Here is a 59,350-nt window from a genome sequence, read left to right as displayed (position 1 = left end):
GAATTTTGCTAAAATTATTGCTTATAAAATTAACACTTATGTAAGTATACATGAGGATAAATAATATCCTCTAGAGGGGCTATTTAGTGGTCCTTTAAGTGAAGTCTGCCAACGGTGCTGTAATAAATCCACTGCAAGGATGCACCTATGCCTTTTATACTCATGCGAAGGACATTTCTGCATTCATATATTCACGTATACCATGAAGAGACAGTCAAATGTGTCAAAGTAAAAGTTATTATATTTTATTAAGCAGATCCCTAATTATTTTTAATTGAATAGTCAAATACATTAATACTAATCCATATATTTATGGATTTGGTCACGTTACTAAGCCCCCACCACTCGACAAAATTAAGACGTTTAAAAAGACAACATTCGTACATGCCAAGGTGTTGATCACATACAAACCAATAAAGCTCAACGGTGGTTTAAGGCTTTTCACGACATAATTTGAACTTCCCTACGCGGGCTACATCAGGTATGGAAGTTTACAATCCAATTAGGCTGCTTCAGTGCGCGCCGTGACATCACCACCTACGAAAGCACGCGTCAAATTTCCATATTTTTTCAACGAGAACCTGGCTGCTTACAATGTGTGACTTATTTCAAACAACTTCAAATACATCCATTTTAAAATCACATATAGATCTCTGTATCAGCTACGAAAAGCTAAAACTTAAGTTGACACTGTTTTGTAACACGACGTTCCATTGTTCTTGTTCACACCTTGCATGTGCCATGGATTCTATTGTTAACAGGTAAAATGTGTCTCAATCAACGCTCGCCTAGTCATACAAAGTAGCTTTTCATTTGTTTCCTACGATGTCCTGTTATCCGCAGCTGCGCTGTACGTCCACCATATGCAGCACTTCTCATGAACGAGAATCATCATGAGGCATGCTCTGTATGTTGAACATCTTTCGCACGGAACGTAGCCAACTGTGCTAATCGGAGGTGCGGGGGAAGGACAGCAAACTTAAATTTGGATTTAAAAGTGCATAGCTCCAGTCGCTTCCGAATACGCTTGTTTATTCAAGAAAGCCTCACTGCGTCTCATGACTCTTCTTCAGAAAGGTCCTGTCACGTTTTTTGCAGTTGTAATCGATTATTCCTTTGCATATTCATTTTGAGTAATTTTCGTCTACGTGTGTCACTGTGCATGTGTGAATGTGGCTGTGTCATTTGGGGAGTGGTAGGATAGAGGTTACCGCGCGGCCAACACCAGCGACGATTATCTGAACCGGTCCTGGGCCTCTACTATGTCGACTGCTGCAATGTATAAACATCACCACTAGGAATACAAAGGCGGCCGGGCGTGGTGCTGGCCACCCACCCCGAGTGTGACGTGCCAGCCTTTATACGTGATCGCTAAAAGCACTTGACCCAACAGTGTGTTAATGCCAGAGGTGGGACAAAGTCATTGTTATGCAAGTCCAAGTCGAGTCGCAAGTCATCAAATTCATGACTCGAGTCTGACTCGAGTCCAAGTCACATGACTCGAGTCCACATCTCATAGGTGGGACAAAGTCATTGTTATGCAAGTCCAAGTCGAGTCGCAAGTCATCAAATTCATGACTCGAGTCTGACTCGAGTCCAAGTCACATGACTCGAGTCCACACCTCTGGTTAATGCTGTACGGTGGATATTTGTCTTTGTTTTTGTGTCATTGTGTACAACGCCGGCCGTGAAGGCGAGGGTTGGTGGATCGCAAAAAGTTGTGAAACTCGTACTTTTACACGTGTGTGCATAATTTTTATTAGCCTACAGCTTGCTCTTAAATAAACGTTCGAGACTTTCTACATGAGGCTCAAACCATTTTCTGTAAGCCTACATCGTGCTCTTCAATTCGTTGCCTGTTATATTTACAATGTTAATGCCCTCCTGTAACATCTAACAGTGATGTACTTTGTTAGGTTTGGGGTCGTCATGTTTTCACTCCACGCAATGGTGTGATAGGATCAAGCTCCGAAATTACATTCATGACGTTAAGTGTGGTTTAGTCTTCACAATGTTGTTCACGTTTGTGCTTGTGTACCAGTTCTATATCACTGCCTCACTTCTGCTTGTCATTCGGATAAATTTGGTCACGTTTATTATGAGGGTGACCGAAGAGAAGTGGACCACAATGTACAACTTCACTCAATACTCGTGAGCAGTGGCGGCTCCTGCAAAATCTCTCAGGGGGTGCAAATGTCTGGATGATTGATAAGGTCCACCCATGCAATGAATAAATTAACAGCTTAAGCATGTAAAGGCAACTTCACTTATTTAATATTAATGAAAAATAAAGTGACTCTTACAATACATCTTGTTTGTTTATATACTCACTATTAAAACAAACCACTCAAGTTAATTTTATTAAAGATTCCACTAGGTGGCGATAAATTATATTGTTGGATGAAACGTGCTTACGTATGATGACGTTAGCACGTATGATGACGTAAGCACGTTAGTGCATGCCCTCCCGGAAGCCATAGAGAATGCATTGCAGCGCCCCCGTTCGAAAAAAAACATCTTTGAATGTAAGTCTATGGGGCCACTCGGGGCGATTCTCAGCCGTAGTGAAATCGCCCAAAAAGAGGCGGTACTCCACAGAACGTGACATGACGCTGATTGGACTATATCCAGAGGCTGACAGTGACGGCTAGCGTGACTCTGTGGTTGAATGACATTGGTGGTGCGTCGCCCAATCGCCCTAATGAAGAAACCGCCCCTGCTCATGAGGGTTTTCGCATCTTGCAAAATAGTCAATAGCTTTTCATACGCTTCTACATTGTTTCTTGAAACTTCTTCTTGCTGCAATGTCAAATATTCACGATATGACGCGATATTGCATTTGACGATAACAATGATCGAGATATCAATTTCCCATGACTTTGTAATGTATTTGACATTGTCTTGTTTTCCTTGCTTTGATGAACAGTGCGGTTGTATGAAATGAAGGGAGCTGTTGTGGTACCAGGTTTAATAGCACGCTGGACTTCTCGATTCAATTTCCCGGTGCGGCAGTTGAAACAACGGGGTACATTTCTTAAATCCCCCAGTCTCTGTCCACCCAGCAGTGTAAAGGTTATATTTTGTATTTGTGTATTGCAGGGGCGGTTTCTTCATTAGGGCGATTGGGCGACGCACCACCAATGTCATTCAACCACAGAGTCACGCTAGCCGTCACTGTGCCTCTGGATATAGTCCAATCAGCGTCATGCTACGTTCTGTGGAGTACCGCCTCTTTTTGGGCGATTTCCCTCCGGCTGAGAATCGCCCCGAGTGGTCCCATAGACTTACATTCAAAGATGTTTTTTTTCGAACGGGGGGCGCTGCAATGCATTATCTATGGCTTCCGGGAGGGCTCGCACTAACGTGCTTACGTCATCATACGTAAGCACGTTTCATCCAACAAAATTATTTGTCGCCACCTAGTGGAATCTTTAATAAAAGAAACATGAGTGGATTGTATTAATAGTGAGTATAGAAACAAACAAGATCTATTGTAAGAGTCACTTTATTTTTCATTAATATTAAAGAAGTGAAGTTGCCTTTACATGCTTAAGCTGTTAATTTATCCTTTGCATGGGTGGACCTTATCCTTATCAATCATCCAGACATTTGCCCCCCCTGAGAGATTTTGCAGGAGCCGCCACTGGTGTATTGGTTACATTATGTGAACGTTACTTATTGCTGGTTTGAATGACAAAATGAGATTGTATCTACAGTACTGTAGCTAGGATTGAGATAGGAGGGGGTGACCTGCAGTGAGTTTCTCTGTCTCCTCTTGAGCCCTGCTACATACAGAACGTGTAACACGTACTCGCACAATTCAAATGTCCACACATCACGGCGTGCATCTTGGCCGTCCATTCGATGAGGACGTCAGTCAAACAGACGCCGAGATGGCGGCTCATTCACATTCATGTAACTGTGACGTACACAGACAGACGACACCCATTACGCCGACCTCGGGCGTTGATTGGATTTTTGAAGATATGGACGAATAGGGGGGTGAGGTTCGACGATTCGGTGTTCGGTCCGAGTGTTGAGTTTGAGTTCAGAATCAGAATAATTATTTATCCTGAAGGAATCCGATGTGCTCTAAAGCTCTTTTCACAGATATCCGTGGAGTGGGATGAGTAATGGTGGGGCTTGGAGATGCGCGACTAACATCAGTGGCGAGTGGTGACGTGAACTGCACCTACTCCCCATCCTGTCACCACGCCCCCGCATCGTAAAAAATGTCAATCTTCATCCAGCAGTGAATTTGATGATCAAAATATCTCAATATGAAAGCGCACCCCCTGTGTATAGCCGTGTGTGTGCCTGTGTCTTGAAGGACGCGACTGTTCAGTTGGAGGCAGTCGCCCTCCAACAACAAAGCAGGGCAGAGGAGCGACGCTTACAAAAACAACGAACGGAGCGCCGGGCGGATAAAATGAAGCAAGATGGCACAGTAAGAGAAACAGCTGGTGTGCATCTGCCAGTCATCTCAGTGAGTCGATCGATGGCACCTGGGTCTGTACCGTGACCTGTTAGAAAGCTTTCCACACTTAACGCGGCCTCAAAGTACCGACCATCGATTTTTTAATCGAGCAGGAGAGAGGGAGGAGTTTATTTGCATGTGGCGGGTCATATTCAAATTAGGAAAATGGCGGGTTGTGATTGTCTAGCAACATCCCTGAGACCACCCCAAGTTCACGCTGTATTTCCTGTTTCGAGCTGAGAGGAGTTTGAATCAACCAATGGGAAGCCGACAATCCAACTCATTTGAATGTCACTCCCTCCTTTGCATCGACTCAACTCAGTTGATTCTTAGCCAAATGATTCGACATACCCAAAGCAAATTACTTAAATTGGCCACTCTGTTGTTATGAACAATTTTAACTAAACATATCTATTTTTAAACGTGTACTATTGTTTCAAGGATTGCACGTTGGAGGTATAGGGCCACCATACCAAAGCGGTTAATAAGTCCTGTGCTGTATTGGCGGCTACGGGGCTGCTTTGTGGGTAGCAGAAGAATCGAGCAACTCAATCCATTGTACCGTGCTATGCGATGTATCGATCATCAACTTTACTAAGAAAATAAGACGACAAAAACATGGTGCCATCAACATTTCAATGGTTTTATTCGTTTCATGGCATTACAATCATCACAGTGCTTGTTGCTCGGCAAGGTGGCTTCCGAGTGAGTCGCTCAGTTGGCAGCCATGGTGCTGGCGATCCAGGAGTTGTAGTTGCACACCTTGGTGTACACGCCGGGGTAGTTGGCCAGGGCACAGCCGCGACCCCAGGAAACGATGCCCTGCAGCTGGCCATTGCATACGACGGGGCCACCGGAGTCTCCCTGCAGTGGCGGAATCAGGGGTCAAAGGGTCAGCAGTTAGCAGTTGGTTCCAGCATCTAATGTCGTGGTTCCCAACCTTTATGTCTGTGAAGAAAATACGTGATTAATATTGAGTTGGATGAAAGAGATGCAACCAAAATATCGATGAGAGTGTATGTTTGGTGGAGGTGGCACTGGTTTGTAGCAAGAGGGCAGGTCTACGCTCATACTCCCGTTCAGACTTATCGACTCAAGTCGCTTCAGGGGACCTCACCTGGCAGGAGTCCTTGCCACCCTCCTGGTATCCCAGGCAGATCATGTTGTCGGTGATGGACCCAGGGTAGGCGTTCCTGCAGGAGGTATCACTCAGCACGGGCACCTGGACGCACATGAGGACATCGGGGCTGCCTGTATGGAGACACGCGGGTGGCATTGGTAAGGCATCATACACTGGGGAAAGATATTGGGGTAACGTGAGGACGGAGAAACTCATAAGCAGAGGGGGCGGCATAAGAGAGTTCAGTGGACTCAGCGTGAAGGTCCCAGTAATGCAGAGGAAATGTAATGGGTTGGTAGCTTGTGCCCATTGATAAACCTGGAGAAAGTAAGCAGAGAAAGACAGTGGAAAAGAGTTCCGTGACTACTGCTGGACAGACACTGAGAAAGTAAAGGACGACATGGGGGAGGCCTGTGCCCAGAAGTGGCCAATCACAAGCTCACACTACAACAACAACAAGATGGACAAGTCTAGTTACAACTTTTAGTCCAGTTTAAACTCCAGGTCAAGCCTGCCTCATGCTCAGAACTGTTATTCAATGCTTAGCTATAAACATTGCTAAAAAAATCCACGAAAATATCGCTAGACAGAGTACCATGTAATTATGCTAACATTTTATATCTTAATGAATGTTTTACCATGATACAAGCATGTATATGTGTTGTGTCAGCTTGTATGGAGAAGAAATCAACTAATTTCTCTGATATGTTTTTGGGTTGTACTGAGTGTTCTTCAGCATGACGTCCGAACGAAGCTTCACTCGTAGTGTTGGGAACTCCCAAGAAGAAGACCGAAACGCTAGACATCATGACGAACACCACGTGGCACAGCCCGAAAACACATCCGAGATCTAAACAGAGCAACCATGAAACGGATATGGTAAAATCTTTAAAAAGTATTCCTTTAATTGCTTTTCCAGGCTAGACGGACGTCTAAGTGCTGTGTCCTCACCGACGCTGGTCTGGGTCTCGCCCCAGCCGGAGACGGTGCACATGACTCCGGTGCCGACGCAGGAGGAGGGCAGCGCGACGGCCTGCGCGTACTGGTTGAGGGTAGCGGGCGAGGCCAGCTTGATGAGCATGATGTCGTTGTCGGTTTTCGCCGAGTTGTACTGGGGGTGGCGGATCGCCTTGGAGGCCTGGATCCTCTGCTCGGTGCCCTCGGTCACGAAGATGTTGTGCTCGCCGATGCGCACGGAGATGCGGGATGCGCTGGGGGTGGAGGAGGTTGACAATAATAGTGATGAAGATTTGAATTCATATTTCTTTGCTTTCATGCCCTAGCAACCAAAAGCACCTTGCGCCACATTTAATTCCAACAATTTCAATGTCCTGCTGTAAAATGATCCAGGCGGCTAAGTGCAAGAACAATCATAGAATGCAAGCTCAGTTCATGTTGGGGAACTGACTCATCATCCCACCGGGCACAATAATATAAGTACAGGAAACCCTTGCCCAACGCGGCTTTATCGAACTCTTGTTTCGGCTCTACACGGTGTACCAGATGAGGTCTGTTTCATGGTACGCGGGGGTGATGTTTCGGCTCTAAGCGGTTTTACGTTGCTAAGATTTTCATCTCCGTCTCGAAAAGTAGTGCCATGAGAGTGCTGCATCCGTTAGGAAGGTTTAATCAAATTGACTGTGAGAACGATTTATTTTCCATGTAAGTTTTTGCATGTATATATATATTTGCATACTTTTTTGCGTGACACACTGAACAAGCATAACGCAAATATTCACATATTGGCCGCATGTATCTAGCCCTCCTCTCGTTGAGGACGTTGAACGGATGTATAGAATCATTAACGTTCAAATGCACAGTCCCCTTCGTTTCTCTAGTGTTGACCAGTTTCACGAGGTACTCATTTAACGGTGAGTCAACCTGGGGGAGGGCACAGGACCGTGTCAGATATCGTCACATATGCTGAGAATCGAGATCGGGTTACAGGGTTCGCAGCGCAGTGCACTAATCGTTGCAATACTACTCCCCTCCCATTCACACACACAAACAAAGAGCATCGCTTATGTCCATGTGAACTCACGTCTGGTAGCAGTGAGCGGCAGACACGACCCACTCGCTGGAGATCAGGGAGCCTCCGCAGAAGTGGTATCCGATGTTGAGGGACACCTGCCACGGCTGCGAGTGGGCAGCGCACTCGTAGCCACCGACGATGTGGTCCTCATACATGTACGGGGCCGCCGCTGTCAACAAAGTAGAGTGTAAATTCGTAGCCTGAACGCGGTTAATTATTCAGACCCAACATTAATCGTGAGGATAATCGTCAACAGGATCATCACGCCTCTGGGGTTACTAGCAATAAAACATGGGCATGCGCCCCATCCAGCTCTTTCGTATAATTCAGTTTAACTCAAGTAATTTTCTGGCACAGTCAAATTAGGAGCACACCGTTGATCTCCTCCATTAGTTTGTTGACGCACATCATCAGCGGAGGTGAAAAGTGTTCCAATTTGAGCCAACCTTGTGGAGGCCTAAGCCAGATTAAGATACCAAACGACCACTAATAATGTCCATCACTGTCAGGCTTGCTTAAACCAATGCTATTAAACTGACAGATGTCTATAGCCAAAGATTGGCACGGTTGGCGAAAGAAGTTCAACATACGTACAACGACCATCTCTGCCAGACATGGGTCCTAGTTCGACCCAAAACCATTCACTACGCAGCAAGTTGCCAGTTACACAAAGTCTTACCAGCGGTGCCCACGAGCAGAGCGAAGATGAGTCCGTACATTGTGCAGTGAAGATCCTGAACGACGATGCTGAACCACTGCCAAGGGTCCCCTTTTATACTCGTTGAGACCCCTCTTATCTCATGGCCTTGTTGTAATCTCTACGGTACCTGGTGCCTTATGCCTGTCTCATAAATTTCGTCGATATTTTCCCACATGGGATGGAAATACCAAGTCACCGGTTCCACATGTTATAATTCGTCCCATTTTATGTTTTTCTTTCCACGGACGTTGCATTTATTGTCCCAGTTCAGATTTCCTTCTTGGTAGTGATGGTGCCATTTGACGTTATGTGTGTTATGTGGCAGCTGTGATTAACAGTGGTTCTGCAGTTGCACACCCGTTCCACAAATTGTGAAAATATCTAGAACTCTGTGGAAAAGTTCTGGAATTGAGAGCTCATAAAATGAATACTTACGTAAGTATAAATCAGTATATATATAATATCCTCTAGAGGTGTTCTTTAGAGCTCCCTCAAGTGGAGGCCCTTCTGCCAGCGGTGCAGTGAGAAATACATTGCAAGGCTGCACCTTTACCTTTCTTACTTAAGTATACGCCAAGGACATTACTGCTGTCAAATTTATCATAGTCAAAGTCATTATATTTTATTAAGCTGACATCGAATTGCTTTTAACTGAAAGTTAAACTCACAGATACTGATCCATATATTTTTTTTGGGTGGTAGTTTTTATACCAAAAATCTTGTCAATTATCTATGGTAATCCAGCATCAGGGTTGGTGGATCGCGAAAACGTTGTGAAACTCGCTTCCTGTGAGCGTCGAGGTGCGATATCCTCGCTCTCCAGGAGAAGGCAGTACAGGAAGTGGACTGCATGCCATCTGTATGGTGATTTTGTTGCCATCTCGTTCCCATAGGGTTTCTCCGATTTACTCCCACTTGTATAATGAAAGTTGCATTAATGGACAGAAAATATCTTGACATAACCCAATATAGGAACCTATTGCAAAGAGTCCGACGACTCAGCGTGGCTTTCCTGGATAAATAAGTTATTATTATAAGTAAAAAAAACGAGCTAATGTGTGCTTGCATATGTATATTAGGATGATCTAGAGTTTGCCACCGCTTTCACAGCACTCACACTTAAGTGTTTTCACTCAAAAACCAAACTGGGTCAGTTTGGTCAGCCTAGGTCTGTCTGTGTACGTCTCAAAGTGCACTTGGCCTGCCACAGTCGCCGTGTTGACGTCACCGCCACTTAGTGGTAAATGGCTGCTGTTGTTGTTGGAAGGTCCCACGCGGTGACTGCTAAGCGCCGTGCGGTTTAAAGCTTCCAGCGCCCCTCACAAGAGGTGAACCGGACTCGACGATCGACTTTTATGCCTGAAAAGTTCATTGAGTCGTCAATGTTTGATCGATTTACCGAAAATCGATTATTTAATCTGGCAGGATAGAGGGAGGAGTTTATTTGCATGGGGCGGGTCATATTCAAATTAGGAAAATGGTGTTTTGTGATTGGCTGGAAGCGTCCCTGAGAGCACCTCCAAGGTCGCGCTTTATTTCCTGTGTCGAGCTGTGGGAGGAGTTAAAATCGACCAATGGGAAGCAGACATAATCCATCTCATTTGCATGTAACCCCCTCCTTTTCATCGACTCAACTCAGTTGATTTTTGGCCAAACGTCGTGATTTAATTAATTTATTTTTATTTAATATATTTTATTTTTTCACCTACATGACTTTACCGAAAGAACCAAAGAATATGGATCCTTGCAGTCACGAAAACTTCAAATCTAGAACAAACGATTCGACATGCCCAAAGCAAATGACTTATATTGGCCACCTTGTTGGTATGAACAATTTTAACTAAACTATGTATGTTAAACGTATACTATTGTTTAAAGGATTGCAGATGGGATGTATAGGGCCACCATACCAAAGGGGTTAAGAAGTGCTGGAGATCAGGGAGCCTCCGCAGAAGTGGTATCCAGTGTTGAGGGACACCTGCCACGGCTGCGAGTGGGCAGCGCACTCGGAGCCATCCACGATGTGGTCCTCATACATGTATGGGGCCGCCGCTTTCAGCTAAGCAGAGTGTGAATTGGTGTTCCGGCCACGGTCAATTACTCAGACCCAACATTCTTCGTGAGGATAATCGTCAAAATGATCATGACTATCGACATCGTCTATAAGGCCAAGTGGAGAATCCTAGTGAAGCAATGGAGGCAATGCTACCCCCCTCCTACCCCTTGAGTGCAAAAGTAATTTTGGTATTGATATTTACCAGAAAAAAAAACATATTGTTAATGTGAGTCCCCATTTAAAAGTATGGACATTTCATGAACACACCTCGTGGGAATATTATAGATCCGCCTCTGCTGTCTCCGTGATGATAATCATCACCAATGTTACCAATGTTACCACTAACACAATTACAAAGACCAATTCCTGCAAAAAAAGTCACTCCGATATCAGTTTAACACGTAGGCTTTCGCGACCAATATTGTTCATAATCAACGATTTTTGGGTTTAGATCGCGTTATTTATAAATGTGTCGTAACCCTCCACCACCCGACACGGCCAATCAGTAAAAAAAAAAGTGTCACGTTGACAAAAGACAAATAGTTCACTGCTTTAGCCCACCGGTGTGTTGAAGCGTGAAACCACAACATTTACAATTTGAGTACGACGTTTCGCTGGTAATTGCATCCAGCATCATCGGGCAATTCGCCAGAATGGTGAGGCTCTGCTGTGTCTCCCGTTCTTATATAGAGCAGCAGCAGGGTGACGTCATCATTAACTCATTAACTCATCAGGTGCAAAGATTTGAGGGGGGGGGTTATTGTAATTATATACTTGATTAGTAATAAGGCTATTGTTACGATGCGAGTTGTAGATTAGTAATCATTTGGAATGTGTTCTATTGTGATTATGCTACATTAATAATCAGTTAGTGCTTGTTTCCCTTATAAGGAATTGTAATGCATCTTATTTAATAATACGCTTCCAGGCCGCACTAAGCCTGTAGCTGTCTGAGCGATTAAAGTTATTTCTGTTTCTCTCAATCTCAATGGATTCTCTAATTAGTCTTTGCCAGTAGTAACTAGTTTTACACAACACTTCAACGTTGTCAAAATCAATTGAGTGTCCCTGTTGACAAGCATGTTCTGCCACTGCCGACAGTTGTGTTTGCGATAGTTTAATATTTCTCTGGTGTTCTTTTAGTCTTACACTAACGTTACGCCCTGTCTGTCCAATATAGCATCTGCCACATACACAATTAATCCGATATACACCTTCTGTTGATAATTTAGGTAATTCGTCTTTAGTGCACGTTACTAATTGTTGAATTTTGTGTACTGTACCAAATCTTACTGTAATGTTTTGCTTTTGCAAAACACGGGCTAATTTGTCAGTTACTCCTGAGATAAATGGTATTTTTATTGTTTTAATAATCTGATCGCTTTCAGCAGTGTTGCTTTGCGATCGTGATTTGGCATTTAGTGCTCTGTTAATTTGAGCATTATTGTAGCCATTCTGTCTTAGTGCTTCTTTAACATGTTTAATCTCTCTCACTAGACTTTCATCATCTGACACTGTTTTAGCCCGATGTATGAGCGTCTTGATTAGAGAGGATTTCTGAGCTGGGTGATGATGCGATTTCGCATTCAGATAGGCATCAGTGTGCGTTTGCTTTCTGTAAACGCTGTGTGTTATTTTACCATTTAGGCCATGCCCAAGTAAAATATCCAGGAACGGGAGTGTGTTATTCACCTCCATTTCCATGGTGAACTGAATGGCCGGGTTTTGTGCATTGAGATGATTTAGAAAATCGTTAAGTGTATCTTTACCATGTGGCCAGACAACCAAAGTGTCATCCACATATCTAAACCAAAAGGATGGTTTTAATGTGCTCGAGGCAAGTGCTCTGGTTTCAAAGTTTTCCATGTACAAATTTGCTATAGCAGGAGATAAAGGAGAGCCCATTGCTGCTCCCTCCCTTTGTTTAAAGAATTCACCTCTCCATAAGAAGTAAGTGTTATTTAAACAATGGTCAGCGAGTTTCGGAATATCTTTTGGTAAATCTGTATTCTTTACCAGTGTATCAAGTAATTTAAGCGACTCGCTCACTGGAACCTTAGTGAATAGCGAAATCACATCAAAACTCACCAAAATATCATTAGGGTTAAGCTTAATATCTTTGATCATATTCACAAGATGTTCTGAATTTCTTATGAATGATGATGTCCTACCGATGTAGGGCTGTATTTGTTTAGTTACATATTTTGCTAATTTATATGTGGCAGAGCCAATTGTACTGACTATGGGTCGTAAAGGGATGCCGATTTTATGGATCTTTGGTAGCCCATACAGTCTAGGTGGTTTTGAAGCCCTTGGCTTAATTAGGAATTGCTCATTTTTTGGGATTAATGAATTTGCAATGATTGCAGTAGTCTTACGTTCCAGAGTATTAGTTGGATCTCGTTTAATTTTAATGTAGGTACTTTCCTCTAATAAATCTTTAATTTTATTATCATAATCGGCTCGTGACATCACTACAGTAGTGCGGCCCTTATCCGCTGCTAGGATTTGAATATCTTTATTTAGACGAAGCTCTCTTAAGGCTTTTGCCTCGTTCGAGCTAATATTTACTTTCGGTATTTTACTATTCTCAATTATTTTGGCAACCTCGTGTCTAGTCATCTCTGCCTCATTATGTGGAAGAAGTCTTACTGCTGATTCTACCTCAGCAATTATCTCATCCACTGGAATTGTGCGTGGGGTAACGGCAAAGTTAAGGCCTTTAGAAATGGAGGTGAATAGTTAAGGCCTTTAGAAATGGAGGTGAATAACACACTCCCGTTCCTGGATATTTTACTTGGGCATGGCCTAAATGGTAAAATAACACACAGCGTTTACAGAAAGCAAACGCACACTGATGCCTATCTGAATGCGAAATCGCATCATCACCCAGCTCAGAAATCCTCTCTAATCAAGACGCTCATACATCGGGCTAAAACAGTGTCAGATGATGAAAGTCTAGTGAGAGAGATTAAACATGTTAAAGAAGCACTAAGACAGAATGGCTACAATAATGCTCAAATTAACAGAGCACTAAATGCCAAATCACGATCGCAAAGCAACACTGCTGAAAGCGATCAGATTATTAAAACAATAAAAATACCATTTATCTCAGGAGTAACTGACAAATTAGCCCGTGTTTTGCAAAAGCAAAACATTACAGTAAGATTTGGTACAGTACACAAAATTCAACAATTAGTAACGTGCACTAAAGACGAATTACCTAAATTATCAACAGAAGGTGTATATCGGATTAATTGTGTATGTGGCAGATGCTATATTGGACAGACAGGGCGTAACGTTAGTGTAAGACTAAAAGAACACCAGAGAAATATTAAACTATCGCAAACACAACTGTCGGCAGTGGCAGAACATGCTTGTCAACAGGGACACTCAATTGATTTTGACAACGTTGAAGTGTTGTGTAAAACTAGTTACTACTGGCAAAGACTAATTAGAGAATCCATTGAGATTGAGAGAAACAGAAATAACTTTAATCGCTCAGACAGCTACAGGCTTAGTGCGGCCTGGAAGCGTATTATTAAATAAGATGCATTACAATTCCTTATAAGGGAAACAAGCACTAACTGATTATTAATGTAGCATAATCACAATAGAACACATTCCAAATGATTACTAATCTACAACTCGCATCGTAACAATAGCCTTATTACTAATCAAGTATATAATTACAATAACCCCCCCCCCTCAAATCTTTGCACCTGATGAGTTAATGAGTTAATGATGACGTCACCCTGCTGCTGCTCTATATAAGAACGGGAGACACAGCAGAGCCTCACCATTCTGGCGAATTGCCCGATGATGCTGGATGCAATTACCAGCGAAACGTCGTACTCAAATTGTAAATGTTGTGGTTTCACGCTTCAACACACCGGTGGGCTAAAGCAGTGAACTATTTGTCTTTTGTCAACGTGACACTTTTTTTTTTACTGATTGGCCGTGTCGGGTGGTGGAGGGTTACGACACATTTATAAATAACGCGATCTAAACCCAAAAATCGTTGATCACTCCGATATGTTTACTAGAAATGTTGCATCACTTGATCAATCGTTTGATGGACAATATGGGCTCCACAGAAGAAATTTAGAATTTCCACCAATTGCTTGGGAACAATGACGGATATTAGCCCCATCTTGCACTTGGGTATAATTCAGTTTTAGTCAACGACAAACTTTCCGGCACAGCCAAATAAGCAGCACGCACTCCTCTCCTCTGTTAGTTTGGTGATGCACATCACCATAGGATGTGCAAAATGTTTCCGATGGAGCTAACCTAGCGGAGGCCTACGCCAAATTACGATACCAAATGACCAATAATGATACCCATCATTGTCTGTCCTGCTAAACCAATTCTGTTAAACTGCCAGATATCTGTTTAACACGTAGGCTTTCGCGACCAATATTATTCAGCAGTGAACTATTTGTCTTTTGTCAATGTGACACTTTTTTACTGATTGGCCGTGTCGGGCAGTGGAGAGTTACGACACATTTATAAATAACGCGATCTAAACCCAAAAACGTTGATTATGAATGCCAGATATCTATAGGCAAAGATTTACACGGTTGGATGCGTACGGTGCGAAATAAGTTCAGCATACATACAAAGACCATCTCTGCTGGACATGGGTCCCAGTTCGACCCAAAACCATTCACTATGCACTGTGCATGTGTGAATGTGGCTGTATCATTTGGGGAGGGATAGGGTAGAGGTTACCGCGCGGCCAACACCAGCGACGATTATCTGAACCGGTCCTGGGCCTCTACTATGTCAACTGCTGCAATGTATAAACATCGCCACTAGGAATACAAAGGCGGCCGGGCGTGGTGCTGGCCACCCACCCCTAGTGTGACGTGCCAGCCTTTATACGTGCTCGCTAAAAGCACTTGACCCAGCAGTGTGTTAATGCTGTACGGTGGATATTTGTCTTTGTTTTTGTGTCATTGTGTACAACGCCGGCCGTAGAGGCGAGGGTTGGTGGATCGCAAAAAAGTTGTGAAACTCGCAATTTTACACGTGTGTGCATAATTTTTATTAGCCTACAGCTTGCTCTTTAATAAACGTTCGATACTTTTTGCACAAGGCTCAAACCATTTTCTGTAAGCCGACATCGTGCTCTTCAATTCGTTGCCTGTTATTTTTACAATGTTAATGCCCTCATGTAACATCTAACAGTGATGTACTTTGTTAGGTTTGGGGTCGTCATATTTTCACTCCACGCAATGGTGTGATAGGATCAAGCTCCGAAATTACTTTCATGACGTTAAGTGTGGTTTAGTCTTCACAATGTTGTTCACGTTTTTGCTTGTGTACCAGTTCTATATCACTGCATCACTTCTGCCTGTCATTCGGATATATTTGGTCACGTTTATTGTGACGTGACCAAAGAGAAGTGGACCACAATGTACAACTTCACTCAATACTCGTGAGGGTTTTCGCATCTTGCAAAATAGTCAATAGCTTTTCATACGCTTCTACATTGTTGCTTGAAACTTCTTCCTGCTGCAATGTCAAATATTCACGATATGACGCGATATTGCATTTCACGATAACAATGATCGAGATATCAATTTCCCATGACTTTGTAATGTATTTGACATTGTCTCGTTTTCGTTGCTTTGATGAACAGTGCGGTTGTATAAAATGAAGGGAGATGTTGTGGTACCAGGTTTAATAGCACGCTGGACTTCTCGATTCAATTTCCCGGTGCGGCAGTTGAAACAACGGGGTACATTTCTTAAATCCCCCAGTCTCTGTCCACCCAGCAGTGTAAAGGTTATATTTTGTATTTGTGTATTGGTTACATTATGCGAACGTTACTTATTGCTGGTTTGAATGACAAAATGAGATTGTATCTACAGTACTGTAGCTGGGATTGAGATAGGAGGGGGTGACCTGCAGTGAGTTTCTCTGTCTCCTCTCGAGCCCTGCTACATACAGAACGTGTAACACGTACTCGCACAATTCAAATGTCCACACATCACCGCGTGCATCTTGGCCGTCCACTCGATGAGGACGTCAGTCAAACAGACGCTGAGATGGCGGCTCATTCACATTCATGTAACTGTGACGTACACAGACAGACGACACCCATTACGCCGACCTCGGGCGTTGATTGGATTTTTGAAGATATGGACGAATAGGGGGGTGAGGTTCGACGATTCGGTGTTCGGTCCAAGTGTTGAGTTTGAGTTCAGAATCAGAATAATGATTTATCTTGAAGGAATCCGATGTGCTCTAAAGCTCTTTTTCACAGATATCCGCGGAGTGGGATGAGTAATGGTGGGGCTTGGAGATGCGCGGCTAACATCAGTGGCGAGTGGTGACGTGAACTGCCCCTGCTCCCCATCCCGTCACCACGCCCCCCCGCATCGTAAAACATGGCAGTCTTCATCCAGCAGTGAATTTGATGATCAAAATATCTCAATATGAAAGCGCACCCCCTGTGTATAGCCGTGTGTGTGCCTGTGTCGTGAAGGACGCGACTGTTCAGTTGGAGGCAGTCGCCCTCCATCCAAAAAGCAGGGCAGAGGAGCGACGCTCACAACAACGAACGGAGCGCCGGGCGGATTAAATAAAGCAAGATGGCACAGCAAGAGACACAGCTGGTGTGCATTTGCCAGTCATCTCAGTGAGTCGACCGATGGCACCTGGGTCTGTACCAGTGGCGGCTCCTGCAAAATCTCTCAGGGGGGGCAAATGTCTGGATGATTTATAAGGATAAGGTCCACCCATGCAATGGATAAATTAACAGCTTAAGCATGTAAAGGCAACTTCACTTCTTTAATATTAATGAAAAACAAAGTGACTCTTACAATACATCTTGTTTGTTTCTATTTATATATATATAAAATCGCAAATCTGTCTGTCTGTCTGTGTGTCGCCGGACCATACGCAGTTTCATTGGACGGCGGTTGCCCCTGGCAACGGGTAGCGACGCATTCGCTGCGGGGTGGACACCATTTTTAATTCCCGTTAAAAATATGCGCACGCATTAACACGCGACTCTGAGGTAAATTCATCAAAGTTTCACGTCCTCTTCACTCCCCCCCCCACCACAATGTGTGCAATTACTATTATAGGGTCGGTAGATTATAAAATTATAGCGATTAGACAGTATTATTGTAGCGCGGGGGGGGGGGGGGGGGTAACGGCCCCGGTACCCAGCCTCAGCCGGGTGGGCAATCTAGGCGAGGCCGGAGGCTCTGCACGGTACTAGGCCTCGACACCCCACCACACTATAGGCCGTACATATTACTGCACAGCGGCCGAGGAGATCATGCCTGGGGGGGGGGGGGGGCAGGGGTAGCAGCCCATCTGTGTATATATGTAAGGTTATTAAGAAATATATTTTTCACCCGGGCAACGCCGGGTACTTATGCTAGTACTCACTATTAATACAATCCACTCAGTTTCTTTTATTAAAGATTCCACTAGGTGGCGACAAATAATATTGTTGGATGAAACGTGCTTACGTATGATGACGTAAGCACGTTAGTGCGAGCCCTCCCGGAAGCCATAGAGAATGCATTGCAGCGCCCGCCGTTCGAAAAAAAACATCTTTGAATGTAAGTCTATGGGAACACTCTGGGCGATTCTCAGCCGGAGTGAAATCGCCCAAAAAGAGGCGGTACTCCACAGAACGTAACATTAGGCTGATTGGACTATATCCAGAGGCACAGTAACGGCTCGCGAAACTCTGTGGTTGAATGACATTGGTGGTGCGTCGCCCAATCGCCCTAATGAAGAAACCGCCCCTGGTCTGTACCGTGACCTGTCAGAAAGCTTTCCACACTTAACGCGGCTTCAAAGTACCGACCATCGATTTTTAAATCGAGCAGGAGGGAGGAGTTTATTTGCATGTGGCGGGTCATATTCAAATTAGGAAAATGGCGGGTTGTGATTGTCTGGCAGCATCCCTGAGACCACCCCAAGTTCACGCTGTATTTTCTGTTTCGAGCTGTGAGAGGAGTTTGAATCAACCAATGGGAAGCCGACAATCTAACTCATTTGCATGTCACCCCCTCCTTTGCATCGACTCAACTCAGTTGATTTTTGACCAAATGATTCGACATACCCAAAGCAAATTACTTAAATTGGCCACTTTGTTGCTATGAACAATTTTAACTAAACATATCTATTTTTAAACGTGTACTATTGTTTCAAGGATTGCACGTTGGAGGTATAAGGCCACCATACCAAAGCGGTTAATAAGTCCTGTGCTGTATTGGCTGCTACGGGGCTGCTTTGTGGGTAGCAGAGCAATTGAGCAACTCAATCCATTGTACCGTGCTATGCGATGTATCGATCATCAACATAACTAAGAAAATAAGACGACAAAAACATGGTGCCATCAACATTTCAATGGTTTTATTCGTTTCATGGCATTACAATCATCACGGTGCTTGTTGCTCGGCAAGGTGGCTTCCGAGCGAGTCGCTCAGTTGGCAGCCATGGTGCTGGCGATCCAGGAGTTGTAGTTGCACACCTTGGTGTACACGCCGGGGTAGTTGGCCAGGGCGCAGCCGCGGCCCCAGGACACGATGCCCTGCAGCTGGCCATTGCACACTACGGGGCCACCGGAGTCTCCCTGCAGTGGCGGAATCAGGGGTCAAAGGGTCAGCAGTTAGCAGTTGGTTCCAGCATTTAATGTCGTGGTTCCCAACATTTATGTCTGTGAAAAAAATATGTGATTAATATTGAGTTGGATGAAAGAGATGCAACCAAAATATCGATGAGAGTGTATGTTTGGTGGAGGTGGCACTGGTTTGTAACAAGAGGGCAGGTCGACGCTCATACTCCCGTTCAGACTTATCGACTCAAGTCGCTTCAGGGGACCTCACCTGGCAGGAGTCCTTGCCACCCTCCTGGTATCCCAGGCAGATCATGTTGTCGGTGATGGACCCAGGGTAGGCGTTCCTGCAGGAGGTATCACTCAGCACGGGCACCTGGACGCACATGAGGACATCGGGGCTGCCTGTATGGAGACACGCGGGGGGCAGTGGTGAGGCATCATACACTGGGGAATGATATTGGGGTAACGCGAGGACGGAGAAACTCATAAGCAGAGGGGGCGGCATAAGAGATTTCAGTGGACTCAGCGTGAAGGTCCCAGTAATGCAGAGGAAATTGAATGGGTTGGTAGCTTGTGCCCATTGATAAACCTGGAGAAAGTAAGCAGAGAAAGACAGTGGAAAATAGTTCCGTGACGACTGCTGGACATACACTGAGAAAGTAAAGGAAGACATGGGGGAGGCCTGTGCCCAGAAGTGGCCAATCACAAGCTCACACTACAACAACAACAAGATGGACAAGTCTAGTTACAACTTTTAGTCCAGTTTGAACTCCAGGTCAAGCCTGCCTCATGCTCAGAACTGTTATTCAATGCTTAGCTATAAACATTGCAAAAAAATCCACGAAAATATCGATAGACAGAGTACCATTTACTTATATTAACATTTTTTATCTTAATGAATGTTTTACCATGGTACAAGCATGTATAAGTGTTGTGTCAGCTTGGATGGAGAAGAAATCAACTAATTTCTCTGATATGTTTTTGGGTTGTACTGAGTGTTCTTCAGCATGACGTCCGAACGAAGCTTCACTCATAGTGTTGGGAACTCCCAAGAAGTAGAGCGAAACGCTAGTCATCATGACGAACCCCACGTGGCACAGCCAGAAAACACGTCCGAGATCTAAACAGAGCAACCATGAAACGGATATGGTAAAATCTTTAAAAAGTCTTCCTTAAATGTTTTTTCCAGGGTAGACGGACGTCTAAGCGCCGTGTCCTCACCGACGCTGGTCTGGGTCTCGCCCCAGCCGGAGACGGTGCACATGACTCCAGTGCCGACGCAGGAGGAGGGCAGCGCGATGGCCTGCGCGTACTGGTTGAGGGTAGCGGGCGAGGCCAGCTTGATGAGCATGATGTCGTTGTCGGTTTTCGCCGAGTTGTACTGGGGGTGGCGGATCGCCTTGGAGGCCTGGATCCTCTGCTCGGTGCCCTCGGTCACGAAGATGTTGTGCTCGCCGATGCGCACGGAGATGCGGGATGCGCTGGGGGTGGAGGAGGTTGACGATAGTAGTGATGAAGATTTTAATTTATATTTCTTTGCTTTCATGCCCTAGCAACCAAAAGCACCTTGCGCCACATTTAATTCCAACAATTTCAATTTCCTGCTGTAAAATGATCCAGGCGGCTAAGCGCAAGAACAATCATAGAATGCAAGCTCAGTTCATGTTGGGGAACTGACTCATCATCCCACCGGGCACAATAAGATAAGTACAGTAAACCCTTGCCCAACGCGGCTTTATCGAACTCATGTTTCGTCTCTACACTGTGTACCGAATGAGGTCTGTTTCATGGTACACGGGGGTGATGTTTCGGCTCTACGCGGTTTCACATTGCTAAGATTTTCATCTCCGTGTCGAAAAGTAGTGCCATGAGAGTGCTGCATCCGTTAGGAAGGTTTCATCAAATTAACTGTGAGAACGATTTATTTTCCATATATGTTGTTACATGTATAAATATATTTTTGCATACTTTTTTTGCGTGATACACTGAACAAGCACAACGGAAATATTCACATATTGGCCGCATGTATCTGGCCCTCCTCTCGTTGAGGACGTTGAACGGATGTATAGAATCATTAACGTTCAAATGCACAGTTCCCTTCGTTTCTCTAGTGTTGACCAGCTTCACGAGGTACTCATTTAACGGTGAGTCAACCTGGGGGAGGGCACAGGACCGTGTCAGATATCGTCACTCATGCTGGGAATCGAGTTCGGGTTGCAGAGTTCGCAGCGCAGTGCACTAATCATTGCAATACTACTCCCCTCCCATTCACACACATACAAAGAGCATCGCTTATGTCCGTGTAAACTCACGTCTGGTAGCAGTGAGCGGCAGACACGACCCACTCGCTGGAGATCAGGGAGCCTCCGCAGAAGTGGTATCCGATGTTGAGGGACACCTGCCACGGCTGCGAGTGGGCAGCGCACTCGTAGCCACCCACAATGTGGTCCTCATACATGTACGGGGCCGCCGCTGTCAACAAAGCACTGTGTGAATTGGTAGCCTGAACGCGGTTAATTATTCAGACCCAACATTAATCGTGAGGATAATCGTCAACAGGATCATCACGCCTCTGGGGTTACTAGCAATGTTGCATGACTTGCTCAATCGTTCTTGTGAGATGGACAATATAGGCCCCATAGTAGGAATGTAACATTTTCACCACTCTCTTGGGATAAAACACGGGCATGAGCCCCATCCAGCTCTTTCGTATAATTCAGTTAAACTCACATAATGTTCTGGCACAGTCAAATTAGGAGCACACCGTTTATCTCCCCCATTAGTTTGTTGACGCACATCATCAGCGGAGGTAAAAAGTGTTCCAATTTGATCCAACCTTGTGGAAGCCTAAGCCAGATTAAGATAGCAAACGACCACTAATAATGTCCATCATTGTCAGGCTTTCTTAAACCAATGCTATTAAACTGCCAGATGTCTATAGTCAAAGATTGGCACGGTTGGCGAAAGAAGTTCAACGTACAAAGACAATCTCTGCCAGACATGGGTCCTAGTTCGACCCAAAACCATTCACTACGCAGCAAGTTACCAGTGGAAGTTACACAAAGTCTCACCAGCGGTGCCCACGAGCAGAGCGAAGATGAGTCCGTACATTGTGCAGTGAAGATCCTGAACGACGATGCTGAACCACTGCCAAGGGTCCCCTTTTATACTCGTTGAGACCCCTCTTATCTCATGGCCTTGTTGTAATCTCTACGGTACCTGGTGCCTTATGCCTGTCTGATAAAATTTGTCGATATTTTCCCACATGGGATGGAAATAGCAAGTCACCGGTCCCACATGTTAAAATTGGTCTCATTTTATGTTTTTCTTTCCACGGACGTTGCGTCCATTGTCCCAGTTCAGATTTCCTTCTTGGTAGTAATGGTGCCATTTGACGTTATGTGTGTTATGTGGCAGCTGTGATTAACAGTGGTTCTGTCGTTGCACACCCATTCCACAAATTGTGAAAATATCTAGATCTCTGTGTAATAGTACTGGAATTGTGCGCTCATAAAATGAATACTTACGTAAGTACACATCAGTATATATATAATATCCTCTAGAGGTGTTCTTTAGAGCTCCCTCAAGTGGAGGCCCTTCTGCCAGCGGTGCAGTGAGAAATAAATTGCAAGGCTGCACCTTTACCTTTCTTACTTAAGTATACGCCAAGGACATTACTGCTGTCAAATTTATCATAGTCAAAGTCATTATATTTTATTAAGCTGACATCGAATTGCTTTTAACTGAAAGTTAAACTCAGATACTGATCCATATATTTTTTTGGGTGGTAATTTTTATACCAAAAATATTGTCAATAATCTATGGTAATCCAGCATCAGGGTTGGTGGATCGCGAAAACGTTGTGAAACTCGCTTCCTGTGAGCGTCGACGTGCGATATCCTCGCTCTCCAGGAGAAGGCAGTACAGAAAGTGGACTGCATGCCATCTGTATGGTGATTTTGTTGCCATCTCGTGCCCATAGGGTTTCTCCGATTTACTCCCACTTGTATAATGAAAGTTGCATTAATGGACAGAAAATATCTTGACATAACCCAATATAGGACCCTACTGCAAAGAGTCCGACGACTCAGCGTGGCTTTCCTGGATAAATAAGTTATTAATTTAAGTTAAAAACGCGCTAATGTGTGCTTGCATACGTATATTGGGATGATCTAGAGTTGCCACCGTTTTCACAGCACTCACACTTAAGTGTTTTCACCCAAAAACCAAACTGGGACAGTTTGGTCAGCCTAGGTCTAGCAAAACTGCCCCCCAAACACGGATGCCGGTTCACGAACTGTCCGGGTCACACAGGCTTCAACTCTATTTGCAGTGGCAATGTAGTTCACTCACTGTGCCATGAACTTGACCACCTGCTTTCAATTCTCAGCCACAGCCCTTCACCAACCCGCACTGCCCACCAAGGTTACGTGTGGTCAAACAACTCCAGTGATCGACATGGTGTGGGAAGGCCTTTACCCAGCACTGGACTGACAACAAATGTCGGAGTATAATAAAACGACACTCGGAATGAATGCTCCTATCCATATCTTTTTGACTGGTTCTTGCAGATCTCGTATTGCGGTGGGAAAATATCGACGTTTTTAAAAGACTGCCAAGAGGTGTCGCGCGGCGTGGAGATATCAGGCCAAGGCCACGAGATAAGAGAGGTGGTTGGCGAGAATAAAAGGGGGCTCTGGGCAGCGGCTCAGTGTGACTTGTCTCAAGATCCACAACTCAACATGCACGGCCTCATCTTCGCTCTGCTCGTGGGAGTCGCTGGCGAGAAGTCGTTGAGTTTATGTGTGTGTGTGTGCGTCTCTGATGTTTACTGAGCCCCTACATGAGCATACCTGGTGCGGTGTGTATAAACATCAGCACTCAAAAGCAGAATTTTTATTTAGCCTGGAAGAATCCGATGAGCTATGAAGCTCATTTTCACTGGGGAGACAAAGGTGGCCAGGCGTAGTGCTGGCAATACCACCACCTTGTGCGCCGTGCCAGCCTTTATGGATACTCGAGAACAACACTTGCCCCGACAGCCTGTTAAAGGCTATATGAGGTAGCTTTGTATTTGTTACGTGTGTAATTTTGATCAGTGGCACAGCGAATAGCGCAATGCGCTACGAACCCGGCAACCTGAGTGAAACTCTTGGCTACGGCTATCAGTTTACAGTGATACCTAAACTCGTCTTCGGCCTCTTCGATGTTGCCTCAGCCGTAAATAACTGCAAGGTGTGTGGACCGTTTAAAATGTGTTCACATATAAACGAAATCATTTTTAAGTGGACTTCGTCTGGGTAACATTTGGGTTAGGGATGAGGTTCTGATTACAGCACTGTACTCTGGTTCTGAACCAGTGGTGAAAATCCCAAATTTACGTGACAGGGCTCAGTTATACATTTTAATTCATTATTTTATCTTTAGACGTGACTTAACCGAAAGAACCAAAGAATAAATCCTGCAGTCACGAAAGCTCCAAAAATTAAGACTCAGTTATACATTTTTTTATCGTAATTTATAGCAATATACCTAAGTTCAATCAGTATTGTGTCGTGAGGGGAATTATTTTGAGAACATATGGCTTATTTATGGAATAAATGATTTGACACATACACACAACTGAATGCATCGTAACTGCCATCCCAACGTCGATTTAAAAAAAAGTTAATCTGAGTCCGTCCGACACCGGAGTATGTTACGAGCATTTCTCCAATAAATAAAGCGGACTTTTTATATCTAAATCACAAAGTTGGTTTTCAAACGATACCCAATTGAAAAAGCCGCGTCATGAAAATGGCCATCTTTACTGTCTCAAATCTATGTTGAGCATCGCCCAAAGACAAGCATCATAATATTGGAGGCAATGACCCCGACTGTGAATATAATGCTAATAATGATAACTGTGTTGATGATGATGATGATTTAGGGGCCGAGTTTAGGATACTAATTCATGGTATTTATCTGACAGCGGCGGCCCCATACATGTGTAGCGACTGGTAGTGTCACTACTGTGCACACACACGCACATGTGTGACGTCATTATGCGGGGGAGCGTCACTACCCCGCGGTCCACACACACACACAGACGAAACACACATGACGTCATTCCGGCTGGAGACGGGAATGACGTCAGGGCCGGGTCTAGACTCGGGAGGCCACAGGGAGTGCTGTGAGGCCGAGGCACTCTGTGTTAATCCGGCCGGACACGTGACCGAAACCCGGTGGGGGCTGGGGGCCCGGGGGGCACCTTAGAGGGCACGTGGGAGCCGAAAGTTTTCGGAGAGGGTGCTCGAAGGAAGGCGTGGCCTGGGATGGCGCCCGGACACGCCGAGGCTCATATAAGCGGCCTCATCTCTAGGTACGGGGCTGCCCGTGTTAAGAATGAAGATGGTTTGTGAAGAAGCCTCTGGAGATTAAAAGTGAAGCCTCCAGGCAGCGGACCCGCCAGTAGTCCGCCTGGCTGGGTCATCGACTTGAGTAAAATGCAGTGTACACCTACAACCTGGTGATTACGACCTTATCTGAAAATAATTTGAAGCCCATGTTGTTGAACTAAGACCTAGCCACAAAGAATGTTCACTTAAGCTTCACCTACGGGGCAGCAGTGTCACAGCTGATAACATGAAGAAGCCGCTCATATGATTTAGAATGAGACCCATACGACCAAGCGATAAAGGGCTACGAGAAGATTGCGAAGGTATGCGACATCCTCTTTCCGCAAGGCGATGTGCCCCATCAGTTCGTTTTGTTTAGGCGATTATATCAAATAGCTACAGCACTTGTCAATCAACCATACTGGTCAATTTGGGTTGGTTACGGTGGGGAGTGTAGATGTGACGGCATAGAAGTACAGTACAACTAATAATTTTGCTGATTCTGTAAGCAGGGTTCTATTGTATGACCAGGTTATAATGGAAAATTAGCATTTATGGCCGAATGGGTTTAAATTGAAGCGATCACCTAAAAATAAAAAATGTTCATCACTACTATCGTCCACTTCCTCCACCCCCAGCGCGTCCCGCATCTCCGTGCGCATCGGTGAGCACAACATCTTCGTGACCGAGGGCACCGAGCAGAGGATCCAAGCCTCCAAGGCGATCCGCCACCCCCAGTACAACTCGGCCACCATCGACAACGACATGCTCATCAAGCTGTCCTCGCCCGCCACCCTCAATCATTACGCGCAGACCGTCCCTCTACCCTCCTCCTGCGTCGGCACCGGAGTCATGTGCACCATCTCCGGCTGGGACGAGACCCAGACGAGCATCGGTGAGGTCACCGTGCTTAGACGTCTGTCTACCCTGGAAAATCCATTAAAGGAAGACTTTTTAAAGATTTTACCATGTCGGTTTCATGGTTGCTCTGTTTAGCTCTCGGATGTGTTTTTGGGCTGTGCCGCATGGTGTTCGTCATGGTGTACAACTTTTCGCTCCACTTCTTGGCAGCTCCCAGCACGTGGAGCGAAACGTCGGACGTCATGCCCAACGACACGCAGTACAACCTGAAAACGCATCAAAGAAATATGTAGGACAGCGGTGGGCAATCTGGGGTCCACGGGCCGAATGCGGCCAATGCAGTCCATCGTGGGAGCCTGTTGAGGTGGGGTCATGATGAGTGCACAAGCACGATGTCAAGCTTGCGGCCAACTGCCGTGAAGGAGGGCCGCTAATGTGGCGCGCTAACTCGTCTGGGTTAACCCATCACTAGTTTAGTATCCTCCCCCTATATGCTGACACTGCTTTGACATGCTTACACCATGGTAAAATAATTCAATATTTAATTTCCACTTCAGATAATTATCAACGATCACCCACCATTGTCTGGGCAATAAAGTTATTAATGTTATTTTTTAATATCTAGAGATTTTTCTGGATAAGAAAAATTATGAATGTTTAAAGCAGATTATACCTGGAGACTAAATTGGACTCAGAATTGTAACTGGACTTGTCCATCTGTGTTATTGTTGTGGTGTGATCCTGTGACTCACCACTTCTGTGCACAGGCCTCCCCCATTTCTTCCTTTACTTTCTCAGTGTCTATCCAGAAGTGGTCTCCAAACTCCTCTCTTCCGCTGTCTTCCTCGGCTTTCTTTTATCCAGGTTTATAAATAGGCACAAGGTGCCAACCCTTTGCATTGCCTCTGCATTACTGGGACCTTCACGTTGATACAATTGACCTATCTTCTGCTACCCCCTCTGTGCCTCACCACAGCCACCTGCGTGTCTCACTATAGGCAGCCCAGATGTCCTCATGTGCGTCCAGGCCCCGCCCTGAGTGACACCTCCTGCAGGAACTCCTACCCCGGTGACATCACCAACAACATGATCTGCCTGGGATACCTGGAGGGTGGCAAGGACTCCTGCCAGGTGAGGTCCCCCGAAGCGACTTGAGTCAACAAGTCTGAAATGGAGTATGAGCGACGACCTGCCCTCTTGCTACAAACCAGTGCCACCTCCACCAAACATACAGATCGAGACAAAGTAATACTACCGTCGTAGTCAATGGCCCAAAGTAGAAATTTATACCAAGGTAGCAAGATTTTAAGGCGATCCGCCACCCCCAGTACAGCTTGGCCACCATTGACAACGACATCATGCTCATCAAGCTGTCCACCCTCAACCAGTACGCGCAGGCCGTCCCGCTGCCCTCCTGCTGCGTCGGCACCGGAGTCATGTGCACCGTCTCCGGCTGGGGCGAGACCCAGACCAGCGTCGGTGAGGACACGGCGCTTAAATGTCCGTCTACCCTGGAAAAAACATTTAAGGAAGACTTTTTAAAGATTTTACAATGTCGGTTTTGTGGTTGCTTTGTATCGGTCTCGGATGTGTTTCTGGGCTATGCCACATGGTGTTCGTCATGATTTCTAGTATTTCGCTCCACTTGGAAGTTCCCAACACTACGAGTGATGCGTCACACATAATTCTGAAGAACACACAGTACAACCCTAAAACATCGGAGAAAGTATTTGATATCTTCCCTATTTTAGCTACTTGAAGGGTATAAATACATGTGTAGTGACATAAGAAGGGAGGGGCTGCTGGGGGCTCTGGGTTCCCAGGTGGGTCCAGACGCTTAAGCCTCTGGGCGCCAGGCGTTGAGTTCCCAGGGGGTCCAGACGCTTAATCCCCTTGGCGCCGCCAAAGGGGGGGGCTGTGTGTGCTCTGTGGGATATCTGGGGGCGCACACGGCCCTACCCCTCGTTGTACCAGGCATAAAAGGAGAGCTCCCTGGACGATCGGGGCCCAGTTGTAACTCAAGACCCAAGACCCACGACCAGCCATCTGAAGACCCTGGGATGCTGTGAGAGCCAGCGCTGGGACTCTGGAACTCCCGACTCTACGACCTTGTGAGGACGAGTTCCGGAGCGTAGCCAGAGTAGAGTATCTAGGCTGTGTAGCTAGGCTGTGTACCTAGGCTGTAACAGAGTATCAGGACTGTTGGACTGTTGGAGTGTTGTATTGTAATAAAGAAGTTACCTCTACAAGTGTCTCCGGAACCTGTTACACATGGTATTGCGTCTAGGGATATATTATTTGCAATATTTAGAGCTAAGCATTGGATAACAGTTCTGAGAATGAGGCAGGCTGGACCTGAAGCTTAAACTGGACTAAGAGTTATAACTGTACTTGTCCATATTGTTATTGTTGTGGGGTGAGCCTGTGACTTGCCACTTCTGGGCACATGCCTCCCAATTTTTTTCCAATACTTCCTTTCCTTTCTCAATGTCTGTCCAGAAGTGGTCTCCAAACTCTCGGATTTCATCTCACCCTCTCTTCTGCTACCTTCCTTTGCTTACTTTTCTCCAGGTTTATAAATGGACCCAACCTGCCAACCCTTTCTATTGACTCTGCATAACTGGTATCTTCACGTCGAGTCCACTGACCTCTCTTCTGCCGCCTCTCTGCTTATGAGTTTCTCTGTCCTCACATTACCCTATCATGTTTCCCCAATGTATGATGCCTCATCACCACCACCCGCGTGTCTCCCTACGGGCAGCCCCGATGTCCTCATGTGCGTCCAGGTGCCCGTGCTGAGTGACATCTCCTGCAGGAACTCCTACCCCGGTGACATCACCAATAACATGATCTGCCTGGGATACCAGGAGGGTGGCAAGGACTCCTGCCAGGTGAGGTCCCCTGAAGCGACTTGAGTCGAAAAGTCTGAAGGGGATTATGAGGGTCAACCTGCCCTCTCGCTACAAACCAGTGCCACCTCCATCGAAAATACTAATGGGGAAAAAGTAACATCACTCTAATAGCCAATGGACCAATGCATAGCTTTGTGTCAAGGTAGCTCGATTTTAATCTTGCCATTGTATATATATATTGCCAAGCAGAGTGATTTATAACTTACTCAGTTCAAATGGTTACTCAGTTCTAATGAATTTCAATCCTCATACACCTCATAAACATAAATGCGAATTACTCTCGATATTTTGTCTACATCTATTTAATCTTACTAACATTTGGGTTCTTGCAGCCAATATTTTTATTAAAATTTCATTTTTGGGTTAGACCACAAACTCATGGTCGAACGCAGTCACCCACGGATCCAGAAAGGTTGCGAACCACGCCACTAGATGCAAGTGCCAGCTGCTAACCCCTGACTCTGACCCCTGATGCCGTCACCACAGGGAGACTCCGGTGGCCCCGTCGTGTGCAATGGCGAGCTGCACGGCATCGTGTCCTGGGGCCGCGGTTGCGCCCTACCCAACTACCCCGGCGTGTACACCAAGGTGTGCAACTACATCTCCTGGATCGCCAGCACCATGGCTGCCAACTGAGTGACTCACTCGGAAACCATCTTGCCGAACAACAAGCACCATGGTGGTGAAATGAAATGAATAAAATACTTGAAATAATTGCGCCATCTTTTTGTCTTATTTTTTCATAACGGTGACGACCTGAAGCATAGATGTCGAAGCATAGCATAGTATGGTACAAGAATGTATTTTACTGGTCACGGCTACCCACTTGGCCCGTAGCAAACTGTAGCAAAGCAGTCTTTAACCGCTTTGGTAAGGCGGCCCTCAAGTGAAGAACACTTTCCACCTCCTGCACGCCTTTTGTCAAGTATATATTTAAAACAAACAAGTATAGTTTAAATTGATCATGTGAATAAAGTGGCCAATTTAAGTCATTTGCATACGTATTTGGGCATTTTTAATTTTGGCAAAAATCTACTGAATTCAGTCAATATAAAAGAATCGATACACGAAGGGTGAGATGCAAAATGAGATGACCGTCGGCTACCTATTGCTTTGATTCAAACCCCTCCCACAGCCAGAGAGGGGGATACAGCGTGGCCTAGGGGCGCTCTCAGGGAATTTCAAGCGAATCACATCCCGCCATTGAATGAGCCGCCCCATGAAAAATCAACTCCTTCCCAACTCTCTCACAAGACTCATTAATCGATGGTCAGTAAATCGATGATCCCATGAGGACTCAATGACCCATTCAGGCATTAGTCGATCAAGTCCAGTAATCGTTAGCTATTTTGATAATCAATTCGACTTTTGGATGAAGGTGCGCCACGGTGGAGAGATGCTAACTCACGTGGTATGCAGGGAGCTGCGGGTTCGATCCAGACCATCATGCCTGTATATTTGCATCTTCTCCCCATGGTTGCGTGGATTTTTCTCCAGATCCTCCGATTTTCCCTCTACGTTAAAAATCAACATGTGTTTCCAGTATTTGGCTGCAATAATATTCCCACAAGCCCCTTGGTTGAGCTATCATTTATTGCCAGGTCGCTTTTGAAATATAGCTTTTTAGCTCATTGGGCAGGAATTGTTCATGTAATCACTTGCCACGGATGTTAGCCGCGTGTCCCTAAGTCACATCACTGCAGTCCGGTACATGTGTAGTGCTCGACTTGACACGACAGCTTCTTGCTTTTCTCGCTCTCTTTATTTCACCAATACCGATCAACATTCCTCCAGCTAACACCAATCAACATTCCTTCCACGCGCTCTCCGCTCGCTCGCCGCGTTCCACCGGCCTCGCTCGCTCCCCATCTCTCCTCCATCGACTCTCCTCTCTACTCTCTCCGTCACAGTTTAGCCGCTCTTTATCGGCTCTCCCGTCACACTCAGCCGTATCTTTATCAGCTTCTCCGCCACACTCCAGCCGCTCTCTGCTGGCTTCGCCATCACACTCCAGACGCTTCTGCTGGCTTCTCCATTGCTACCATATACCTCTCCACTGCTACCTTATACTTCTCCACTGCTACCGTGTATTAGCTCCACTGCTACCGTATACTTCTCCAATGCTTTTGGCTCCGCTGCTTCAGCTCTAACATCCTTCTTTCCCTCCCAGGCGTGAACTCCCGTCTCCTTCAAAACCCCCTCTCTTTATCCCCAAGCCAATTAATCTCCAATCAATCGGTGGCATCCCCCGCGACGCCCGTCGCCCCCTAGCCCCCACTGGCACCTGTCATGTTTTCCCAGACAATGCGGCGCCACTTAGCGACAATAACTTCTCGGCCAATCAGCGCCCTCCGTCCTTAATTGCTCCCTGCCACCTGTTACCGGCGTGGCATCACATCTCGACAATAAGAACTCCCAGCCAATCAGCACGCTGTGTCCTTAATCGCTCCCTACCCGTATCTGGCCTTCTCCTCACACATAGCAACAATAACAGCCTCGACCTCGTTTGCTCCCACTGTACTCTGTGCGCGCGTACGCCCACTCCAGCGTATGGCACGTATCTCAGGCACTACATATGTATAAGGATGCCGAGTTGCTTTCCATTATGAGCATATCCTCCGTATTTTTCCATTTCACTTCAGCACAAAACCACCGTCTCAATTGTTTTACCTGTACCGCGAACCTCGACACCCGATGCTTGCCCCCTAACACCGAATCCACCGAACCTCTCTCCCCATTCGTCCACATTTTCAAGAACCAATCAACGCACGGGTTTAGCGTCCTGAGTGTCATTTGTCTGGGTACATCACGGTCACTTGAACATTGATGATCCACCATCTAGGCATCTGTATGAGTGATGTCCTCATCGAGTGGATAGCTAGATGCATGTGGTAACTAGTGAGGGGAAAAAAGTATTTGATCCCCTGCTGATTTTGTACGTTTGCCCACTGACAAAGAAATGATCAGTCTATAATTTTAATTGTAGGTTTATTTGAACAGTGAGAGACAGAATAACAACAACAAAAATCCAGGAAAACGCATGTCAAAAATGTTATAAATTTATTTGCATTCTAATGAGGGAAATAAGTATTTGACCCCCTCTCAGAAAGATTTCTGGCTCCCAGGTGTCTTTTATACAGGTAACGAGCTGAGATTAGGAGCACACTCTTAAAGGGAGTGCTCCTAATCTCAGATTGTTACCTGTATAAAAGACACCTGTTCACAGAAGCAATCAATCAGTACTACTTGTGAAATGCGTAGGAGGTTTGGCATTTCACAAGTAGTACTAATCGCATATCTGCATTTCCCATAAATATGCTAAATTCCTCTTGATATGCAAATTATTTTGTCAAGGCGCTTTTCCTCCCTCCATCCCAGCTTAAATATTGCACAGGGAGGTGGCTTCGTTGGTCGGGAGGTTCATAATGGCCTTGGAAGACACACTCAATTAGTATCAGCGGGTTGAAAGCAATGCATGCGGGTTTAAAGCAAATGTGATTAATCCGAATAAGTGTACATTAATGGCTTTAGCCAGCCACTGACTACGCAAATAGAATAATAAATGCAGGTTTTTAAACTTAATTTGCTTGTTCCAACTTCGATTATCCTAAAAATGTCACACTTTTGCAAGTCATTTACAAGGTACACACCTCGTGTGGTTAAAGGCAACTCGTGACCTTGCCCGATGTCTAGGTGCTGCGTGACACCTCTTGGCATTCTTGTTAAAGACGTTGATATTATCTCACCCGATACAAATTTTGCATGGAGCAGTCAGCAGTTCTGGACAGGAAGCATTAATTCTGAGTGCTGTTTTATTGTACTTGGTCATTCACACTATTTCTACATTCCCAGGTCATTGTCAGTCCAGGGCTGAGTAAAGGCCTTCCCACACCATGTCACTCACTGTAGTTTTGTGACCACACGTAGCCTTGGTGGGCAGTGCGGGTTGGTGAAGGGCTGTGGCTGGCAATTGAAGTCAGATGGTCAGGTTCATGGCACAGTGAGTTAACCACAGTGCCATCGCTCCGTCTAAGTGAGACTGTCAGTAAGGTAAACATTCTCCATGGCTAGGACAGGGTTCAGTGACTCGGTCATTAAGTTAGCGTTGCCACCTGTCCTGGATTGACCTGGACATTCTGGGAGTTGTTAACTTTGTTCAGTTGGCAGGAATTGATTTGTACCGAGATCTGCTGTGAAAACGGTGGCAACTCTAGATCATCCTAATATACGTAAGCAAGCACACATTAACTCGGTCTTTAAGTTAGGGTCGCCACCTGTCCTGGATTGACCTGGACATTCTGGGAGTTGTTAACTGTGTTCATTGGGCAGGAATTGATTTGTACCGAGATATGCTATCTGTATTGTGTTGATCTTTACTTCGGTATACTGCATAGTTTCGACAGAACTAGGCTGAATGAAAAACGTCAGGATTTTGCCTGTGGATAAGGAGGCAACCATAGTGGCATACACATACAAGAGTAAGTTAGCACACAAACTATTTCAATATACAAAATGACACATTAACACATACACATTAACACATAGGCAAACGTATAGTGGGCCACGTTTCCCCAATGCTCGTGGGGAGAGGGGAAGAAAGCGGTGTCTCTACGGTCATTGCTCCGGGTGAAGGGGTCAGAGGGTAGAGGTCCAGAGACAGATTGTGGCACCGATATTAAAGTGTTAAATTAGGTGACTGGTTATTTAATTAGGTGGGAATATGTCGACGAGTTTAACGAGGCTGCCATGAGGCACTGGGTAGCGAAAAGGTGTAAACAAGGCCAAGGCTGTGCCCTGCCCAACTACCCCGGCGTGTGTACACACACCGAGGCCACACCAAGGCGTGTGTACACACCAGAGGTCGCAACCGGGTACCCGATACCCGGCTACCCGTACCCGGGTACGGGTACCCGTTTCCGACCCTGGTGCTGCCAGGTACGGGTACGGGTAGGCCGTGAGTCACTGGTGAGTAACCGTTTGTCACTCATTTCGGGTAGGGTACGAAATCAAAACCCGTTTGCGACCTCTGGTACACACTGTGTACACATCGAGGCGTGTGTACACACACCGTGTACACACCGAGGCGTGCAACTGCATCTCTTGGATCGCCAGCACCGTCGCGGCCTACTGAGCGCGGAGATTGCACACTACGCTACGCCGTCACCATGGCGACGACGATGATTGTTTTGGTGTAACAGAATTCATAATATTGCGAATCAATTATGAAGTCATGTTTGTGTTATGATGAAACGTGCGTTTAAACGTGTTGTAATCGTAGTAAAGGTGAAAGTGCAGCCCTGAAATTGCCTCGTCTGAATGCCGTTGGTGTTGGAAGTGCCCTGACTGGTGGGAGCTATAGAGAGGCCCTCTAGAGGGAGTGGTGGAACTCGAGAAATCTCCTCTAGACCAGGGGGGTCCCCAACCCCCGGGTCCGCGGACCGGTACCATCATCCGCGTCTTCTTTCTCAGCGTCTTGCTCCTCCTCGCCCTGCAGGTGGCGACACTGCCTCATCCTCCCGTGGCCTCCACCCTAAAATAAAACAAGTATAACCCGTAAAAACAAAGTTTTTCACTATAAATCCTTTATATGCGTGGCGGCTAGAGTCCTCTCGTCCTCTGGCTTGAGATGGCTGCCACCTATTTGTCAGATGATTGCATTGCACCATTACGCAATTGGTAATTAAATATAAAATTTTTGTCATAAAAAGTGTAAAATTTTAGAAAAAGTTTTTCACGAACATTAATTGTCACGCACAACGAGTCTGTGTGGAAAATGTCAGCTCGATTAGATCACGGGAAGTGGGTTAAAAAACGACCGAAAGAGTTGCACGGTCGTAAGCAAGCAAGCGAACTTAATATAAAGGATTTAAAAAAGTGAATTTGGTCCCAATGAGCCTTGATGCATCATTGGTGCTCATCTCCTGTGCACAGACTTGAGTCAGGGGTGGAACCCCCCAATTGCTATGGCGGGAGCGAGTCTATCCATAGGAATATCACCGTTGACTTCCACACAAAGTGGTACTTATTTTAATGACCCAAGAGAGATGATGGACTGAGTCAAAGTCAACGCTCAATAAAGGATTTGCGAGCCCCTCGCTCTACCGCTAAGCCACCTGACCGGAGAAAATCATGGACCAGACTCCATGGAGAACCTCACCCTTACCCCTCATCAATGGTGGTGACCGAAATGGCGATGCTATTGATGGTGCTGTTAGTGATGAGGATTGAAGTGATAATGATGATGACGCTGCTGATGATAAAGATGTTGATGGTGGTAGTGATGATGTTGATGGTGGTAGTGATGATGGTAGTGATGATGGGAGTGATGTTGCTGGGGCTGTCCTCTGCCGGGCCACTTGGTATAGTATTTTATAATTTACTTATTTGTCCAGGAATGCCTGAGGAGGGTTCTGCCGCATTGGGTATTCATGTTAAGATATGTTTAGGCCAACTAACACGTGCTTGTACACGTGGGAGGAAACAGGAGCCTCCGGAGAAACTCCACGCGTGCGAGGGGGACAAAGCACCCAATCCCCGTACAGGTGGAAACGTAATGGCAATTAGTCCACTTTATGTCCTGCCTTCCCCTGGCGAGCCAGGGTACGGCACCTCCTCAGCCCGCGCGGGAATGGAGTTTCACGACATCCGTGCGTGAACCACCAACCCTCGCTGCGCCCTCCACAGTGCTGGATCACAGGCAGGAATGCACGTGCAGTAGCACAGTCGCCAACCACCGCCTCTGCCGTGCTGAGGAGGTCGAGACTGCGATGAGCCCGGGATTGAGAAACGCCGCGGTGCATCTCATCCCTTTGCACGCGTGGCTGGCTGACGAGGAGAGGCAGAGGCGGGCAGCTGCTGTGATGTCAACCACACCGTGCTCAGAGCTGCGGGAAATTCACGGTGGGATTCACGCGCATCGCAAGATGCGGCGGGGCGAGGCCAGGCCAGGTCGCGGCTGCGTGCAGGTGACCGATTAACATCGATTCTTAGGCTCGTGATACATGCATCGAGTTACATTTGTAACATTCGACGAGTTATAGGGGGACATTCATTGAGTAGGTACGCAAGAATCTGTCAAAACTTGACCCCTCCCCCCCTCCCTGTACGCACGCGTACTTTTTACACCCCCCCCCCTCCCAGTACGCTTGACGCACCCCCCCCCTCTCGAAACCTATAGAACGACCGATATTTAATCCACGCAGAAACGACCAAGTATTAATAATATTAACGTGTTTAAGCAAACAGATAGTCCATAGCCGGCTACATTAAATAATTAAGTTGCGTACCTTGGCCACTTATTTTACTGAGCTGCGTGATAGTTGCAGTCAGGGGCACGGTGGCATACAAGTGACACCTCTCCCACAGTCCCACTTCTCCCGGTAGTATTTGTTGTCTGACAGCTGAAGAAACTGAACTGTGTTCATTTGAAGGCCAATGTAGACAAATTATTATCGAGGTTTCACCCCACCCCCCGTTTCCTATGCGTACGCACATAGTAGACCCCCCCATATGCAAGCGTACGCATTTGGGTTACCCCCCTCCCCCCTCCATGCGTACCGACTCAATGGATGGCCCCGAGGATAACGTGACCTCTGCAGCCACTTGAGGCGCTACCATTCACGTTTAAAAATATACTGTAGATTATTGACACGAACGGTGAATAGCAACATCAATTTTGCACAGGTTCGTGGCCGAGTTGCTAAGGAGGCTATCATAACCGTGGCAGAGACACTTAGCTACTATCGTTGAGGATCTGGTTAAACCGCACGTTGTTAAACCATACGTGGTTAAAACACACACGTGGTTAAACTGTGTGAGTGTAAAGTGATGGTTGCAGTCTGGTCACCAATGACTGCACCAACATCCATTAAACTAGATTTGCGTTTGAACTTACTTGGGCTTGTTGCAACTCGGACGACTCAACGTGTAGGGATTGAGTGGCAAGCGACAAACACAGGGCCTATATAAGGGATGCACCACCTCGTGTGGCTCAAGGCTATCTCATGGCCATTGAAGGCCCTTTACAAAATAATCACCACGAACGCCATGGCACACGGGGTTTTTCGGGTCTATTATTTCAGTCATACAAATTAAAAAAAGATATTTTAAGAATATAGTTTCACTTTCCAGCGGCCGTTCGCCATCACAAAGTGGTGTACTGCTGCCTGCGAGGGTTGCGTATGGAACCAGTCTTCATCTCCGCAGCAAACTCATAAAGTAATGGCACGGAACAAATATTGGAGAGAAAAGCAAATGGTCACTTGGATGTGTACGGGATAAGCACTCACGGGGCAGGCAAATCTGGAGACCGGACGTTCTGTTCCGCGTGAATTAAACTCGGGCTCCACTCAGATGGAAAAGGCGCTTTCTTTAACTTCCACCATCTGTTCAACACGAGCACATAGAGCAACAGCTGGGCAATCCAGTTCTCCAATGAGCCACTCTTAATATTTGCACCGGTAAGTCCTCGTCACGGTGCGAATAGGAAATGAGATGCGGACAATGAGGCGTGCGCACAGCCACAAAGCCCGCGACCGCGCAAATTCATCAGAGTGCCCGAGTGACAAACAAGACAATGTTGCATGCGCTCATAATCATCATATCATCAGCAGCAGCAGCCTTGATCACTCCACTGCTGGATGCAACAATCCGCTGAGCACCTGCTGCGCAAGAGCTGATGTCGTTGCTCGGGCCTGCTCCCTCCTCATTGCCTTATTTGGCTGTCACTCCGTTGTTAGTCTCGACCAGCGGCCATCGTCCGTGGTGGGGGTTTGACACGGGGACAGGGGGGGGAAGGGGGAGGGGGCGTGGGATGGACGGGGGACAGGGGGTGGGTGGACAGGGGTGGGTGGACGGGGGGTCGACAGGGGGGGGTGGACAGTGGGGGTGGATAGGGGGGTGCATAGGGGTGGGGGTGGACAGGGGGGGTGGACAGGGGGGTGGATAGGGGTGGGGGTGGACAGGGGCGGATGGACAGTGGGGGTGGACAGGGGAGGGGGTGGACAGGGGGCGGATGGACAGTGGGGGTGGACAGGGGAGGGGGTGGACAGAGGGGGTGGACAGGGGGGGGGGGGCTGGACACGGGGCGAGGGGTGGACGGGGGGTGGGGGTGGACAGAGGGGGGGGCGGTGAAGCTATAAAACGCGTCCACTGCTTCAACAGCCGTCGCGTCGCGAGGTTGAAGCGGCGACCTCTGCATTGCAGGCGCTACGCGCACAACCGATGTCACCACGGCACAATTCCCTCCTCACAAAAACGCGTCAAGCTGTTTCAGTTGCCTAGAAAGATCCGTACATATTGTACCAAATTTCTTACATTTCTTGTTGACCCGCTCATTCCGGATATCTGTGAAAAAGAACTTCATAGCTCATCGGATTCAACCGGACCTGCATGGGTACATTTGAGTGCCAGTAGCGTTCCACCCCCAACGGCTAGCACGTCTGTGTAACATCCGCTGTTTGTCAAGTACTGCATGCGCTGTATCACCTTTATAATGTACCCACCCTACTCTCTTACCCCTTTTGTCTTCCCAGAGCGAGTTGGCAACGGCTCCCGCTGTAAGTGGACCCTGTCTGTTGAGTCGTCAGCGAGCGGCTTTCTCCAGGGCAGAGATTTGCATCGTGACGTCGTCTCCCTCCCTCTCTCCCTCGCTCGCTTCACCGGAGCGCGGAGTGGATGCCGTGGGAATTCGGGCGGCTTCGGAAGGCTGGGGTGGGGGGGTTAGCCAGGGTGCGTCTCATCTTACTCGGCGATGGATTGCGCCGGTTGCGCAATAACCAATGCCACTGATTACGCGAGGCGATTTTCTGGCAAGGGGCATCGTTGTGAATCTCAACAACGCTTGCCACTAAGTTGCGGCGACGTCATAACGGCGCTTGAGTCACGCTCGGTGCACTGTGAGGCCACGCCAATCATCGAAGGCTCGTTGATGGCAAGAGGTCGCGGGACAGACCCAGGTGCCATGGGTTGACTGACTGAGATGACTGGCAGATGCACCGTCTGCGCTCCGTACGGTGCCCCCCGTTGTTGCTGGAGAGTTTTTGCCTCCAGCTGCCCAGTAGCGACCCTTCACGAGCCTCGTCCTCCATAGAGGCCGATCTTGACACCGCGGGTATCAGTTGTGGCAAGTCCACCCAGCTCCACATCCCCCTGTACAGCAGCAGTCCATCTCTGCCTACTCCTAGCGAGCCAGCGTGTGGGTTAGGCGCCTTCCTCAATGCCCACGCCAATAGTTCCGCAACATTTGTGCGGTGATCCACCAACCCTCGCCACCACGGTGCTGGGTTCTAGGCGTGCATAGCCACCTCAAGAAGCCGTATACCAGTCGCCAATAGCCTGTCCAGGACGGGATGCTGCCAGACTTGCGACACAGAGGACGCCGGTTCGATTCCATCTCCCGCCGCAGCAGTAGAAACGGGTTGAGACAACGCACACCTTGAAGAGAGGAGCCTTGCCTATTACACCGGGCAGTTCAGCGGCATTTATTTAAGCAAGTCTGACTCTGCTGATGAGACACTGCATGTCGAGACCGGTGATTGAGATGCGTTGTATATCTCTCCAATGTGCTTTCGGTTTGTACCCCCCCTTCTTTGGCATAATACCCCACGTTTCGGACATCATGCCTCGCATTTCGGTGGCAGTTGGAGCTGCTTCAGGAATGGCATGGAGTTGCTCCCAGGATGCGGAGCGAAACGTCGGACATCGTCCTGAACGATAGTCGGCACAACGTGGAAATAGATGGGAATCCCATTTACGAGTGCGGAGAACCCGGTGAAACCGCATCACGCATTCATCTTCGATTAGCACACTTGGTTACGTACGACGCGAAAGAAGTTCACATACATCTGAGGGTTATACCACTCAACATGGTCTGCACAGATGGGTTCACGTCCCTGCTTGATGTACTTGATTTTCAAGCCACCACCTCGCATCAGGTTTGGAAGCGTCATAAATCTCTACGCGATCCAGCAACCCTTGACCCGTCTCTAACGGGGACCGTGCGTTTGGCAAGCAGCGTTTAAAAAACCGCTCTTCCACACGCTTGTAACATCACGGTGGCATCTTAAAGGTGTCCGGTGATGTTTTTCAAGCCGTTTCAAGTTGATGTTGTTGCACCTCACAGAGCCCTGGCGAGGGAGTCGCCGCTATGATAACAACGACGTCTCCGCAGCCATCGCGAACAGGGCCATGCACGCCACGAGACTCCCGTCCGTTCCACTGCGAGACAGCAAACGCGTTGCCTCGAGGCGGAGTAAGCAAAGCCATATGAACGATTGTGTTTGCCTTGCTCAATTGCTTAATACGTGATAATTGGTTTTTTACCCTTCTATCTGGCAACAAAACTGACACCTTTTTTACAAGGAGTCATGTTTGCATAGACCACAATACCTGCAGTCATAATGCAAACAAAAAACATAACTCTGATAATGTGCACTGTCCTTGAAATTGAATGGTCCACACCCGAGACAGCTTTCCTTAGAGCCTAGTCTCACATGGGTTTGACCAGATGACGCCAAAAGGCGCACAACTCAAAGACAATGCACCATCAAAGTATGAGATCTCGGGGTAAGCATTTACACCATTGGAACCTCATTTGCCAGGAAAAAATATGAAAATTGTCATATAAAATATGATAATCCAATGGTGTTTAATACGTGTGTAACAAAAAAAACGAATTGACGGAGAGATTCGCAAACAGATACACCTGCTGGGGATGCGACGCGAAGCGGTCGGAGTCTGGCTGCCAACGGGTTCCCAAATGGGCTCCAAGGGGTGACCGCTTGATGCCCTGGGGGGTCAAGGTGCCGAGTGTGACGCCGGGGCCTATTGAAGGGGCTTCGGAAGGAGTCGGGTCACGCCATCGTCCGCGGATCATTGTCTCAACTGCTGGCTTGAGAACATTCCCGAACGGGTGGCGTTATGTTGGGCACATAGGTCGGTCGCGAGCACAACAATTGCAATGTCGTGTCTTCATTCTTTTTACAAAATCGTATTATGGACTGTTGTGGAACAATATGGGTAAGTAAAATAAATACAATTGAGTTTGTCTCTCTATATACACAAACAATATACTGTAATGTCGTGCACCGTGAGTCACATAAGATGTATATATATAGCAGTGCTATCCGGCAGTTTGTTAAAGAAACAAACTCAGGATTTGTTTTAACTTCTTGACCTTTAAAGTCTCATCAGCAAGGTGGGCTGGGTAAACAAATACCTACGTGTCACCGGAAGATATTGGCAGGAGCACTCCATCCACTCAAGGGGGTCCTCTTCAGCCCAACCACTACAATTAACTACTGTAATCACCCAGAAATGTCTGTCCGTCCCGCGCGTGACGTCACTCCACATGAGGCCCATCCCCCCTCATTAATATTCATGAGTGGGTGGATTTTTACACTAACGCAGAGAAAGGTCGAGCTAAATTAAATTATTTCTTACGCTAAGTCGCTTCAAATATGACGTTTCTTTACAGAAAGTGACGGTAAAAAATACATCTACACAGTACAGTGCTACATCCATGCGTGACGTCAATGACTTAAACTGGATGTGATCCCTGACATGCAATACCCCGGCGTCTACAAACTAAGCTGTGACTGCGGCAATATTTACATTGGGGAAGCTAAGCGACATGTCTCGGACCGTGTTTGTGAACATAAGGCAGATCTGAAATACGGTAGGATCAATACCTCGGCCGTGGCTGATAATTGTTTTAATGCGGTGGGCTGACACGAAATTGATTTCTCGAAGACGACGATACTTTGCAAACCCACTGGCTATCAACAAAGATTTGTTCATGAAGCCATCCAGATATATAAACACAGACACAATTTCAACTGAGAAGATGGGTACAAACTGAGCAATCATTGTAAGGACGTTATTAACCAGTTTAAGTCATAACTGGCTGTGATGTTCCCATCCTACCACCTTCCGATGTTAGTTGCTATTTTCGGCTCTCTCATTTTACATTCACAGCTTAAATTTCTCACACTAACACAGCTAACTCATGCGCCAACCCCGAGGTTGCTACTGCAATCTTTTATTAACATGCTAATCTCTCACATTAACATAGCCACCTCAGCGCGCTTGCCGTGGAGGCCGCTCAACGATCTTACATTAACATGCACATTTTTACCTGGCAGCCCTTTGATTGGTGGAAAACCCACCACCGTCGCGGTTGCTGCCCACCACTCACATTAACATTAGCTGCCCCGCCCATGCTGTTGACATTTGGGCTAAGCCCATTTCAAACCTTTATGAAACAGTTTGACCTTCAGAAGCTAAACCCCTTTTCCTAATGACGACCGCCTGTCTTGCCATCGAAACGTCGTAGTTTTTTGTTATTTTCTTTGAACCTATTTACATGACTTTACTGAAAGACCGAAAGAACAGAAAATTATATTTTTATCAATTAATATATATTTTCATTAATGCTATATGTATTTTACAAAGTTCGTTCCCATCAGTCTATTAATGTAATTTCATTGCTACTCTCTCCCTGAGTTGCGCTGCTTGCAGTGCAGCTAATAAATTTGAGCTTTTATCCAATCAGATTTTCCACCTGCGCTGTCTCCACCTCTCCTGGTGAAAAATCTACCTTCAGAATGTCGAGTGAATCTCCTTTGCTGTTGAGGCAAATGGGGACGATGTTGTTGATTGTCATATTCTTTAACCAATCAGATTTCGAGTTTGCCATGTTGGGCGTATTCTTTGACACGCCGGAGCCTTCTAGCTGGCCTAGCCACCTACGTTAGCATTCTTCAGTGTGGCGTGATCGGAGGGCTATTTAGCTAACTAAAGTAAAACTAGTTCACACGTAATGTAGCATTCTTTACGATTTATTTAAACTTTCTGTCGTGACGTTTAGCTTTTTTGATGTAGTGCTTTATATATATTTTTTTCATGTGGGGAAGCCTGTTGAATCCTGATTGTGTTATGTATGTTTGACGGAATTTTTGCTTGCTTGGTGGTCGTATGAGTAAATGTGACTGGTTGTTGCGAGTTTGTTGTTGTTTCTTTGGTAATGCCATTGATTTGGGCTATGCGATGTCTATTTGTGATGCAGCATCCTGTCATACTGCGTAATAGTGCTACATGCTTGATGGTTTCAGTCACCATGTATTCACGTCTCTGCAATTAGTGTATTGTAACTATCATAGGTGTTGAACCTCGTGTTAAATCACTTTATTCCACTCGATAAAGGTTACTGTCACTGTGAATATGGGGTGGTTACGTCGAATGACAACAGCCTGTAGCCCTCGTGTCACGGTGAGGTTATTCGAAGGCGCTTTAATTGCGGAAGGATAGCACTGAAGGCCGAGGTGTTTAGTACACGGCCCGCCACTGCCGCAACTGACTGCTGCTGTTGCTTTTGTCGCTCGGTGTTTTTTTCATAGAAGACTTTGCAGTTTTTTCCAGGATTTTTCTGTTGCGTGTAGTCACTTTCAGATGTTTCTTGTTCATGTTTTTGTTTTGTTGCGGTTGCACCCGAGTCAAGAGCCGCATGGCTCACAGGGTTATACCTAGTAAATGAAATGAAAATGAATACGTCTAACTACTGCTGCTGCTGCCGCTACTGCTGCTGTTGCTGCTCCTACTACCACTGCTGAGTTTGTTGATCTCGTTCCTGTCGGTGCTGCTGTTGCTCCTGATAGGGCTGCTGATGCTGCTGCCATCGCTACCTCTGTCGGTGTTGCTGCTGCTGTTTGCTGTCACTATCGCTGCTGTGTCTGCTATTGGTGATACTCCTTGTTAGTCTTGCTTTTGTGACTGCTGCTATTTCTGCTGCTGCTGCCGTTACTGCTGTCACGACTGCTGTTGCTGCTACCGCTGCTACAGCTGCTGTTGCTGCTACCGCTGCTACCGCTGTTACAGCTGCTGTTGCTGCTGCTTTACTCTTGTTATAACTACTACAGTTACTATTCCTGGTGCTGCTGCTGTTGAAACGTGTACTGCTGTTGTTCCTGCTATTGCTCCTGTTATTTCATCTGCTGTCGTTGTTGCTGTTATTCACGTCAACCTACCTGGACACTCAACCCCAAGTCTGTCTGTCACCTTCCCAATCGTTCCCCAGAGCCTGAACAAAAACGAGCCAGTGAATTCCTCAAGACAACGGGGGGGGGGGGGGGTGACGTGACACGCCAGACCTCAAGTTGTTTATCATTCCTACGAGGGCCTCGAAGCGGGACAGCTCATCGGTATCTGCACGCACAGCGCAGGAACAAACCAAGGCTCCGCCTGGCACAGCCATCGCCAAGCAAACAACAGCGCGTGGGTCACGCTGGGCCGGAGAGGGCGCCACTGTTACGAAACCCACACCAGCCACTGGATCACGCGAGGCTGCTCGCCCACTTGGCTCATGAACAGAAACATTTATCCCGGGCCGAATTGCGCAATAAATACGCAGACGGTACCGTCGCTCATCCCCCGTATCTGTCCCTCCACAGGGGAAAACAAGCTAAACATACAGCAATAGTTATTTATTTAATTCGTTTACGCATCTCAACAGCTCATGTGAACGCGCTCGGTGCATTGGTGCATCGCAGGATTCGTGAGGAAATGACGACGGCCTGGAGAGGATTTCATCCAGCAGTGGATGGATCGTGGCTTTTGATGATGATGACATCTGCATGAATGTTTCGAGTTGTCCCTAAACTGTGTGAAATGCGCCCCAAGCACACATTGCAAAGACTATTCTGAGAGATCTTGCGTTAGATAAGAGATGCCTATAGAAGCCCCTTAATAGCTTTAAGTGAATACGTACATAATCGGGGATGCGTTGGCAGTGGGTCACAACACGCAAATAAAATAACTCTCCACATGCATCATGAACATTGCCTTCGAGCAAACGCAGAGTAGGTTGACATTCCGGCAATAGCTCCTCCTGAGGGCACGGCGGCGTTTAGTGATAACCGTGGTGGACTTTCCTCGTGACCATGCCCACGGGAACTCGGGTTTATACTTCTGGTCACTGCTTGGATGTAAACACCTCATCTTCTATCGGCATGGGCCAGGAGATGGCATTTTTAAAGGAATTGATTCGTGTATGTGGAAAGCATGGAATGTTACCCTCCTAATGCGCGTGGAATGTGTAAAAGTATTACGACTTGGCGATACTATAATGGGTAACTAAAGGGCGTGACTATTGCTGTTATGAAGGTTATTATGATAATTGTGTCCACATTGCCTATCTTTGTACAAACGCTGCCCTTCATCCTGTGAAAGCCATGCAACAAAATATCACCAAAATACATTAACCCAGCAATTTGAATCTTCCATCGTAAATGTTTATGGCCTTGAAAACAGAGCCTTATGAAATTCATGGGGTCATGAATTTCAGGAAATTTTGGTGGGTGGGACGTTTTTCAATCTATCACTGTGATTTATCCACTTTTATGACAAAAAATATAAACCAGATTATTTAAGAATTTTTTGGAGGCGTATTTAACTGCTGAATGGAAACGCACCAGAACTTAACCATTTCCAGAAAAGCTTAAATATTTATTACGGGAGACCCCTTACAATTATGGGCCCTTTCAAAAAAACATATTTAGAGCTAATCCCATGCCAAGTCACGAAGCACCTCAACTCAGCTCAACACTAAGTCCTAATACAGTGGCGGGCCGGTCTTGCAGCAAGACGCCCCCTCTCTCCTCGCCCCCCAGGAGGGCTGAGAGGGACCTCAACTCAGCGGTTGAGAGGCGGGTTCAAGGACAGACCAGGCGGGGTGGTGCTGACAGATTTCGTTCAATTTACACTTCACATGTGACGAACAACTACGGCTTTCGTTCAAAACGGAGGAGGCGGGTGGGAAGGGGGGGGATGTTGGGGACCGAGGGGGGGGGGGTGTAATTGGAGAATGCTGCGATAGCGACGCGTGAGCTGGAATGGGTTGGAGGTGGCTTAAGCTGAGCGCGGGCGGTTCACAGACCTGCTCACTCACGCTCGCCCTGCGCAATACACGCAGCGAAGACAACAAAGATTCCCCTTATAGCCTCTCACGGACTGTTGAACCACTGAGGCAAGTGCTGTTAGCGAGCATCTATCAAGGTCAGCAGGGCGCACGAGGGGGTAGGTGACTCGCACCACGCCCGGACGCTTTTGCCTCCACAGTGTTGATGTTTACATACATTTAAGGTTGAGTCGACATAGGCGAGGCCCAGGACAGGTTTAGATATTCGTCACTGATGTTGGTCGTGAGCGGAAATCGAACTCGGCTCACCGGCTTCGTAGCGCAGTGCGCTAACTACCGCGCTAACAACTGCGCCACCGCTCCCCGCAGACACCGCTGGTGGCAGCTCCTGCTGTGTTTGGTCTCCTCCTCCACACTGTCCAGACGACTTGGACCACGTGGGCGTAATCACACGTCCCAAATGTGCGGCAAATCGGAAACCGGTTTGTACCGATGTTTCATGCGGCTGCCGGTCACGTAAAACAAAACGGTTGAACCCAACCCGACGATTCCCATAAACGGCGAGTCCACGCATCTACGAATCACCCCCTCCAGCCACGCAGGGCACGGCAGCGCCCGTCCGCCTGCTGATCACCCACCCATCTGGGTTCGTCTCCAGCGAGCCAGAGTCCAAAAAAAACCTCCACACGCTGGTGAATTGCACTGCCTTAAAAGGAGGAGTTAAAAAAGTGCTATCTAAGTTATATAATAAGATGCCCATATGTGTTTTTGTTCTGTGAAAGCCACAGTGTTATTGACAAATGTGTTGAGTTTGTTGTTTTGCTTTTGCAACGTTATCAACGCAGCAGCAGCAACATCACCAGATTCTTCCGTTCGGGTTGTTCACATGTAGGCCGCGTGTGCCAGCGATGTATTGTGTTTGTGGCGCGGTCGTGCTGCGATGAGGGCACTGCGCTCCAAACCCGATGCCGTGGCCACGGCTATCATCAGCCACAATTATCAAGGACCGGCCCAGGAGTTTCCCCTAGGACTACTCAGTCGTAAAAACAACTACCAAGGTGCTGTGGGTAAACATTAATCAGCACTGGGGATGCAAAGGCGGTCGGGTGTCGTTTCTGTGCCCCGTTGCATCAAAAAACATCGAGTGAAAATCTCCACGATTTGACACCGATTTGAATGGGTACTCAATTCAACGTCTATTTATTACACGGGAAATCCCGTGCAGGCAGTTGCCCAGCTGGGTTTGCGAGGGAGATGCGTGGTGCATCTTCAGCGGAGAACACAAAAGAAGAACACGAAGGTGATACGGCGGGACGGCGAACATCGGCACAGAACGCGTCGGACGCACAACCAAAATAATAATAGGTGAAATACACAAATGCACATTATTGACAATAACACGATAACAGCAAACGTGGACAAAACAAACAACATAAACACAACATAAACAGTCGGCGGAACGTTGGACTTGTGACATCCGGCCAATCACCACCCTCGCTAACAGCAGCGCATCGCCCAACAGAAGGTTCAGGAGCGATCGTAGCAGTGGTCGTGTAGTGTCCGCGCGTGCGTGTGCGCGTGTGTGAGCGCGTGTCAGTGTGCGGTGCAGTGGTGACGCGACGTTTCGCGCACTGCGCTACGAATCCGGCGACCCGAGGTTCGATTCCCGCTCACGACCAATACACAGTGGCGAAAATTTGGACGGGTCCTGGGCCTCCCCTAGGTCCACTGAGCCTTAAATTAGAACCTGGTGCGATGTGTTAAACATCACCACTCGGAAGAGACTAAGGCGGCCGGGAGTGGTGCTGGCCACCCACCCCCTCATGTGCCGCGCCGGCCTTCATAGGTGCCACTCGCTAACAGCACTTGCCCCAAACAGTCTGTTAAGGTTTTCCGGGGGGGGGGAGTCTTTGTCTTTGCGTGTGAACTAAGTTATGTTCGCGTGGGTGGCATTGGCGGAAGTCGTTTAAAACCTTCTGACTCACGATCATTTGAATGATAAGCAGGTCGCCATGGAAACCCCCTCACCCTGCCCCCCCCACAACACCGCCCCTACGACTCATATTTGCGCAGCGTCGATCTTCACGGGCGGGTGACAGGTGACATGTAGGGATCTCTCTGTCAATTAAACGGAGGCGATGTCGCTGATAAGTTAGGACAGTCTCGTAGTGGCAAGCCCATGGATAGACGAGAGAGGGCATTCTCACGTAACCGGAGATGGGGGAGGGATGGCGGTTATTGATGCGTGATGGAGTGATGGGGAGTGATGGGACTACAGCCCAGATGCCGCCACGAGGGGACCGGGCATGGCGAACCGGCACATCTTGATTCCTCCAAATTCGCCCTGCTCGCGTGCACATTACAACCTCCTCGTCCCGAGTTCCATCGTGCGAGAACCCCCCCAGTGACACAACGCGGCTCCTGCCGAGGCACGCGGTCGCACCTGTGCCCAGGAGTGGACGTGTTTCACGTCGGGAGACGGAACGTGCTTGCCGCTCACTGCGGGAACGGAACTATCTCCGCGGTGAACACTCCAACCACTGGCGTCGTCGGCGCCTCCTCTTCCTCCCCTCCGCCTCCTCTTCTTCCTCGCGCGGCAATACACTCTGGGGGGGGGGGGGGGGGTTCAGCGAGATTGTTTATTTCGTTAATAAAACACTCAAAACGACGACAAATCACCGCCGGGGATTTGCGATGTTGGCCCCGAATGTGTCGGGTGTCAGAGACTGCCCCTCCCCCCCGCATCGCGCGCGCGCCTCCCCGTCTCTGCGTGAAAGTGACGCCTGTGATCGAACCCAGGAGGGCACGCGGGGTCCGCGGCTCTGTGGTCCTCGCGAGCCCTCACCCGGATGGGGAAGAGAGGGGGGGGGTATTGACCCCACGGAATTAATGAATTCCAGGTCCCGAGGGACGCGTGCGCGACGCTGCTTGGTTACTCGAGATTCTGGCCGCATCGGGTGGTCGCTGTGGAGCCGTCGTCGCGCGCGGGGCTTTTCGGAGGCGGCGCGGCCGTCGCTGCCCTTGAACGAGACTCCGGTCCTCCGCGCTGATGCAAATGACAATCTGGAAAAATCCCAAATGACGATGCCAAAAAAAAACATCCCGTCATGGCCATGGCACGCGACTACATCGGTAATGATTTTCTTCCTCGGCAGGGAGCCGCTCGTTAACGATTAACACGAGGACAGGCAGCGTGCACACACAGAGGAGCGCTGACACTCAGTGCCTCTCCATCACCAACAACAAAAACCCCGGATCCCTCTCCATCACCTGCCTCCTCCTCCATCTCATCCTCCTCCTTCATCACCTCCTTCTCTATCACCTGCCCCCTCCCTCCCCCTCCATCGCCTGCCTCTTTCTCCATTACCTGCTTTCTCTTCCATCACCTGCCTCCGCCTCCTCCTGAATCGCCACGCTCTACATCACATGGCTCCCTCGACTCAACACGATCTCTCACCAGGCAGAGGGAAGGGGAGATGGGCCTCCTGTTGGGATCCGATCAAGAAGGAGAGAAACGGCCGGCAGTGCGAGCTGGGATTAACTGGGATGAGTCATGCTCTCGACTACGATGTGACATGCGTGACATTTAGCCCGACGGTATAACTTTCGTAAAATGTATACATGCGATCGTACAGGGTTTGTTTATTTCTGCATTGTTCCCGTTGTAATGGATTTCTCAATTATTTGCATGCAATTTTGCATTTGGACAGTGGCTACTTGTGGTTCTGGTTTCTCAATAGAAGTTAATGTTTTAAGGGATTCCAAAAGAAAGGTCCTCAGTCACAGTTTTTTTATGAGAGGTACCTTAAGAGATTAAAAAAATTGGTGACGTTTCGGGCAATGGCCCTTCTTAACATGGAACATTCTATAAATAACGATGTGCTGTGAAGAATAGCAATCCCCCTAAAACGTCACATATTGCATACATACACAAACTTTAATATTAATATTAGAGAAGTCTTATTGAGGAATGTGTTGAGATGTTGGGGGTGAGCAGCTGGGATTGGCGGGGCTGATTCTATCCCTGGCTCCATCCCCACGGTCTCCGCCGTCTCACTCACGCCCACCCTGGCACAAACAACGATTCTCGTCTTCCTTTCTCCACTTGGGGAGAGCGGGGGGGGGGGCGAGCAGGGGAGGGTTGACAGACGAAACTTTTAGTTTCTCCACCAAGCGAGAGCTCATTGCGAGGCCAGGGCTCTCGCTGTCGAGTCGCGGCGGATCCACGGAGACGTCGGGGAAGCCACTCGGTGGCGTGACGACGAAGCGACGACGGCTTCACGGACACGGAAACACACAATGGGGGGGGGGACACACACACAAAGTAAACACACACAGAGATAGAGACACACAGAGAGAGACACTCTCGCGACACCTGGACAGTAAGAGCGGAGAGGGAGAGATGAGTCCACACACACCAAACAGAACCACAGAATTATCCCCCCTTTCTCCCCAACCTCCTCCTCCTCCTACCCCCGTGCGCAGCAACACGAAAGGACGTGGGCGTGAAGGCGCTGCTCGTGCGCTATACGAGTCCGTGGGTCCTGGTCTTGGGGTTTCATCACAATTATTATCCCCAGTATCGATTTCTTGTTTTTTTTACAAAACCCTCACCCGAAGAAGTAAAAGACGCACTCAGCTCTGAGTGTTTACAAAATGAGACGAAAAACGCCGTGGATTCCACATCCAGCACTCCCTGGAGAAACAGGCTCGCGGTCTTTGAGCGAGCGTGTCTGCTATAAATAATGATGTATAATGGTCCTGCATAGTGATTGTGGAGAATCAAACGATCCACCTCCTTCCCACCATTTGTCTCTCCACGTTAAACAAAATGAATATCAAAGTATTATTTTACAAAGGGGCCGTCCATAAATGACGTCTCGCGATTTTGGACGATTTTTGATCCCCCCCCTCTTCGTCACACGGCGTCAGAAAAAGTCAGACCCCCCCCCCTCTAATATGACATCACAAAGCTCTGCCCCCCCCTAAAAAAACGTTCTTCAAATTGATTTAAACTAATGTCATTGTAGTGCGTATTTAATGTGCCGCTGCACTCTGATGTTGTAGGAGAAAACATTTATTAGAAAGTCTATTTAATTAAGTAGAACATATTGCCTATATTTATTTAAAGTTGCGCATTTTGATGTGACGTCACATTTCTCTACCCCCCCCCCCCTCGTCACACATCGTCACAAATATCTGACCCCCCCCCCCCCCTAGGTGCGTAACGTCATTTATGGACGGCCCCAAAGCCCATCGGCCGCACGGCATTCCTAGAGGGCGTATTCTGTAGCAGGATTCGTTCATCACAAGCAAATGTTGCAGCGGGTTTCGACATTCAGTCTCTCACCAGCAGAGTCAGGCTCGCTTGCACCGATGCTGGCGAACTGCCCAATGATTGATTTGTTTTTATTGTGTGCAGAGATGAATCTGGGAAGTAGGCGCTTTGTCGGCTGGTTTATTTTTAAACGGTAAAAACATTAACCGAATCAACCACATTACACCGGCCCTGGCCAGGTGCACGACAATGACGCGGTGATGAAGGCTGCTGGGTCTACCTGCACTGTGGCACCCACCTGTTCTTTTTGTCCGTGAGCGGGATTTGAACACGGGTCGCCGGGTTCGTAGCGCACTGTGATACCCCCCCCCCGCCGCCCCACAGAGATTTACAAGAAGTACACACCACACAAAGACAAAAATCCCCCGTGTAGCCTTTAGCAGACTGCTGAGGCAAGTGCTGTAAGCGAGTAGCACCTATGAAGGCCGGCACGGCACACGAGGGGGTGGGTGGCCAACACCACGGCCCGGCCGCCTTTGCCTCGCTCTTGGCGATGTTTACACGCAGCATCAGGTACTGCTCCGAGGTTGAGCCGACCAAGGGAAGGCCCAGGACCGGTTCAGATAATCGTCACTGATGTCGGCCGTGAGCGGGAATCAAACCCGGGTCGCCAGGTTCGTAGCGCAGCGCGCTGACCACTGCACCACCGCTCCCCACTGAGACGCGGCAGGCACACACCCACACACACACAGTCACTCGCCCGCGTCTCCTCCCCGCGCACGTGACGTCAACGAGCGCACGCAGCTGAGTGCTTAAAGCAGACGGACGAGACACGCGGAGCGGCAGCATCATGACCAGTACCGGGCCTCGCCACACACCGTCTCTGCACACTCACACAGGAGGACCCACGCACCACCGGCTCTCGCATCGCTCACCGGCTCACAAGCGCACTCCGGCCACTCGAGACCGACGCTCTCGCCTGCCTGCTCTCGACACTCGCCGACACGCCGCTGTGTTCCGTTACCTGTCACCTGTCACCTGCCACGCGCGTCTCACCTGTTGCCTGCAAGGCGCGACTCCCCCGCTCGCTCACCTTCGCTCACCTGCAACGGGATCGGGATTTTACATCACCGCGGAGTTTCTCTCTCGTGGGGAGACCGAGAGATGCCGTCAGGACAGGGAACTCATTCTCCGCAGGTGACTCTCAGCCAGGGACGTGGAGGAGCCTCGGCTCAGAGTGAAGCGGCTCAGCGCCGGGGATGTTGAGGCGCGCGTGAGAGACACGCCGAGAGAGCGAGAGAGAACGGAAGAGCGTGAGAGCCATGAACAACTCATCGCTGACAGCGAACGGGAGCAGTTCGCTCTTCACCATTAGCCAGGTGACGACGCCGGCCTGCATGTTCGCGGTGGGCGTTTTCAGCAACCTGGTGGCCATCGTGGTGCTGTGCGTGTCGCGCAAGGAGAAGAAGGAGACGACGTTCTACACGCTCGTGTGCGGCCTCGCGGTCACCGACCTGCTGGGCACGTGCCTCACCAGCCCCATCGTGATCGACACCTACCTGGCCGGCTTCAAGTGGCGCGGGGGGCAGCCGCTGTGCGACTACTTCGCCTTCATGCTGCTCTTCTTCGGCTTGGCGGGCATGTCCATCCTGTGCGCCATGGCCGTGGAGCGCTACCTGGCCATCAACCACCCGTACCTGTACGGCAGGCACGTGCGTCCCGCGACTGGGCGCTGGGCCCTGTTGGCTGTCTACGCGCTCAACGTGCTGCTGTGCGCTCTGCCCAGCATGGGCGTGGGCCGCTGCGTGCGCCAGCACCCGGACACGTGGTGCTACATCGACTGGAAGAAACACGACGGACCGCAGAAGGCCTTCGCCTTCACGTACGCGGTGCTCAGCGCCGCGCTCGTGCTCGTCACCGTGTGCTGCAACGCGTGCGTCTGCGCGGCCCTCGTGGCCATGAGGAGGCGAGCCGCCGCCACGAGAGTGGCCGAGGAGGCGGCGAGGCACGGGCCGAGGAGGAGCTCCCCCGGCGGACCCGGGAGGTTTGCGGTGCCCGCAGCACTCGCGTTCGGCGGCACCAGCGTCAGGCAGCGGAGGTTCGCGCTGGGGTGCCGGCTCTCGGGAGTCGAGGTGCAGATGATGTGTCTGCTCGTCGCCATGACCGCCGTGTTCGTCGTTTGCTCCGTGCCGCTCGTGGTGAGTCGATCACCCCCCTCCCTCCATCCCCCCCTCCCTCCCTCCCTCTCTCCCCCCCCTCCCTCCCTCCCCCCCCTCCCTCCCTCCCCCCCTCCCTCCCCCCCTCCCTCCCCCCCTCCCTCCCTCCCCCCCTCCCTCCCTCCCCCCCTCCATCCCCCCCTCCCTCCCCCCCTCCCTCCCCCCCTCCCTCCCCCCCTCCCCCCCCTCCCCCCTCCCTCCCCCCCTCCCCCCCTCCCTCCCTCCCTCCCTCCCCCCCTCCCTCCCCCCCTCCCTCCCTCCCCCCCTCCCTCCCTCCCTCCCTCCCTCCCCCCCTCCCCCCCTCGCCCGCCCGCCCGCCACGATGTTGACGGGCGCGGATATTCACGATGATGCGGACGAAGGTGGTGCTGAGGTTGACGACAACAAATCTGGCTGTCCGCCTGATGAAGCTAGTTGTAATTACTGGCGAAACGTCGTTACTCAGATTGTAAATGTTGTGGATGTGGAAATCTGGCTGTCAGCTTGATGAAGCTAGTTGTAATTACTGGCGAAACGTCGTTACTCAGATTGTAAATGTTGTGGATGTGGAAATCTGGCTGTCAGCTTGATGAAGCTAGTTGTAATTACTGGCGAAACGTCGTTACTCAGATTGTAAATGTTGTGGATGTGGAAATCTGGCTGTCAGCTTGATGAAGCTAGTTGTAATTACTGGCGAAATGTCGTACTCAGATTGTAAATGTTGTGGATTTTGCTCTCCAACACACCGGTGTGCTGTACTAGTGACGAGACCTCACTGATTGGCAGTGTCGGGTGATGGCGGGTTTAATGACACGTTTATATATTTACGCGATCTAATCCAAAACACCTGTTATACAGATTAACGACAACTGTTTTCCCAAACTCAGAAGACGGCGAATCTAAAAACTTCCCAAAGCAGGAGTTAAATAAAGCCCTACATTAATAATAATTGAAAAAATTTAATATATTTTATTTAATAAAAATTTCATTTCATACTGTCATTCATGCCAATTGCATCTCACAGCGCTGCACAGTAATTATACATGAGGGCTAAACCCTCTTCGTGTACCAATTATTAAAGGTAAATGGAAACCCTCAGAAAATGTAAATGAATCAACAAATACCATGAAACAAATGGTAGAAACAACGACAACATCATAAGCTTATCAAAGCAGAGCAATTAGTCACCTGAGCGACATCCCAGAGCACAAGTGGTATTTTATATTAATACAACTTTATATTAATACAATTCCACTTGTCGGGGTATCAGAGATGTGGGAGGGAGGGGGAGAGGGGGGGGGCAATCACTCACCCCCCTCCCGGATCCGTCAATGGTGCCGCTATATGGCGAGGGTTTTGTGGTCAAGTCTTCTCGAGAAGTTGTTGGCTTCGTGTGGCAGGAAGCTGACAAATTCCACGCACCTTGGAAGCATGGGCAGGGGGCCTTACTTAACATCCAGCATGCCAGCCAGCTGGCACACGTCTCCGATGGTCACCCAGTGTTGCTAGCCAGTCTCAACTCTACCTTAGAATCATCATCACGTGATAAGAATCATCATCACGTGCAAGGAGTCTAAGTAACGGAACGTCTTGACACGCTTCGCACACAAAACCAAGCGTACAGCTCACACTGCTCGTAGCCACAGAGCAGTGCCCACCGTTGGCACGCTTTTACCACCGTCAAGAGGGAATTGATTCACCCAGGAAAGCTGCAAGCCTTGTCGGTGGTTATTAACATTCGGTAATTAAATTAACATGCCAGGTTTCACATCCGATTGTAAAATCCGAGTGCGGTTTTCCGGGTTGGGCTGCGCGTTTCCCCCTCTCGAGCGTTCGCCGCGCACTTGAGCGCTCATTGCTGGAGTTGGCCAAACATCCCACGATAGAACCACAGAGCTCGGTCAACAGTTGGCACCGGCTCTTGCTGCCTTGCCAGCTTGCCTGTGGTTACCCGCGCCTCCGAATTATGCTCGCTCGCTCTCTCTCTCTCTCCGAGAGTGAATGAAATACGATCATTAAATCATACGGTTATTCGGGTGGTGACTCCTGCATTTCTCCCGCAGTTGGGATGTTTGTTCGTGTAAATATTCAGTGTTTGGCTTCACGTGGGAGGAAACCGGTTCTCTTTTTTCCCGAGGGAACCCAATCCCCCCCACGCGAACGACTGAGTGACCCCCCCCCATCCCCTGGGCCACAACACAGCCACCCAAGGACCACGGCGCGTAGGGCCGTGGTCATTGGGTGCCGAGTCACAGACGCTTCCCGATCACGACTGCGCGCGTGACGGTGCGACTCCGGACCGTGTTCTCGTAGCTGTGACGGTGTCGTCGCGAGGTGCGATGAGGGGTGCAGAAGAAGGAGAGGATGGGAAGCTGGGAGGATGGGAGGATGGGAGGATGAGAGGATGGGAGGATGAGATGATGGGAAGGTGGGATGATGGGAGGATGTGAGGATGTGAGGATGGGAGGATGCGAGGATGAGATGATGGGAGATGGGAAGGTGGGAGGATGGGAGGATGTGAGGATGTGAGGATGGGAGGATGGGAGGATGAGATGATGGGAGGATGGGAGGATGTGAGGATGGGAGGATGTGAGGATGGGAGGATGAGATGATGGGAGATGGGAGGATGAGATTATGTGAGGATGGGATGATGAGATGATGGGAAGATGGGAGGATGGGAGGATGGGAAGGTGGGAGGATGGGAAGATGAGATGATGGGAGGATGGGAAGATGAGATGATGGGAAGATGGGAGGATGGGAAGGTGGGAGGATGAGATGATGTGAGGATGGAAGGATGAGATTATGTGAGATGGGAGGATGGGAGGATGAGATGATGGGAAGATGGGAGGATGGGAGGATGGGAAGATGGGAGGATGGGAGGATGGGAAGGTGGGAGGATGAGATGATGTGAGGATGGGAGGATGAGATGATGGGAGATGGGAGGATGGGAGGATGGGAAGATGGGAGGATGGGAGGATGGGAAGGTGGGAGGATGAGATGATGTGAGGATGGGAGGATGAGATGATGGGAGATGGGAGGATGGGAAGATGAGATGATGGGAGGATGGGAAGGTGGGAGGATGGGAGGATGTGAGGATGTGAGGATGGGAGGATGGGAGGATGAGATGATGTGAGGAAGGGAGGATGAGATGATGTGAGGAAGGGAGGATGAGATGATGGGAGATGGGAGGATGGGAGGATGAGATGATGGGAGATGGGAGGATGGGAGGATGAGATGATGGGAGGATGGGAGGATGAGATGATGGGAGATGGGAGGATGGGAACGTGGGAGGATGAGAGGATGGGGGCGAGAGGGGAGGTCACGAACCGGTTCGGGATTCATTCTTCACTGATGTTAGCCGTGGGTGGGAATCGCACTCAGGTCGTCGGGGTCATTGCCAAGTGCGCTAAGGCATAGACCAAATCGGTACCCTATATGAAAACCACTTCTCTCTTCGCATTATTTTCTCAGCAACAACATTTGTTTAAGCGCGCGAACGCGTTTGTATCTCATCAGCAGCCAGGCGCGCTAAGCAAACACTGCCGGCTGTACGAGGCGCTGTTGGTGAGTGCCACCGCTCTCTACCCTACGGGCCGTCAACGCAAAGTGCAAATATCGCAGAGAAGAACCGTAGTGGCGCAATTCTGGACGATACATTTTCACTTTTGCCCTCCGCGGTTGACCTTTGTGAACCCAAGCAGCCACGTCGAATTGCGGGGTGGATTTTACGCGAGTAACTCCCTGTAAATTAATAATAATGACGTAAATCAATTATCCCGGAAAGCCTCACTGAGTTGTATGTATGTTGAACTTCTTTAGCACCGTACGTAGCCAACCAGGCGAATCGGACGTGCGATTTGTGAAATCTTTGCCAGAAGAGTCCGGCTTTGGGTTGTTTGGGAAATTCACGTTTCGTGAATTACAGAAATTAAAATTCACGTTCGTGCTCGGTACCTCCACATCATCGATGGTCCTGTTGGCCGTGTCGAGTTACGTCAAAGAGCAGAATTTGTTCAAGCAAAACAACTCTGGACCGATTTTTCGATGTATGTATGTTGGACTTCTTTCGCACCCTACGTAGCCACCGTGCTCATTAATATTGGATCTCAAAAAGCTGTTAAACCATTGCTGCTGGTTTTCAGTGTTATTCGTGAGAGCACTCCTTGTTAAAGACGGGACACCGATCGCCAAACAAAAACGCCCCCTCACTTTGCCCTCTTGAGGTGCATTTAAGGACCATTAAACTATTGACAATTAAACAATTCACGAATTATCAAGAGCGACCCCCAGCAGCGCACTCACGGGCCCTGAACAGCATTTGTCAACACACCTTGAGAGTGCCGTGTGACCGGGGAGAGCCACTTGGCACCCCAGTTTTGTTTGCTTTATTTTGGCACAGGTAAAATCTATTGGCCAATGAATGCCCATTATTTTCGATGGGGACCTGTTTACTTTATCGAGAAACCTGCTTACATAAAAAAATACATTGACAAAAAAAATCCAAGTACTACTGTGCATGGTCCAGTCCTGAATGGCAAGTCGTATAACACATTTGTAAAGCACCCACACGTCTTGATATGCTAAGTGGCCATGAGATTGTCGCACACAAAGTGGGATCATGAACTATTCTGCGGGGACCTGTGAGTGTATGCACGGTGGCTTTTCTCTGGGTAGATGTACGGTGACTTTTATTATCTCACGATCACCTATTGGATCTGACGATGAACCTACGGGATCTTACGGTGACCTACATGCCATGATTTCTCACCACGTAGTGCCCATTGTCCCTCTGGCAGGTGAGGATCTTTGTGAACCAGCTATCGAGCAACTCGCCCCAGGACGAGAAGTCATCGCAAAAGCTGGACCTGCAGGCCATCCGCATGGCATCGTTCAACCCCATCCTGGACCCCTGGGTCTACATCCTGTGTCGGCGCAAGCTGCTGGGCCGCTGCGTGCACCTGTGCCGGCGCTTGCTGTGCAAGATGAGCGAGAACAACGCGACTCGGCCCGAGAGGAGACCCCCCGGCGACCCCGTGAGCGTGTTCACTTTGCCGGCGCCGACGGACGGCACGCCGCGTATGGAGCGCACGGAATGCACGCACGTGGGGCCCTGAACCGCTTCGGACACGTGGCCTGCGTTGGCTTCAATTGGGCGAGGGGGGCTCCCATGTGGGGGGTATCATCTCGGAGCCTAGTGGCAACGAGCGGACCCAACAATAGAGATCAATCGTACGATCGTGCTCTGAGATTGTCACCACGAAGAGTGTCTGGTTTGTTGTGCAGACTGTGAATTGAGATTGTCTGGCATGATTGTAAACGAGGTTGTGTCCACTGAGATTGTCCGTTTGAAATCATCTACCAAAATGGTCCGACTAAAGATTGTCTGCTGAGATTGAACGCTGAGCAGCATCCGCTTCGAGGGGTGGGGACTTGCGGCCGAGAAGGAGCACACTGATCTCAGAGAATCAACCGCAATGCATCCAGGGCCTGGATTGGACACGTGGGCCAGGGGCCAGGCTGTGGTTATGCAGCTTGCTCGGCTGCCAGCTAATGGGCCAAGCCATTATGATTCTGCCTGCCCACCTGCGCGCCTGAGTGTGTGGGGAGCGGTAGTGTAGTGGTTAGCGCGCTGCGCTACGAACCCGGCGTCCCGAGTTCGATTCCCGCCAACGGCCAACCAACACCAGTGATGAATATCTGAACCAGTCCTGGGCCTCCCATAGGCCGACTCAGCCTCAAATGAGCACTTCGTGCGATGTGTAAATATCGCCACTCGGGGAGACAAAGGCGGCCGGGCGTGGTGCTGGCCACCCACCCCCTCGGGTTGCCGTGCCGGC

The 59,350-nt window shown here is 48.4% G+C and overlaps 4 protein-coding genes and 1 long non-coding RNA gene across 5 annotated transcripts in view; 2 read left to right on the top strand and 3 right to left on the bottom strand.

Annotated features, from left to right (window-relative positions):
- Positions 1-5,106: 5,106 nt before the first annotated feature.
- On the bottom strand, positions 5,107-8,421 carry LOC144726777 (trypsin-like). Its single transcript, XM_078605670.1, has 5 exons — positions 8,309-8,421; positions 7,639-7,798; positions 6,549-6,808; positions 5,595-5,728; positions 5,107-5,341 (listed from the first exon to the last, which is right to left on the bottom strand). The coding sequence occupies exons 1-5, from the start codon at positions 8,346-8,348 to the stop codon at positions 5,192-5,194; spliced, it is 744 nt and encodes a 247-aa protein (XP_078461796.1). The 5' UTR covers positions 8,349-8,421; the 3' UTR covers positions 5,107-5,191.
- A 10,337-nt stretch (positions 8,422-18,758) lies between these two features.
- Positions 18,759-22,188, bottom strand: LOC144726774 (trypsin-like). The gene is made up of 5 exons (XM_078605668.1): positions 22,050-22,188; positions 21,291-21,450; positions 20,200-20,459; positions 19,247-19,380; positions 18,759-18,993 (listed from the first exon to the last, which is right to left on the bottom strand). Exons 1-5 carry the CDS (start codon positions 22,087-22,089, stop codon positions 18,844-18,846), a joined length of 744 nt encoding a protein of 247 aa, XP_078461794.1. The 5' UTR covers positions 22,090-22,188; the 3' UTR covers positions 18,759-18,843.
- Positions 22,189-25,292: 3,104 nt separating this feature from the next.
- Positions 25,293-29,842, top strand: LOC144726844 (uncharacterized). The gene is made up of 6 exons (XM_078605799.1): positions 25,293-25,339; positions 25,994-26,250; positions 27,193-27,362; positions 27,545-27,695; positions 28,794-29,107; positions 29,615-29,842. Exons 1-6 carry the CDS (start codon positions 25,293-25,295, stop codon positions 29,762-29,764), a joined length of 1,089 nt encoding a protein of 362 aa, XP_078461925.1. The 3' UTR covers positions 29,765-29,842.
- Positions 29,843-31,568: 1,726 nt separating this feature from the next.
- On the bottom strand, positions 31,569-50,462 carry LOC144726773 (uncharacterized). Its single transcript, XR_013587336.1, has 4 exons — positions 48,977-50,462; positions 48,484-48,646; positions 37,417-37,512; positions 31,569-34,658 (listed from the first exon to the last, which is right to left on the bottom strand). It is a non-coding gene; the product is annotated as an uncharacterized LOC144726773 (long non-coding RNA).
- A 1,668-nt stretch (positions 50,463-52,130) lies between these two features.
- LOC144726772 (prostaglandin E2 receptor EP4 subtype-like) overlaps positions 52,131-59,350 on the top strand; it is a 7,530-nt gene continuing 310 nt past the window's right edge. The window contains exons 1-2 of the mRNA XM_078605667.1: positions 52,131-53,516; positions 58,310-59,350. The exon at positions 58,310-59,350 is cut by the window's right edge and continues 310 nt beyond it. Of these exons, the coding sequence (XP_078461793.1) occupies positions 52,641-53,516; positions 58,310-58,627 (1,194 nt within the window). The 5' untranslated portion in view covers positions 52,131-52,640 and the 3' untranslated portion in view covers positions 58,628-59,350. The remainder of the gene's footprint in view (positions 53,517-58,309) is intronic.

This window comes from Lampetra planeri, chromosome 24 (assembly GCF_965212315.1).
Source record: "Lampetra planeri chromosome 24, kcLamPlan1.2.h2, whole genome shotgun sequence".
Classification (NCBI taxonomy): domain Eukaryota; kingdom Metazoa; phylum Chordata; class Hyperoartia; order Petromyzontiformes; family Petromyzontidae; genus Lampetra; species Lampetra planeri.
The sequence above is the reverse complement of the archived record's forward strand: the minus strand, read 5'-3'. Positions and strand labels throughout refer to the sequence as shown.

Coding starts and splice junctions, on each gene's coding strand:
- LOC144726777 (XM_078605670.1), bottom strand. CDS start 8,348: ATGTACGGACTCATCTTCGCTCTGCTCGTGGGCACCGCTG. Junction 7,799..8,308: donor TCTGCTCGTGGGCACCGCTG/GTAAGACTTTGT, acceptor CTTTGTTGACAG/CGGCGGCCCCGTACATGTAT. Junction 6,809..7,638: donor GCCGCTCACTGCTACCAGAC/GTGAGTTCACAT, acceptor CTCCACCCCCAG/CGCATCCCGCATCTCCGTGC.
- LOC144726774 (XM_078605668.1), bottom strand. CDS start 22,089: ATGTACGGACTCATCTTCGCTCTGCTCGTGGGCACCGCTG. Junction 20,460..21,290: donor GCCGCTCACTGCTACCAGAC/GTGAGTTTACAC, acceptor CTCCACCCCCAG/CGCATCCCGCATCTCCGTGC. Junction 19,381..20,199: donor CGAGACCCAGACCAGCGTCG/GTGAGGACACGG, acceptor GTCTCCATACAG/GCAGCCCCGATGTCCTCATG.
- LOC144726844 (XM_078605799.1), top strand. CDS start 25,293: ATGGCGCCCGGACACGCCGAGGCTCATATAAGCGGCCTCATCTCTAG. Junction 26,251..27,192: donor CGAGACCCAGACGAGCATCG/GTGAGGTCACCG, acceptor GCCTCACCACAG/CCACCTGCGTGTCTCACTAT. Junction 27,696..28,793: donor CGAGACCCAGACCAGCGTCG/GTGAGGACACGG, acceptor CTCCAGGTTTAT/AAATGGACCCAACCTGCCAA.